This window comes from Diorhabda sublineata, chromosome 8, assembly GCF_026230105.1.
Source record: "Diorhabda sublineata isolate icDioSubl1.1 chromosome 8, icDioSubl1.1, whole genome shotgun sequence".
Taxonomy (NCBI): Eukaryota; Metazoa; Arthropoda; class Insecta; order Coleoptera; family Chrysomelidae; genus Diorhabda; species Diorhabda sublineata.
Window position 1 is genome coordinate 10,685,828 of NC_079481.1, and position 72,089 is coordinate 10,757,916.

At 34.5% G+C, this 72,089-nt stretch overlaps 2 protein-coding genes across 2 annotated transcripts; both read right to left on the reverse strand.

Annotated features, from left to right (window-relative positions):
• Positions 1-714: 714 nt before the first annotated feature.
• Positions 715-37,779, reverse strand: LOC130447894 (serine proteinase stubble). Its single transcript, XM_056784940.1, has 7 exons — positions 37,677-37,779; positions 15,114-15,737; positions 12,905-13,390; positions 8,315-8,650; positions 6,553-6,730; positions 2,710-2,978; positions 715-1,031 (listed from the first exon to the last, which is right to left on the reverse strand). Exons 1-7 carry the CDS (start codon positions 37,777-37,779, stop codon positions 715-717), a joined length of 2,313 nt encoding a protein of 770 aa, XP_056640918.1.
• A 12,807-nt stretch (positions 37,780-50,586) lies between these two features.
• Positions 50,587-69,700, reverse strand: LOC130447895 (serine proteinase stubble). The gene is made up of 6 exons (XM_056784942.1): positions 69,682-69,700; positions 64,046-64,231; positions 51,773-51,950; positions 51,501-51,714; positions 51,138-51,329; positions 50,587-50,766 (listed from the first exon to the last, which is right to left on the reverse strand). Exons 1-6 carry the CDS (start codon positions 69,698-69,700, stop codon positions 50,587-50,589), a joined length of 969 nt encoding a protein of 322 aa, XP_056640920.1.
• Positions 69,701-72,089: the final 2,389 nt, after the last annotated feature.

A 72,089-nucleotide genomic window follows, 5' to 3' on the forward strand; every position in this document is an offset into this window, starting at 1 on the left:
TTTAGCCTGTTTAAGGAGTCTCGAGATTCCGTTTTCCGATTCCTTATTCGCCGATCTTTCTTTGCTTGGATCAGCTAATCTCTAATCTGTCTCTTGTGGCCTTTAGCCTATTAAGGAGTCTCGAGATTCCGTTTTCGAATTCCTTATTCGCCGATCTTTCTTTGCTTGGATCAGCTAATCTCTTGACTGCCTTTTGTGGGCAGATATCGTCTTCAGGGATCGAACGTAAACTGGAGACGATAAGTTTGACGACACGTGCCACATTGTAATTGTGACTGCTATCTCAACTATACTTGATTATTTTTACAATTTTTCCTAGTAGAAAGTCGAAGAACTACAAATCCCATTGAAAAAAAAATGAAAATCTAGATTTCAAGGGTTGATATTTAGTGTACAGTGTCTGATAGTCAAAAGAAAATTTAAAATCACAAAAATCTCCAATAAAAAATTCCCATTTTATAGTGGGTACTAATTAGACCTTTTGGAGAAGTTTTACGTAATAATTATTTGGAAAAATGTCGTTGGGGAAAGATCGAAATATTTCATAGTTTATAAAATTCGTCATTGATAAAAAATTGAATGCTCAAAAATGAAATATAGTATAATCGGTAATGATTTACCCATGTTAGAAATGTTAATTACGTAAATCTTCTCTAAAACATCTAATTTGAAGTACCTCTTGTAAAATTTTGGAAATAGGTTAAAAAATTTCACTTAAAATTGCAATATTTGATTAATCCAATCCCTAAATTCGCTTATCCTGGTATAAACACCCGGTTGATTGGGCTCCGCGCAACCGATACCCCATGAAATAACACCGGCGAGTAGGAATCGATTGTCTTTCCTTTGTATGACCATCGGTCCCCCGGAATCCCCTTCGCAGGAATCGAAGCCGCCTCGTTTCCAACCTGCACAGATGAAAATGTGCGGGATGAGCTCGATGTAACCGGCGGCTCTATACATGGATTCGCATACCGTGTTGTTTATAACAGGTACAGATACTTCTTGGAGGATACTTGGCAGAGGACCATCTGTTGAAAAAGAAGAAGAAAAAATTATTTTTATGAAAATATTCATGCAAATACGAGATTTGTTAAAAAATACTTTGATACTAATTGAAAAATTACATAAAACATATTTTTTGAGTGAGCTTCTTTAGTACTTTTTCCGTGAAATTCTTCATGTTAAAGTTCAATGGTCTTCGTAGTCCAAGGTTTAGATATTATATATCCCAACAATTGACAAGTTATGTAAATATGAGATTTGGAAAATGAAACCAACGAAAATAATGATGAAACAACGAAGGCAAGGTAAATGAAGCCATACGACATAAGTGTAGGGAAAAAGAACGTAGGTTGAAGCTGAAGACGAAGTCACATAAACGAAATATGAAGATGTAGAAATAACGTAGACAGCAATAAACAAGATATGGACATAGATAGAACAGACGATGTAAGAGGAGTTAATACAGACATTTAGTTTCCCTAATAGAAACTTTCTGAAAGGCTTGAAAGCGATAGACTTGAAGAATGGCCATAAGAATGAAAATGTAAGAGAAGTAGACGACGAAGATGAAATTAACGTAAATATAAGATAAACAGTAACATTATAGAAGAATGTATAGACGTTCGGTTCTTGGTTACAAATTAAAACGAAAATGTCGAATTATTTTATTTGGCAGTAACCAAATGGAGTCGGCGACCGTTGAAAATGAAAGTTTGGAGGTACACGGGGGAATACAATCTAGCAATACTGAATAATGAAGCTGTCCACTACACCAATAGTGTGCTAGCAGTAAGCTTCTAGTGACCGGGGGTCATCTACGACGCCATCTACATGATATATGCGAGATTACCGTTTGGATGTGGAAAAAACTGCAGCCTTACGTCCAGTGATATTAAAATGTTAAATCCCAAGTATCTGATTGCCTTTTTTTCCAAGAACATTGCTCGTAACACTGGACCACATTGCCATTTTCTCCCAAAAGTTGTAGCAATTTTCCATAGGGATAGTATCAATTTTTTTGTAATATTTGTTTCCCTACTTCATCATTGCTAGTTGCTAGCTCAAATCCGTCTCCGATTCTATACCTGGAAAGCCGTGGTCTTTAAAATGTTGAGTAGTCTCAAATAGTACTACCAACCAGTTGCTGGTTGTACTAGAAATGTCATTGGAACGTCCTAGTATGAAGTCATCACCAAAAGGGATTTCTACATATTCAGTTACCAAGACTCGTTGGATAGTTCTTAGATAGGATACGGGAAATTTTTTATAGAAGGAAGGTTTGCTGGAGTTGGCCCTGATATAGGAGCTGCTCCTTTGCAGGGCTGGAGTTATGTTAGTTGCATCGGAGAGGAAAAGCGACGACCATTGGCCAGAAAAAAACGAAGAGAGAGCTCTAGATAAGTAAATACGATTCTTCTCGTTTTTTTTTTGTTTTTCTGTTTGTTTATTTTGTTTTTTGAAAATTTTGGCTGGTGAACCGATTCACCAGGTCTATATATCATCATTTTAAAGTTTAGAGGGAGAGATTTGACTTTTGAATAACACTGTATACTCTAGAATAGAAGAAATGAAAATAAGGGAAACGTTATATTTGAATTTGATTCTCTTAGCTTAATAAACATTCATCATTTTTCATGCGACCCTACATCTTCCGCAGGTTTTTCTAACCTACATTATCTGTCTAAGACTATCATTTTTTTTTACCTTCATACAACCTTCCCCATCCCGTAACGTACGCCGTTTTTCCAACGAAATTCTCATCAGTTTGTGGGACACAAACCGGAAGGATATTCGGTTGGAAGTTTATCGGTTCGTAAAATCTCAACAGGGCCAAATCGTATTCGAAGGTACGCGGATCGAATTGGGGATGAGAAGCGACTATCTGAACTCGGCGTTCTTGGTGTAAATACGGTTCCGATTCAGTGGAAAGATCGTGCTCGCCCAAACGCAGTAGAAGATCACTTGGAGCAACGCTGTAAAAAATTATAAATTATTAATTAGTATAGTCGAATTTGATATTGCTATATTTGCTTTGTTTTGGTTAATGCTTAGGTCTTGTGTTTACTGGGGATTTTTCTAAACTCTCCTCGTCTCTTGCTATCAACACCAGAACGCCCCATATCACTACTTCACTGCTCCACAAGATTGGGGGAAACCAGAATGATCAAACCTACTTCTCCAAAAAAGTTTCTACGGGAATTTGGACAAACATAGATTCTAAAAAGCCCCAGGATTTGACCTAACCACTGGGGAAATCCTGAAGTAACTTCCACACAAAGCGATAGTCAAATCAACCAACCATTCAGACTGAGATTCGTAACTAAGCTGTGGAAAGTATCAGATTTTATAATGACATTTAAGCTAGATAAACCCCTTAAGAGGTTAAAACATATAATGGATGGAAAGAACTTCATTCCATCTCATCAATTTGGTTTTCGAGAAATCCAGCGACCAAGTTCTTAAAATCACAGTGTGCTCTATTGGATAGATATTACATCACTAAGTAAATTGTGTGACTGACACACAGATGGCTCTGTCATTGTCAAATCCATATGACGTTTATAGTAAAGTACATATCATCTTGGGTATGACACTTGACTATAGACTTCGCTGGCGATTTCACGTTAAAAAGAAACGCTTGCTATAAAATAAAAAAAGATATTTGGGCTTGTAGAAAAAAACTCCGAATTGTCGACTCGCAATAAACTGCTTTTCTACAAACAGATATTGGAGATATAACCTAGGGGCTGCTGGGCCAGACAAATCAATATTCAAGTGACACAACGTTTTTAAAATAGAGTATTAAGGAGCATCGATAATGTACTTTGGTAATGCATTAATAATGAATGGGAATCCTGATGTAGAAACTATTTACCAGACCATAGACAAATGAGAACGTTGAGGTTATCCAACTTAGTGAGAAGGCTTGATGGGCTCAAACCGTTTGAGTTAGTGAGCTGGTTTAAATTAAGGTGCTAGCTGGAAGCTGTGCTTAAAATCACTGGGTAGTATATTAATCATTAGGACATTGTCATTTAATAATTTTCACGTTAGTTGACTTTATTTATCTTTATGATCAAATTTTTATAACTGAAAAATACCTTAATTGGGCGTTTAAAAAAATATCACTGCTCCTAGTGCCAGTTTGAATAGTCTTCTTGCCAGACTCAGCCTCTCTAGATTATTTATTTCCACCTTTCCTTCTGTTTTTCCAATTTCCGTTGTTGATTTTGTTATAGTAAATTCATTTTTTTTAAGCTGCAGATAGCACTGAATGAAGGGCCAAAACAATAAGTACCATTCAAAAACAAAAATCAAAGCTGATAACATTATTCGAAAACATTTTTTTTTAATTTTCCTGGAGGTTCCGTGGACTTATGTCCTGATCCTTCTATCCGAGTAAAATCCTGGGAACCTACTGATAATAGTGGTGAAAGGCTCTTCAAAATAAAAGCTAATGACACCATTCAAAAACGTTTTTTTTCTAATTTTCCATGGGAGAACCCCTGGAGATGACGTGGACTTATGTTTTTATAGATATTTTGATGTAAAACGATTTCCCCAAAGGATCGAATCACTTCTGTTTTGCTGCTTTTGGCTGTTGACAGGTTGATTTTCAACGTTTTGAATACGTTTTTTCAAAAATAATACGTCGTATACAACTGAGAACTTGTAATGTCTTTTTTTTCCAAATTAGATTTCACACTATAGTTAAGTGATCCAAAACAACCCTTACCACAGCGACGCATCATTATTAATTACTATGAACTCTAAACCTCATTAATTAAGTTTATCATCATTATAAATTGTCTGTATTTCATATTTCTGTCAGTTTTATAGATTATTGACTTCAACCCTAATAAGCTATCATCTTCAATTATTTATTATTAAATTATTATTAATGTGTTTATAATGAATCATAAATATCTTTATCTACTTTTATAAATCACTCAGTTTGCTAAATAAATTGTTTTTAAAAAGCAAGTTGGTGCATTGAGTTATTTAATTTTTTTAATATTAATAATTAAAAGCACACTGTACGATGCAACTCTAATTGAAAAATAATTTATATATATATATATATATATATATATATATATATATATAGAGCTACGTATTTTCGAAAAAAACAAATCATTGTCTAGTCTACAGCGACCACAATGATGCAGATAGGTCACGGAATTAGGTCACTGGGTCATCTGGTGCAATCAATAAATCTGTCGGGTTTTATCTAGGATGTCGAGTTGCTGTTCTATTCTACAATATTTTATATATCAATTTAGTTTAGGATGTTTATTGATATTTAAAACTACGACGTCGATAATAAAATAATAAAGAATGCAGATAAAATAGAAAAAAAAAAGTATTAACATATACCAGTGGTCATAAACTTGAATAATGACATTTGAATTAATTTTTTTACAGGGTGTTTCATGCTTCAAAATTTAGAAGATGATTGTTAGTATGAAATTAAGATGGGTCTTTTCTATAACAAGAATTTTAAGTTGTAATTTCACGAGGAAGGTCCCAGAAGTATCTGACCCAACAAAGAAAACACAAAATATATTTATTTTTCAACGTAATCTCTTTCCATACATTTTTCCCAGCGATGTTTAATATGTTCGATACCATTATTACAATTATAATCGTCAAGCTTCGCCATCAACTGCTGTATCATCTCTGCATTGTAGGAAAATCTTTGACTATCGAGCCATTTTTTTGAGTCAAAACAATCAGAGAGGGCTAAATAGGCGCATAGGGTGCATGAGGTAGTAATTCAAACTATAATTCATCAATTTTGGCCATTGCAATGACGGATGTGTGAGCTGGTGCATTGTCTTGATGAAACAACACTTTGTTCTTAGCTAAACACCGTAATTTTTGTTCGATTTCTTTGCTCAGACGTTGTAATGAGTTAGTCACTGAAAATTATCCCACGCGCATCCAAAAAACCGACGCCATGACCTTGCCTGCAGGTGGAACGGTCTTTGCCTTCTTTGGACCTGGTCCTCCCTCTTCAGTCCATTGTTTTGATTGTGTTTTTTGGTTTCGAGTGTAAAGTGATGGACCCACGTTTCATCCATGGTTAATTTTGCGAATCATCATAAAACACTTGATGGAAACATCTTCAAGACGTTGTTTTTGTTTCATTATGAGCAAACGCGGCGGTGTACGCCATTTTTTGAAATGCGTACTATATCCAGTACCACTTAATGGATTTTTTTCGAAATTTGTGTAGTCGTCACCTCATTTGGTCGACCACTAGGATGATGGTCTTCCCAGAACATACTACTGCCATCTCTAGGTAAGGCCAGGTACTTGTCTATATACTATGCAACATGGAATTTTAGAAAAAACTCTTTTTATCACCTTTTAAGGTTAAAAAAATTTACGAGAGGCCCATCTTAATTTCATACAAGCAATCACCATAAAATTCTAAAATTGTGTGCAAGGAATATAATAAAAAATGAAATATCGAAAGGGGTTTTCGAGATTTACGCTTAACAACACATTCTGCGATTTTTATTATTTTGATAGAATACTCACTTGTCTACACAATGCGCAGCAGTTATTGCCCAATTTTCGTTTAACAAAGCAGCACCGCATTTATGAAGATACGTAGATGTTCTCCATTGTCGCAAAGAAATCTGCCACGGCCATTTTCCAAAGGAAGATTTCTCTCCACCCACAATTCTAGCTTCTGGAAACATTCGCCTCCCACATACTAATACAAAAAAAAAAAGAAAAACCATGCGATAAAACCAAATGAAATTTTTTTTTGTATTAATGTGATAGAAAATTTAAAGCAAATATTTAACAGATGACTTAGAAGTTTTCTTTCTTTTATGATATTTATTTTCTCTTTCCCTAGAGCTCTTCATGCTCTTTCGAGCGCCATAGTATTGAAATTTCCATTTTCCTCGCACTCTTTCCGATTCTTTGCTACCTCATTAATTTGTTTTGTTGTTTTTTCCCTTCTCTTCTATCTTTTTGTGCTGCTTGTTGTATCCGAATTCTTCTCTTTTATGTCCATCACCAAAGTTTCACTTCCATATATTAACGTGGGTACAGTTGTCGAGTTGTTGTATACTTTTGTTTTTATGTCTTCTTCTATTTCTTTTATTGCGTCAATTGTCTTATCCAGATCAAAGCATATTTGATGTACATTTCGTACCATATTTGGTATAAATGAAAATACCTTCCAGATATTTAAAACTCGTCACTATCTTCTTCGTATTTTCATTATTATCATATTGTCTGTATCAGTTTGTTTACTTTTTTCTAGCAAATTATTAAATGTATCTGCTGCTATTTCTATATCGTCTGCTTATACTAATCCGTCCACTTTTATTAGTTCCTGCTTTCTTTAGCCAATTATTGGCTACACTTTATTTCCATCCTAAACTCCGTCGATCTTCGTTCTTTTCTATTTTCCTTTCTATTGAGCTCTTTAATTTGTTTATGTTAACAATATTTCTTTTCCTTATCTTTGTCTCTATGATTTTCGTATATGTTTTTAGGCCAACTGTCTCTTATCCTATCCATCTTTTTCTTGTTTGCCCTTAATACTTTATCATTATCACTTCCACTCGCTTTTCCTTTCATGATGATTCTAATCGCTTCACTTCATTCTCCAATTCTTCTTTTGTCACGTTTCTGTTTCTGTCGGCTTACATCTCCAGTGACTTTCATTCGATTTGTTTCGATTCCAAACTAAATTGAAAGGAATCGAATTAATTCGATAACTTTCGATTGACCTCGGTGGAAACCCGCATTTTGTTCAATTCAAATTTTCTATATCATCATCAAAATGTGGTACGTCGACCTATAAAAGTATTTTGGAATGGTATGCAGTTTGGTACCTCATCGATTTTTTTAACCTAAATCGATTAACGGCGTTCCTATTGAAAAAATGATGGTCTTCGAAACTTCGAAACAAATGAAATGATAATCGTGAAATGATATAATTTTTTAAATTCAATAAACAAAGTATGAGATGAGATAGTCAATGATGTAAAATATTTTAAAATGCGTGCCGAAATCACTGAATGCTGATTAAAAGCTCGCTTGCATCATCAATTCAAACGAAAGTTTGGAATTCTTCAAATTCTAATCAAGTTTTCCGTTTATATGTTACAGTAGATGAAATTTGTACATTCAAACGCTATTGTTGCAGAAAAATTAACCAACTGCGTCGAAAGTAACTGCCTAATCCACTATATTCACCTGATTTGGCTCCCTCTTATCACTTCCTAGTCCCAAACAATTAGAAAATGTATAAACTAACAGTAAAATTTGATATTCTCACCATCAGTGAAATCCGACATATTCACAGGTTTATCAAAAGATTCTGTTGTAAGTTGATTGATGATTGAAGAACCTTCAACTGCCGTTTCGCTGGTTGAAACAACCCCCGCACCCCCATCGATTATTGAAGTAGAAACAGTGGATGATACCTTGCTAGTTGTGCTCACTGTAGGCTTATCAAAAGGTGTAGGTAAAGTGATTGGAGACATCGTAGTTGAACTGCTAGGTTTTGGAGTACTTTCCGTTGATGTTTGGTTCAAAGGTGAAGATGTCGTATAATTCGATGAAACGCTTGGTAGTAATACCCAACCATCTGGTGTAGCTATCGGAACCCATCCTATAAAATAAACTTTGTTGAGCTAGATTATAAAAAATTGTACAGCTGGTACATTTTTAGGTTTCGCAAAAATTTGTATATAATGGTTATCAATTGTGTTAAGTAAAGAACGTTTTGTGAAGAAAGAACTGTAGGCGCAGAAGATTTCATAAAGGTCTGATGGAGTATCTGGGCCATTTAAGATTATCTGACTATATTGTCTTAATCGTATCACCCTTGAGGAACTAAAACTACAGATCAACGACCTCAACATGTTTAGCTATGATGTTTGCCTGAAGATGAACCTTAATGAACAAGAGAATTTAGGGGATTGGACGAATTTTTCAAGTAACAGACGTGATCCACAGATATTTCTCTGGTGACAATAGCGAGAAGGACTTTAGGAATAATGCTAAAAGTCCAAAAAGGTACCCAAAGAGATCAGGATATGTTATCCACGGATATTTCTCAGTTGACAATGTCGAGAAAGACTTTAAGGATAATGCCAAAACACAAAAAGGATGCCCAAAGACCAAAAGGATTCCCAAAGAGAACAGGATACGTTATCCACAGATATTTCTCAGGTGACTATATCAAGAAGTACTTTTAAGGATAATGCTAAAAGACCAGAAGGGTGCCTAAAGCCCAGAAGGATGCCCAAAAAGAACAGGATACGTTATCCGCGGATATTTCTCAGGTGCAAATGTCGATAAGTACTTTAAGGATAATGCCCAAAGACCAAAAAGGTGCCCAAAGACGAAAACAGTCCCCAAAGAGAACAGGATACTCAGTTCCCTAAAAGATAATGTTGTTTGTGGATAGTTGAGTTTTTTTTAATAATAATACTAGACAGAATCCAATTCAAAATTAATGATAGAGATTTGGTAAATACTAAAATCATCTCCTTGTTAATTGGACAGGAATCGAAGTAGTATTTTGAAAGAAATAATCTAACTATCCAAAGAAATGTAAACTATAACATTCGTTAACTTTCTATAACGAACTCCCACTAGACCTGGACTTAATGCAGGCCATAAAGTATGCTATTAGGTAAGTCCAAGGACTAAAACATCCTTCCTGTGAAGATGGATGGATTATCTTACACATAGACTTACACATTGAGAACATCAAGACAGAAATGCGAAAGTTTCTGTAGATAAGTTAGAAAAAGTACTAAGTAAGTTGAACGAAAAAAATTTGGTTTTTGATGCATTTTACCATAATAAGCGATTAAATAAATATCCAACTACGGAAAATAACAAAGCTGATATTCAAGAATGATAAATCTAAAGATGCAGTCGATAAATACGATCGTTAGTTGCTTGAAATTTTGAAGAAAAACTTTTGGTACACCAGGATTTGTTTTTCAGAATTAGGGAAACCAATCGCAAAAGACGAATCATTTTCCATCAGGATAATCCGAGCAGTCAAAACATCGAATTGATGGATCATCCGCCGTATAGTCCTTGTTTGGCACCCTATGATTTCTTCGGATCTCCGCATATCAAAAATAAATTGCAAGATCAACGTTTATCTATACGTGAAGAAGCGTTCAAATAAAATGTTTGGGAGGTAACTCAATCGAAATGGAAAATTGGTGCAATCCAACGATTTGTTTCTATTTATATCGCTGCAAACTTGAGTAGTAACCCTCGTAAAACATACATTATGAATAGCCCTTGTATTAACGTATCGCAATGGCGTCTACAGTATTTTCTGTGTAATTTTCAATTTTCTCTTACTATTAATAACCATCTGTTCGTTCCTTAATGAACTACGTACTCACATATAGTTAATTATTTATAATTAAACGTTTCAAGATAATTTATAATTAATTACTCATTATGAAAAGAGGTTATGGGACGTAGTTATACCGTTCGCTACCGGAAATTTTATATTCAATCATTTCATAACGTTTTCATCTAATTTTTATTCGATATTAAGTAATTACGATAAAATGAAAACAAATATTTGAATATTTCTTTTTTGTATCGTTTCCACTCGCTTTCATGATTTCCAGACTAGTTACATTTTATTGGTCCAAGATATAGGCTCCTGAAACGCCTAAGTTTCTCGTCTGAAATAGATCTGTTATGATTTTTTTGGAATCATCCCCGGGTAGAGTTGAAAACAATTTTTTTTCATCTTAGAAAAACGATTAAACTTGAAAAAAATCGAATCAAAGTAATCACCATCATATCTTTGTAAATGTTAGTAGCAGCAAAAAATTTTTTTGTGGAAAATTAAAAAAAATCTACATCTTTAACTTGACTCGCCTGTTTTATACTAAATTTTCTTACTAATAAACCTTATCCCGCGAAAATTAATTCCAGCGGGTAAACCTCTTTGGCGGGAATCCTGACATTCAATCCTTGACTACTAAAATATAGAGTGGACTGTAAAGAATCGGCCCTTTATCCTTATTCAAGCTATTCTTAAATTTAGCAATTCGAAACGCATCCAACAATTCATTATTGGATACATATTTCAACAATATGCTCTTTAAACCGAACATTAACAGATCTTTTAGTTCTCCCAATATATAAATGTGAAGATTCCCGTCAAGGAGGTTTTTCCCGCTCGACTTAATTTTAGCGGGAGCAGATTTATTGATGGGAAAATTTAGTATAAAACAGGTAAGTCAAATTAATGCGTTTCAGTTTACCTTCAGCCTCTGAAGACGATAACAATACTCACTTGTTTTATACTTAATTTTCTCACTAATAAACCTTTTCCGGCGAAAATTAATTCCAGTGGGAAAACCTCCTTGGCGGGAATTCTCACATTCAATCCTTGACTACTAAACTATAGAGTGGGCTGTAAGGAATCCGCCCTTTGTTCCTATTTAAGCTACTCTTAAATTTATCAATTCCAAATGCATCCAACAATACATTATTGGATACATTTTTTAACAATGTGCTCCTTAAACCGAACATTAACGGATTTTTTAGTCTGCCCAATATATAAATGAGAAGATTCCCGCCAAGGAGGTATTTTTGGCTGGGATTCATTTCAGCGGAAGAAGATTTGTTGGTGGGAAAATTCAGTATAAAACAGGTAAGTCAAATTAACGCGTTTTAGTTTACCTTCAGCTTCTGAAGACGATTAATTGGTGTTCCAACTTAAATTTGGTATGAATTTTTAACATGTTTTCAAAATTTCAAAACACAAGTTTTATCAATTGTTTTCCATTCCTAAATCTATTCGATTACAAAAAAATATTGAAAGATTTATTTCAGTCCCTTCAAAAATAACATATTGAAAAACAAGGAATTTACTCAGAATTTTATTTTACTATTATTCTGTGAAGATCCACATGCATATCCTCTACGTCTTTCTCTGCCTAGAAAAACTGTTTTCAACACATAGCGCTCGTAATTATGAACAGAAGTTCTAACTAATTCGAGGATTCTCCCAGAAGTCCTGACACACTAAAAAAAAAACACAAAAATTCTGAAAATAAACATTTTTTAACGTAATATCCTTTTAGCTCCATACACTTTTCTCAGCGATGTTCAATAAGTTCGGTACTCTTTTTATGATAAGAATCATCAAGCTCCTCAAAATAGCCATTAACCGCGGCATCATCTCTTCATAGGAAAATCTTAGACCACTAAGTCAAGTCTGGGAACAGAAAATAATCAGAGAGAGTTAGATCTGGCGCATAGGGTGCATGAGGTAGCAATTCAAACTGTGAACCATTAATTTTGGACATTGCAATGACGGATGCTCGAGCTGGTGCATTGACATGATTCACTATACCACGCGCATCCTAAACACCGACGTCATGATCTTGCCTGTAGATGAAACGGTCTTTGTCTTCTTTGGAGCCTGAGCAAACGCGACACCCATCTTGAGCACAGCTTTCTCATGTCAAATTCAAACTCCTACTATGACTGCTAGCTCGCGTACTTTCAGTCGATGATCATCCAGTGGATTTTCTTCAATATTTCTGGAGTCGTTACCTCATTTGGTCGACTACTGCGTTGCTGGTCTTCGCAGATTGTACAGTCTCGTCTAAACTTTGCTACCCAATATTTTACTGTTGATAGAGATCTAACCAAAAGTTTTGACGTTTTGAAAATGTTTTTATTTGGTAGCTGTTAATGTCCAAACCAGATCAAATATATACAGCTCTACAATGTTTTTATAAGAATTTCAAAGAATCTGACAACATGTTTCACAGTCCAATTTTTCCAGCCTTGAAAAGTGAAACAACCGGCAACACCTATTATTTTTAATAGTCAAATAATAAAATAAGTAACTAATACTCACCCTCAGTAGTTACATTGAAATCTGGTAACGTCGAAGGAGCAGTAACATTATTAATATCAGGAATAGTCCACGTCACTAGTCCAGGTTTATTTGTTGTTGCTGGACTTGATCCTTGAACATTATTTTGATCTTGCGTATCATCTATTTCGTTTGTTGCTACGTTCCCACTAACGATTCCCACATTTCCTGCTGTAATATCACCTGAAGTTACATGAGATAGCGTCGTTTGAGCTTTTGGTGTCGTAGAAGACGTCGTCGTCGTTGGTTTTTTCGTAAGTTTCGCTGTTGTTGATATTTTTTTCGTTGTACTTTTCACTGTCGTTGTTGTAACCCTTTTAGTGGGTTTGCTTGAAGAACTCGCATATTTCGTTGGCTTAGTGGCTGGTGTTGTTTTTGTCGTTGTTGGAGATTTTTTTGTAGTAGTCGATATACGTGTTGGAGTCTTGGTTGGTTTTTGAGTCACCTTCGTCGGTTTCGAAGTAGAATCTGGAAAAAATACGATAAACGAACTCTGTCTTAATGCAATAACTTCTTAAAATATTTAACAAATAACAAAATTGATGTAAAAGACAACTTGAGATGAATGGTCTATTTATCGGCTTCCAAAAATTGAAAAAAACTTTGTTAAACAAATAACAATATTTGGATGTGACTTCTGATGAATTCGTTGAATGAAATGCTTGTTTTTGCATGAAGAGTATTTCCAATGGAAGTAATAAATACATCAGAACGAGTACTACGTTCAACATATTAAACATATTCAATCAACTAATCAAATAATTTCGATTTTCTCGTTTATACTGGTTTTTCTATACAATCTTGGCATCAGCTTCGTCACATTTCGTTTAGATGTCTTCAATGATTTCAAAAAGTGTTCTTTTCACGACGTTTTTGATTTTGAAGAAGAGAAAAAAGTTACAGAGGGATAGATCCGGCGATTAGAGGGACTTTGATTACATTGTAATATTTTTGAAAGCTAACAACTGGATCACTTAAATTTTAATATGTATGGGCGTAATCTTTGAACCCTTTCAAATACTTTGCGATAAAATACTTGATTTGTGCTCTGTATAGGTGAAAAGAACTCTTTGTAGATCACCACGAGGCTATCAAAGAACCGTATAACCATTTTTTTAGCTTTCAACGTAATCGCGCCATTGATTTTGGTGATTCGCTTTGGGGTTGTACTGAGCCGAAATCTGACGATTTCGTGTAGTTTCTCTGCAATAATTCGAACCGTTAACTGACGTATTATCAGTATTTAAATGTGCTGCAAACATCTCAAATTGAAAACAAACCTTCAAATAAGATGGCACTGCTTGTTCTAAGGAAGTGATCCAGTTTTCTGCTTAAATACCCTGACCAACTAAAAGACGTTTACATCATATTCATCGACTACGAAGAGGCGTTTGATACCGTCAAGCATGACACTGGAACTAGAAAGCATGGATTAGGCTGAATCGGATAATCAACGCAGAAGACAAGTTTTAAGAGGGGAACGCCAGGAGTGTAGAGAATTTCTTCGTTAAAGCTCTTGAGGACTCTATGCGAACCATACGATAATAAAATAAATTGGATTGGGAAAACATCAACGAAAATCAAGTGCATGGCAATAAGTAGAAATTCAATTTTTAGTGTCCAACTGGATATAGATAACACGCCTATTGGTTAAATGTTATGTGTAGAAGCCTTCAAAATGTGAACCCTTCAAAGAATGTTGCGTATACCATGTACAGATCGTACCATGGACGAGGATGTACTAAGAAGACCGTGGACTGAGAGAGAGAGTTGTTCAACTTAATCAAATCGCCAAAGATTGGTTACTTGGGTCACGTTCTTAGAATAGAAAGATATAAAATACCCCAATTGATCATACAAGGAAAGATCGAAGAAAAGAGAGGTGTAGGCCGAAAACAAAAGGCTACGCAATAAATGACACCGCCGCTATAAATTAATGTCTGATCATCGCCAACGCCCTGTAGGTGCAAGAGAGTAGAAAAAGAAGAAGAAACGCTTGTTATACGACTAGAAGAATCAATTATTAAATGCCAAAAATTAATATTCCAGTTATAAAGAACACGAAGAAAGATCGAAGATGATATAGCACTAAGACCTTTCCAGAATTGTGAAGCTATATCTAAAAAATTTGGACCAGTCTTACACCATATAATCATTAATCAGTTAGGCTTGTACAGTATGGAGTATTTACCTGGGTTTGAAGGTCTAGCGGAAGTCGGTTTTTCAGTCTTTTCCGTTGAAACTACAGTAGAAGGTTTCGTAGGGGTGCTTGAAGATTTGATAGTAGTAGATGTAGGCGGAATTTTTGTCGATGGTGTTTTTGTTACCAAAACAGGAGCTTTAGTACTTGTATCAGTAGTACTTTCGGTAATAAATGGTGCTTTGGTGGTCTTACTGTCTTGTACTATTTGAAATTTATCGGAAGTAGTTGTAGGCGCGCTAGTTGTGATAGTAGCTGTTTTAGGTGTTGTTACTACAATAGTTGGTGTATTTATGGTAGTACTAGTTGAATCAACATCGATTTTTATCGTTGTAGTTTGTTGTGGAACGGATTCGATTGTTTTCGTAGTAGTACTCGTTATTCTAAAGGGTGGTTCCCTGTGCGGGATTATGTCCGTGTCTATAGTGTTGCTAACGACGTCGTGGACGGGTTCTATATGACAACAAGATCCGAAATAGAACCCGTCTATACATGTACCTAAATGAGTACCGTTCGCTTTTAAACAGTCTATGGCAAACATACAATATCCACTTTGGTTACTATTTCTTCTCGATATACATGGCAAATTTCTTATATTTCTACCGGTTGTCGAACCTGTAACAAAAAAATTATTATTTTTCATAGAAATAAATTTCGAGCAATGTTAAAAGTGAAAAATTAGTTCTAACGAATAGAACTTCAAGTCTATGGTTCAAATATTCGATGATAGAACCCTTTTTTAATATTAAAGAAACTATTAATAACTGTTTCAAATGGTTCGCATGGGAAACTTTCTCCTATGAACCCAAAGATTAAAATATTTGAGTCTTCAAGAAACTTTTTTCCTTCTTAAGCTAACACAATAATCAAAATTCATATATATATACAAATATACATATATACAAAACGTAAAATTAGTCGCGCATACCTAATCTCTAAGAGCAACGTAGGTCCGTTAAATGCGACTAAACATTCGACATCTGCTAATTTCGCTATTTCCAGGAACAGGAACTATTTCTATTCGAATCAGAACGTCTCGCCAGGGTATGAGGGAATGTCATGAACAGTGTGGAAAGTAGAGAAAAGTAGTATGTTGGTTTTTTCCTGAAACGTGCTCTATGAAATATCAAGTTAATTGCCATTATGTTAGAAAATTGAGGAAGTTATAAAAGAAAGGGTCAAACTCAATAAAAACTTAATGTACAAAGTCGATAAGATAAAAGCATGTTAATTATTCGAGAAATACAGGGTGTTCCCCATAACAAGCGTCACAGATAAGAGGCGTATAAGAGAACTAAAAAAAAACTACGACTTGCGGGAGATACCAACGATATGGAAAAAAAAACCCTGAAAAAATAAATTCAAATGAAGTAAACCTCATGGATCATATGGAATGGCCATGGCAGCTTCATCGTAGGCATCCCTAATCATGACATGAGTCTCTTTGTATATTTTACGGAGCTTTAGGAGATGTCCGTCGATTTTTCCCGCGTTTCTAATATCTCATTCCTCCAATCGCGCGCCTCTACTTTGCTGATGATCATTTGTCTGTAAACCGATTCAACGATTCTTTTCGGAAATCAACGGGGGAAGAATGAACAGCCTCCTTAAACGACGTCTAATCACGTGTAATGAGATCTGGTAAACAAGGAAGACAGTTACTTCTTTGTTCAATCCACTTATTTGGATATTGGAGGCTCTTACATTGATACTAATATGAGGTCGTGCATCATCATGTATATACCAATGGTATAATGTCATGGTAATGACAAATCTTTGGAAAAACTCTAAATTAGTTTCGTGAGTGGAATGCAAAAGCAAAACCCGCTTCGAAAGAGACAAAGAAAAACGGTGGCGGCAGTTTTTTGGGGTAGTTAAGGGATTGCAATGGGGGACAACATTGGGGGATCCATCAGGACAACGCATTCTCTCAGACGTCGATGATCGCCATGACTGCAATTCACGAGCTAGACTTAATGTTGGTTGACCTATCGTATTTACCAGATCTAGTCCCTAGCGACTTTTTCCTGTGTAAACAATGAATGACTGGTAAATGCAGAAAAATATATTTTTCTTTCCTTTTTATAAATTTCCTCAAAGTATGATATTTTCCTCATTTTTATATTCGTTTTTTATAAATTCTCGTCTTTTTCTCTTTGAAACGATACTAAAAATATAAATTTCAGTTTAATCTCTGTACTGGGATGAATAAATAAATTAAAAAAAATGAATGAAGCTTGTCTCGACGGTATGTTCGCCGTTCTTTAATTAGCCGTTTTATACCCTGAAGAATTCTATCGATCGTGGCCTTGCTTTATAATTCACCGACTATCAAAAGAAACTGTAAATTAAATCCTAAAAAAAACTTTTATTTCCAATAACTCTTTGATTCCCAGTTTACAAGAAGAATCATTTTTTTTGACGAATTTTTTTGTGTAAGTCTAGATTGGAATGAATAAAATTGATGGAAATGCGACTTTTTATCAAGAATCATATGAATTATAGTAATTAAAATGTCGCTATTGAATGTTTTACTCCTAATTTTTAGTCGGACGGGTCCAGATAAGGAGCATATTGTGGATATTCATTCTCTGAAAAGTCACATTTGTGTCTTGTAGCCTTTGATAGCACAGCAGTGAGCAAATTCACACATCTGCCGATCTTGCCGCTTCTTTTTGCGATAACTTTCTTGACGGATGAAGTCAGATTAATATGCCGTCACTTTAATCGAAGGATATCAACGCAGTCCCAAAATATTGCTGTCATCAGTTTTTTAGGGGCTTTCCGTGACCTCAGATATTTTTGGAATGGGTTCTCCTTTCCACTCCATGGAATCTCTTTTGGATCATAGTGAAAGACCATCAAACCATCACAATTGATCGTCCTCTTGGTGAAGTTTTAAAAATCGCTCACAACATTTTTTTCGATACTGCTTTTGCGCTAAAGCACTAATTTGTGGTCTGAGCTACATTTGGAATTCTTCCACTTCAATGTTTTCTGGATTAATCGCAGGACAGTAGAGTATAGACCGGTTGAGACCGTCGCCATCAAAGGTCAATCCTTATCACGTGTTGGTTGGCGGGAAAAATCCTTACTGCGTTATTTAGCAGGAATTTGAGTGGTTTACGTACAAGGGGGCTATATAAGAATCGTGGGGATTGTGGTTTATAAGGAAACGGGCGTTGTAAAGACAGCGGGCTATAAAATATTAGAAATGTCGTGGAACCAGGAATCTGGTTTGGATCATAGTGAAAAACCATCAAACCATCACAATTGATCGTCCTCTTGGTAAAGTTTTAAAAATCGCTCACAATATTTTTCTCGAATCTGCTTTTGTGCTAAAGTACTAATTGGCGGTCTGAGCTACATTTGGAACTGTTCTCTGGATTAGTTGCAGGACTCAAAGATCAGTCGTTATCGCTTGTTGGTTGGCGGGAAAAATCTTATCGCGTCACAGCAATGGGTTGGCAGGAAAACGACGGATTTACGTGGTGGGAGGTTATAGAAGAATTGTGGGGCTTCTGGTTTATAAGAAAACGGGCGGTGTAAAGAAGGCGGGCTACAGACGAATAGAAAGGACATTTTCCAATGATTAGGGTCCGACCAATTTTTAATTGATGGAAATGATGAGCCTCCATTGTGTTTTTGATTTGTGTTGGTGTTAATTTTTCTTTAGTTGAAAAGTAGTAAGTTAAAACTTTGTTGAAACTTGTCACTGATGCGTGCATAAAGATTTTTGCGAACTAATGAAGCGAAAACCTACCTAACTACTCAAATAACGTCGAGTTTCATTCTTCTTTTGTCATTTTCTAGTTGATACTAATTTTCACGATTCACGTCTTGCTGTACACAAATAGGAAAGAAAAAAAGCCGAAGAAGAAAGATTGAAAATAAAATCTAATGAAGAAATAGAGACCAAGAAACAAGAGAACATTGAAAGTCAAAAAGAAGACCGGAGAGGGGATGATATGACTTATTTGTGGAACTATGAACAGAATAGATTGTAGAAATACAGCGTAGACAGTTAGAAACAATTTTGATTCATAATAGCAAACTTCTTTCTTCTTACCACATCAGATTCATAGAATTTTCCACTCCTTTTGTTAGAATTTAGTTGATCACTTCTAAGGTAGTACAAGTATATTGAGAAGCTTTCAATTATGTCAAGTGTGGATCCCTAGACATTCTGGTGTCCAGAGGTATAAAAGTGAAAATGATTTAGCAAAAAGTGCTTTTACTAGAACCCTAGAACCCGATAGATCTCTTCAATACCCCAAACCTATACTTTCATAAAAAATTTCGTGGACAGAATATATTGTTAAAGTTTACTCAACGCTCAAAAATCTTCTTCAGGGGGCTGTCCAAGGTATTGGAAGACATCCACTTAACACTCTAAAAAGAAGAAACCTTCTCTCCTCGTGTTCTTCAGCTGCACTTTTCAAATGTGCCAAAAAGGACGTCCTGGGTAATAGAGCTCCGTGATCTCAACTTCAAATTACGAAATTTCCCGAAATATCTCGAGTATTTTGGTGTCAAATAACATTTATAAAATATTATCGATATATGCAAGGATGGATTCAGAAGTACATGGCCTGACCTAGAGATGTCGGTAGTTTCTTGAAAAATACCAGTATATGTTTCAAGTTTGAAAACGCCGCTTTGTTTAATATTTGTTTAGCAGCTATCAAATGTGAAAATTTTCTGTTAACTGCCGTGGGCTGGGGGGCTCCAAGAGAAATTAGTATCGTCTAAAAATTAAAGCATGATACACGTGCTCAGTAATCCTCATTTCAAAAAGTACCTGAGGGATTGGGTTTAGCAGAATTGAATATTTCACTTATTTCTTAAATACCTCGTCATTATAACCTTTGAACCTAAAGAAATGAATCTAGAGCTGCAATTCAATCGACTACGAGTTCTGGCTATTAAATAACGAGACTGTTTACGAAAAAGGGTTCAATATACTCCTCTCCCCTGGCTACACACCTCTCCATACGTTTTCTTCATTGATTGAAGCAGTACTGAAAGTCTTCTTTTGTGGGGGCATATGGGAGCTCTTTTATTTTTTGCTTTAACACTTCCATCGACACGATTTGAGTCCCTTTCAAAGCAGATATTTTCCTAATATTTCTAACCTTTCAAGGAAATGTGAGCAGACCCGTTGACGCAAGAACTTTTGGACAGGAGTTACATTTTTTGGAATTAACTTTGCACAGACTTTTGACTTGTGTAATTGCTCGTGAAAAATTTTTTATCGGCGTTTACAGCATCGGCAATCATCCGAATGCTCATTCGACGATCTGCACGCACAATTTGGTTGATTTTTTTCCGGAATTGAAACAGTCACAGGGTGACCTGGGCGCTGGTCATCTTGTGATCTTTCGGCTATCACTAAACTGCTTACACAACTCAAAAATAAGCGCATGAGGTAGAAAATTGTCTCCGTAGGTCTTTTGCAACAATTTATAGCACACAGTCAGATTTTTTTCAATTTGTTTTTCGTCACATGATTTTCGGCACGAGAAAAAACAAACCACTACTGCACAAATACTATAATGGTGACGGAAACGTGTTTTGAGACATGCATAGACAAAATATCCAGTTATCCAGCGCCCCACTCATCTAGGGCGCCCTCTGGGCGCCCAGTCTCTTTATTTAATAACCAGACCTCGTATACCGGATATATTGTCTGTATAAACAGTTTATCGTACATTCAATTTATCGTATTTTCTTGTAGAAATTGTTTATACATTTATTTTGCTCGTAGAGCGAGAGGTAAATACGCTGTTTTAATGTTCATTTCCCTATGGCAGTAGAATTATTTGAATTGAAAAAGATAATGACGTGATACGTATCGCATGACTAAATTAAAGTGTGTAAACCTGTAGGCATGTAATGGTTAAGCGAATAAAATGTAAAAGACCCACAAAGAATGCAAAGACTTGATATTTCAGCTTTATCTTCGCGTACACGTCTACCAAGTCTTTGTGCCAAAAGGATATACGCTCGAACAAACAAAAATTGAAACGGTTCTCGACTTTATATCGTAATCAAGATGAAGATAATGAAAATATAGGATGTCGAATAAATAATTTTGTCTATTTGTAATAAGCGAAAAGTGCAGTACAATTTTTTGTAGTACTATAATTCTTTTCAGTTTCAGTACGTACTTTAGACACATACTTTGAGCAGTATTGGCTCATATGAGGAAGGTCCCAGGTTCAAGTCGCGCTTATTTTAATTTTTTGGTTTTCATAAAACAAACTATCTTTCCCCAACAAGCTAGCATGCTTTAAATTTGAGAATGTATGAGGTTTCTCGTTAAAAATTTCCGACTGAGTGCTATAAATTGTTGCAATAGGCCTTTGGGAACAATTCTCTATCTCGTGCGCGTGTTTTTGAGTGGTGTAAACGCTTAAGTGATGGCCGAGAGATCACTGAAGGTGACCAGCGCCCAGGTCACCTTGTGACTGTTTCAACTCCGGAAAAAAATCGACCAAATTGTGCGTGCAGATCGTCGAATGAGCATTCGGATGATTGCCGAGGCAGTAAACGCAGATAAAAAAATTTTTCACGAGCAATTACACAAGACAAAAGTCTGTGCGAAGTTAGTGCCAAAAAACGGCAGAGCTCCTAAAGGCCTTCACCAAAGAAGACTTCCAGCACTGCTTGGATCAATGGAAAAAACCTATGGAAAGGTGTGTGGCGAGGTAAGGGGATTAATATGAAGGGGAGCATTCGAATGTAGAATAATTTTTATAATAAAACTTTTTTTGTAACCAGTCGCGTTATTTGATAGCCAGACATCGTAAAAATGATTAATATTTTAGTTTTAACTTGAGATTTGAGAAAAAAAAACAAATTAAAATCTACCTTCCCCCCCCTCGAAAGTAAGAGACTCAAGTGATGTTAACTCAAGCACTAATGCGAACGGCGTAGCTACCGCCATCTATCAAAAATGTTTCAAACTTTCTTATACATAGAAAAATTCCAAACTTTATGTAACAATAATTATCAATGACCTACAAACTTTTTTGTGAAAAAAAAACATTTTTATAGCAAACTATTATTTTGTAGTGATAATTATTTTTAGTCATCGTTGCCATTAAGGATAGTCCATGAATAATATTCCATGCGCATTCCAATTAGATATAACCAATTTGTGGACTTTTTTGATGTTTTCTGGAGTAACCACTCCAATTGGACAACCAGAACGATCACCATCATCGGTGTCTGTACGACCACGTTTAAATTCATCAAACCATAAACAAATGGTTCTTTTCGATGGTGCAGACTCCGAAAACACTTTTGTAGCCATCGCTGAGCTTGTACAGTATTTTTTTCATCCAAAAGCAATGATGAATTAACAAACGAAATTGTTTTAAAAATAATAAAAGTAGTTTCACTTAAATGGCTGTCATATTTTTCTGACTAATCGAAATGTCATAAATTTTGAAAGTCTTTTAAAAGTTGGTACTTCATAAACGTCATATGGATTTGACATTTGCAGCACCATCTATGTGTCAGTCACACGACTTATTGAATGGTGTTATATGTAAATTAAAACAAAACGTTTCGTCTAACATTTTGGCGTCCGGATGAACTTCTAAACATAAATTGATGAATCTAATGAGCAACTTCAGTCATTTAGACCAGATAATCATCGAAAATTTCAATCAGTGCTACAATTTTTTATATACTCGATAATAATTTAACTTGAGACGATGTTGTATTGGATGTTGGTTAAAAAAATAAATTTTTTTTCTTACAGTAAAAAATGAATTTGTATTATGCTGAAATTATTTATTCAAATTGAATAATACATTGTTTTGTATTGCTAGAAAGTGACCTTAATTTGCGGTCAACATTGAAATACATAACGGTATTTTTCGGTTCTACCTGTTAAACTAAAAAGCGAATTTATGAAATCTTTAATCACATTCCCATTTTTTTAACGTAAATTTTTGAGCTTTATATTAAAATAATCAATAAAAAATCATCAATATAACGATGTCCATGGAAAAAAAATACAAATAATTATCTCCTACAATCCACTAGATTTTGAACATTACACATAAGTACTATCAATATTTTCATAAGTGAAAATAATAACTGGAAATGATTAAAAGCTTGCAAACAACATAGTTGAGGACCTAACATCTATTAAATACATCATGACTGATGATGAAAATGAATATAAATATGACGTCGAAAATGCTCAAAAATCTAGAAAACGACTCTACAAAAATAAGTCAAAACCGAAAAAACTAGCCCAATCTGTACCGTACCAGATTTGGCTCCCTGTGACTTTTTATTTTTTTCGAAACACGCGAAAAAACCTTGTGGGTGTGTCTACTCTTATTTTTGACTTTTAGGCAGTTCACTGAATCCTTAACCACACTTAACATCTATCCAAGGAAAGACGCAAGAAGCTGTATACTGGTTGAGTGCGCTCCTAGTGATAAATGCATGCCGTACGGCTTCATCGTCGCTATAATTTCATAATTATTAGATAATGAGCAACAAGCTGAGGAAAGGAAGTGCATCTATTGCCCAACAAGAAACAACATTGGGGATGTACACCATATCAAAACCGAGAAGGAGTTTTCCAAGAGGAGGCTTGATTCTCCGGAATGCGTCGCTGGCAACGGAGCAAACGAAGATGCGAAGTAGGTTCCAATATATGAGACATGAGCTGGAAACCACGCTGAATCGAGGCATAACACTCGATACCTTGGTCGAGGCAACGCTTAGCTCTGAAGACAAATGGAATGCAACGACAACTTCCACCACAAAAGTGCTCCGGGATCTGTGATACGAAAATCAAAGTAGGACGTTCACAAGGTGTCAGACTATGTTCCCTACACTGCAGAGGTACGTAGGAGATTGGTTCGAGCCCAATAGACACGACGAAGGACAAGAAGGGCCAAACTTGTCATCCTGAAACCCCAACCAAACATCATTGATTGGGGGATGTAGGGAAGTGATAAAACAGAAAGAGCAAGTTAGGGGGGATTATAGGCCCACTGGGACATAAGTGGAGGACGTTTTAGTACGAGCTCCACACTACTTTCAGCACTGATTGGCAGAGTAGACTGGTAGAGCTTCCTCCTACATCCCAGGAAGAAAAAAAAAACTTAACATCTATTTGAATACAACTTCTAGTTCAATTTTTAGTAGTTATTTGTCACTATCCCGATGTCGTCAAAAAATTAGATCTAACTACGAAAATTCAAGTAAAATTTTTTGGAAAGCTTTCCGCGAAAGTTTATCGTAAAAAGGTTTCCTCAAAAATTGTTTTTTGTCTTCTTCTTCCTGCTGTGTATAGGCATCATTGCCTTTTTTTCTTCACGTCATTGCCTCTGCTCAGTCACCTGGGAGGTTGTCACTCAATCTTTCCTAGGTCTTCCAAGGCTTCTTTGTCCTGCTGGTGATTTGTCCCTTGATATTTTCACAATTCGTTCTTCCGTCATGCGGTCAATGTGCTCATTCCATTTTATCTTTCTATCCAGTACCCAGTCATTGATATTATCTATCTCGCATGTTCGTCTTCTGTTTTCACCCATTTCTCTATCCATTAGTGTTCTTCCCGCTATTCTTCGAACTATTTTCATTTCTGTAGTCTCAAATATCCGTTTCGTTTTAGAGGTCTCAGGTCGGGTCTCTGCTGCATACGATAATATAGACCGTCTGATTGCGGTCTTGTATATGCGGGCTTTTGCTTCAGTTCGAATGTATTTATTTCGCCAGATTGTGTCATTTAAGTATGCTGTTGCTCTTGAGGCTCTTGTAGCTTGGTTTCTTACTTCCGTCTCCACGTCCCCGTGTCCAGATATTTCGATTCCCAGATATTTAAATTTCATTTCCTGGTGTATTCTTTTGTTATCCACCACAAGCTTACATCTGATCGGTGTCTTGGAAGTAACCATTGATTTTGTCTTTGCCGCTGATATTATCATATTGAACTTTTTTGCTGTTTTGTTAAATTGGTACAGTAGCCTTTGCAGATCGTACTCGTTCTCCGCCAACAGTATCGCATCGTCTGTATAGCACAGGATTTTGACTTCTTTATAAATTTAAAACACAAAAAATAATTAAAATTGACATTTGTTTACCCGACAAGGACTTTTGAGGTTATGTTTTGAAATAGTATTTAATCTGAATAATTTTAAATTTGGGACACTTTCCACTGTATTAACTGAGATCTTATTATCCTGGTAATGACTTTTGTTTACAAATCACAACAAACAATAAATTGATTTTAAATGTTGTAGAATGAAAATAAAAACATGACAATCCTTTCTACATATTAATAAGGTCATATTTCCAACCGTTCCGTTACCTTGGCCTAGTGAAAATAAAATTTCATTTAAGCTTGACACGTCCATACATCCTCATGATGTTTGAATTTAAGACGACGTTGCCGAATCTACGTTCATTGAATAACAAGTATTTTATCTGTTTTATTCACTTATCGATAATCGAAAATTATCACGTTACATTCTATCTTTAATGAGTGAAATCGATTTGTGTCGATTTTTACTAAGATCCTACCGCGATTAAGATCGGAAACTTAGATTAATTATTTCGTAGTTGAGTCATTGGCAACGTCGCTTTAATTGAATAGCGGATCGAGTCTATGAAGAAACTAGGAAACTTGATTCTTGTTGCGTGGTCAGGATTTTATCTATTGAAGATATTTCAACGCAGATCATAAAAAATTTTTTCTATAGATACGAGGGCTGTTACAAAATATTTATTATTGGATATGGCTTTATTGTTTTTCAAAATATTCTCCATTAGGAATTAATACAATTTGTATATGTTTGAATCAATTTTCGATTGCGATTGACGCATTAATAGCTTCTTCAAGTGTAGAAAAATCCTCGCTTGATCTGCGAGTATAAGAAAAAATCAATGGGTGTCACACCCCTAAAAACTACCCTGTGTCGTTTTCACTGCTCACAGCTTGCTTTACTTTTGTTGTTATAAACATTGTAAGATATAAACCTACCAACTTCTTTTTGTAAATAATTTTCTTTATAAGATATTTTGTCATATTATCTTTGAGTAGAAATATTTACATATTATATTTCATACCTCTTTTGTAGTTTTGTATGTACTTATTTATTTTCTTTTGAGGTTAAGTCTTGGTCTAAAGGAGGCAATCATTATTCGAAATTTGCCAGACGTGGTATAACTGGTTCCAGAATTATGTTGCTTGTAAAGCCAAGTTGCTTCTCCTTAGAAGGTTAGAGCCACATCTAGTTAACTGTTCACGAATTAAGTTATTCGTGCAGTATTTTGTAAATTTTGCGGATATTGATTTTTGGTACGTTGAAAGGTTGTTTTGAAGAATGATTTGTTGGCTGGTGTTTTGAAATTGAGCTATTGTTGCACCTGACTAGATTGTTGTCATGACGTGACCCTATTTTGCTCAATAAGTCTGCTGCTAACTTCATTCATATTTTCCTTTTGACTGCCAACCGATGTGGAACTTTTCATTATGGATTTGATTATAAATTTTTAAATTTGGCTCCAAATTTTATATTTACGGAAGTCGTGATATTTCCGACGGAGAATTTGACAATTAGAGAAGTAGTTACCTTGTTCCTTTTGGTCAGCGACCGTGGTAGCATTAAGATAAATTTCTCCAGAGATTTTTGAAAAGCGGAATTTTACCGGCCTAGAAGAGCCTTCCGCCGATTTCAAAAATTCTGGAATATAAAATTGTTAATTGACTTCTAATAAGAAGTAGATATAAGTTCCCTTAGTTAAAAAGGAAGGGTCCTAGTTTTGGATATAGGTCCTTTATTGGGGCTTAAAACTTAGACGACCTTAATTTGGATTTAACGTCAAACTTTGACTCGTAGAACTACCTAGTCCGGGACGATTGACTGAATGAACTTCTTTGGTTCCTGACCGCATTCCACGGATGTGGTCCTGTTTGTATTCTCCTGACAAGTAGGGAGTCTCATGTGTTGTTAAAGGTCAGATCAACTCTTATTAGTTTTTTTTGTAAAATTTATTTCATTATTTCCTCTAAACCAAAACTCATGACTTTTGCGGGTATTTTTTTAACCTGTTTTTTTATAATTTCAAATATAAATTATTGTATTTTATTTTCAACAAGTAGTTTTATTTTTAAAAATACCTCAACCTATTTCTATACTTTTCTCAGTTTAGGTTAAAAAACTGAGTGGCGCCCCATTTAAACTTGAAAGCACACCAAATTTCTATACATATTAAACACAGCGAAATCTTGCAAAGAACCCTGACAACACACATTAACATGATGAGCTTAGTCGGAGCCCAAAATGTGACCTTTTAGGTTACAACCCTTTATCATAAAGGAGACACAGCATGTATAAAAGAATAAAATAAATAAAAAGGCTAAAAAACACTCCCCCTTAGGATTGAAATCAATACTTTAAACGCTTATATCTCGTTTAATTTTCAAACTGCGTGAGTTTAAAAAAAGAAAAATGTTCAGTAAAATAAAAGCTAAATTTTAGTTACAATAAATTTCTTTCGTTGATCCAATAGCTTTTGAGATATTTTGAAAAAATAACGTTTTTTTTAAATCGGAAAAAAATTTCACAAAAACAACATTTTTCAAAATATACGTGTTCCAAACCATTCAAATTTTTGGAACGTGTTGTTAGGGCTTGAACAAAGATAATTTTACATGGGTTACGATTAATTTCAATTTTGCTGCACATGATGTTAATTTTTTTCAAATTCGAGTTATTTAACTTATTTTCGTGATAACTCACTTAATTTTATAAAACCGTCATATTTTATAAAAGCCAATTAAAGGTCTGAGAAAGTACTTTAAAAATGTTCATCACATTTTTTATAAAAAATTAATCGTTTTTTCGTTATTTGAATTCAAAATAAATTTATGAAAAATAAAAAATTGGCTTTCTGTGACTCATAAGTTGCTGAATATTATTTAAAAAATTTAATATAAACTAACTAATTTCTTTGTTTTTTTATAAGCTTCAATTTTGAAAAGAATAATTTTTTCCAGAAAATTCGTAATTTTCGAGTTTTTCGTGAAAAAATGTTGAAAAACGTGTTTTTTTTTCAAATTTTCAATCGCGATAACTCATAAATTATTGAGTTGAATAAAAAATTTCATTCCACATTCTCTCCATAAAATTCAATTCTATATCGATTCCCAGTGTTATTTTGAAATTTTAAATACCCCACTACCCCCCCTCCCTGAGTAAGGGTGGCATTCACCACTGGAGTAGAGGCATACATTGGCACCAAATCAGGTTTGTTATTTGCATCATTTTTGAGCTTCGGTCAAAATTTCAAACTAATCCATGAAGGTCTTTAAAATTGCTGGGTGATTTTCTTGGTTCACTGTACTACGAGATCGAATTTTTCGTTTTATTTTGTTTACGTACAAAACGAGAATTAACCGTTACGTTCTTGTGGTATCAGTTACTTTATGACATTTTGCATTCTTACATAATTAAATTGTACGAATACGTACACACAGATAAGAAAAAAAAACAGTCATATAGAAGAAGAAATAGCCAATAGGCATGGTCGCGAAGAAGAGACCTGTTAAATCTATTTTATTTAACTCGTTAGTGGGTCACTGGAATTCCGTTATGTCGTGAAATCTGTTTTTGGACCAGCGGCGCACAAATCGAGATTCCTCAATTTGATCGGGCTTGAAAGTATAATCAATAATAGTCAAGTGAACATTTATTGTAAATTTCTTCAGAAAATTTGAAAATATATAGAAAATTTCGTGTAACAAAGAAATAAACTTACTTCTAATGACGAGCCTCAAGATTAAAGATTAATCGAAATTAGAAATATATATTTTAAATGTAATAATGAATTATGCTTATTGTAATATTTTTTTAAAACACGTTAAAGATGGGCGAAGTAACCCATCGAGACTGTTAACTTAACCTATACAATTAAAAACATGAAAAAATGCCAGTCGGCAACTTTTTATGCTATAATTAAATAAATCAATTCACCAACTTGCTTTTTAAAAAAAATTTATTTAGCAAACTGAGAATTTAATAATTTAAAGTTACAATTAGTTACACTAATCTGACGAATATCAAAAATAATAAATAATTGAAGACGCTAGTTTAATGGGGCTGAAGTTGAATCTAAAAAACTGACAGAAAGTCTAAACACAGACAAATTTATAGCAACGATAACTTAATGAGGTTAGAGTTAATAATAATAAATAAGTAATTGATGATGAAGAGGGCTGTTTTGGATTACTTTATCTAATTACAAAACTATGTAGCCAAAGTATTAAATTTTCATATAGTTTATGCGGACTTTATAATTCCCCGCAGAACCATAGATAAAAAACATTATGTGCAAGGTACCGATCGTAATATATAGTTGGACAGAGCAAGAACATTACAATGTTTTATATCATTTTGAAGCTCATATTATTTGCTTTAAGATTTTACAAACAAAAATACAATTCCGTGTTCAACAAACAAACAAATTAAACATCGAAAATAGTGAAAAGTTCAAAACGCCAGACAGACTAATCCGACAACACAATTAAATTCAATCCTCCATTTTCAGTTTATTCTGGAAAACCGAATGGAATTTAAATTCAGTTAGAAAGTCAGAGGGTTAAGCTGTTTTCTAATCGGGATGCAGGACGGTTTTCATTTACTCTCATAAATTGTTCAGCATAGAAAGAAATCAATAGTGTTGTACAAGATGTTACAAAAAACTATCCATATTTCGTTAAAAATAAATTAGTGGATACTGAATAGTGTATATATATATATATATATATATATATATATATATATATATATATATATATATATATATATATATATATATATATAGTGGCAAAAATCTCATACTTAATAAGCTCCTAGTTGTATGTTTTGGATAGACTGTAAATATGCTGCTATCTGTTAAAGAAAATCCGGAATGTGTAATAGCTGTAGCTGCTAGAGATCTTCATCTTCTATTTCATAGGCTCCCAGGTGAATTGCTCTGGAGACCCGAGGTGTCTTCTTATTTACCTTCTTTTCCAGTGCTTTTCCCATTGTTCTTTAGCTGATACTACAAAGGGTTCGGGTCCCATGTATGGCTGCTTGGCTTTGGTGATTATCTCTTTTTCTTGTTTGTTCTAGAGGATTTCACTATCTAGTGTGAATCCCAGATATTTGCTCACTCAATTACTTGCCCTTATGTACGTAGCGCAATCTGCACGTTACATTTTCTGTTAATGTTAATTGTGTTTGACAAGACTTCTATTGACATACGTAAATCATTTTTAGAGGGTCAAATCTTCTAAAGATGTTTTTTTAGTAATTAACCCTCCCATGGTCTCAACAAACAGCTTAACTCATCCACCAACCATCATACTGCTTGGACTTAATTTGGATTATCTACTAGATCTTTCTGTCCTTGATTATACTTGACGCTATATCAGATATAAATTTCGAGGCTTCCTAACTTCATTGTCTTACCTAGTCCATTTAACTTATTTAAGTATTCATGAATCATCTTGGAGCCTAGATTTCTAATGGTTGCTTGGTAGCCATCCGTGTGACATTTATGAATATTTTGATCGCATTCACTTCTACAGCCCAACTTTGAGATATGTTTTTCTCAAATCCTTCACTTTCTTGGTACTTCATCCTCATTTTAAGTAAGAAACAACCATAAGAGAGTAAACCCTATTACACTCGAGTAGTTCTGGTGGTACCTGCCGTGTGGAAATGCCTGTGGATAACCTAACCTAACCTAATCTAACCTAACCTGACCTAACCTAAGAAGTGTCGTTTCATCAAAACAATGTACCAGCTCACACATCCGTTATTGCAATGGCCAAAATTGATGAATTATAGTTTAAATTGCTACCCTATTCGGCTCATTTAGCCCCCTTGGATTATTTATTGTTCCCAGATTTGAAAAAATGCCTGTGGATATTGATCTTCAACTTCTGTTGACTGTAGTGTCCTCTGGTAGCTGATTCCACAAGCTTTCACTTCTTCAAAGAAATGCGTCCCCAAAAATTGAAGTTCTGGGCGTCTTTATAAAAAGTCGGTGGTCATGACATCCCCAATGACTCCTTTTCTGAATATTCTGAAAAGGCATTCCAGAAAGTGCCGTACATCGCATATTAACTGACATTTTGAGCACGAGAAAGCTGTGCGCAAGATGGGTGCAGCGGCATTTGACTAAGAATTGTTGTTTCATCAAGACAATGCACCAGCACACATATCCGTCATTGCAATGGCCAAAATTGATGAATTATTGTTTGAATTGCTACCCTATTCGGCAGATTTAGCTCCCTAGGATTATTCACTGTTCCCAGACTTGAAAAAAGTATATGGATGTTTTTTTGTTGGGCCAAGTACTTATGGAATCATTCTAGTGACTTATTAAAAATCCTATAGCAATTTCATTGATAAGACAAGAATTTAGCGTCTTCTATTTGAAAGAAACGTAATTATTTTCACCCGCAACTATTTAAAAAGGTATAAAAATTGATAAACAGATATTCAAAACTAGCTTTACATTTCTAAATTCATCATATACAAATAATGCTTCATTTATACAAGTTGTTGATAATTTATTTTTGTTCTACAGGTAGTGCGCGAACCAGTACTTCCTTCTGATCACTGGGGTGACTTTTTAACTATATATGTATTCCTAGTAGTTATAACTTTAGAAAAATGTAATTTCAAATTATTTGGTTCAGTATAAATTTGACTTTTATCAAAACAGCTGGTCGATTACAGATTGAGATAATTGATATATGAGAATTCGCATTGTCGTGGTGGAGGATGATTCATCTTCAGCGGTTGGTGTCCACGATTTTCCTAACACTTCTGAAAAAAAAAATGAGGGTATACCATTTAGAATTGACCGTTCTACGTTGCTCTAATTGAATACATCTTGAAAGACCCATACATAAAATAGATTTGTCCTAATGGCCTGCCTCAACACCTCAATCAAAAAGAGCTCCATCACATCAACCACACTACAAAAATTATTGAGGAGATTTTTTTCAAAACAATATAAATGAAAATTAGGAAAATAATTTATTATTAATCAAGTTTAACGTATATTGTTTGTGTCTGTTCTATTTTGGTGCGTTTCATTTCCTTTTTCGTCCTGTGCGTCTATGTCTGTCGGAAAGTCTATGGATTTCAGCCTCTAAATGTTTTGTTATGCTGCTGTCTTTGTTTTATGGTGCATTCGTATATGATGTGATATTCGTCTTCGGGTGTGTTGTTTTGTCTTACATATATTCGTGTTGTTTATAGCATTGTCTTCAATATCTTTTAGTGTTATTAGTTGTATGTTCAATTTATTCTTTAGTTGTAGTTGTATTATTTCTTGAAGTGATCTCTGGTCCATCTGTTTTCTAGTTTTCTCATATTTATCTAGTCCCATTTTCAATGTTATGGTCTCGATGAATTGTGCGTGTTTAGTCTCCTAGTTTTTCGTTTTTATGGATCTTTTTATTGTTTGTATTTAGTCCCTTATATTTCCGTCGACGTATATCTTTATATATGTGGTCTGGTTTTATTTTTTTTTAGATGAAGTCGATTGCTTTTCGATTTCGGGTACATACGCATAGACCTAAGATTCGTCGTATGTCACGTCTTTTGATGCATAGCGATCGATTTTTTTCATAATTTCTTTGCACCAAAGAGACGGTGCATCATCACCAAAAGTCGAAACGAGTTAATCGGCACATTGTTGTTGGTTTAATCCACGTCTAAAGCTATAGAACATCATTGCATGAAAATTTTAAACCAAGATGTTCCAAGTATCAATTCAAATAACCCTCGTATGTCCAGCTTTATAATGACAATGTCAGGTTTGACATATTCGTATCCGTATTGTCATATCTTGAAACTTAATTATCAACCCTCGTATTAATTCAATTTTAATTGACCAAAACCTTATTTATTTTGTAACATACTGCATTATCGTGATGGGGATTAAATTTTTTTTTAGTCTAATGCGCATGACCCTTTTCGACTGAAATTAACTATTCCTCAATCATTTTGATTGTTAATCGGTTGTTATCAAAACTTTCATCAGTTCATACGATCTACAACATTTTCCAATGACCCTCGTTGAACGTCTTAAGCCCAATTTGTTAAATTTTGAAATTTAATCCATAGTTTATGGGAAAGGCAAAAACTTTTGACCTATGGGATAGGTAGGACAGTATTTTGTACCCATTTTCTTCTTTAGCATAATTTCATTCATTACATTAACAAAATTAGACATAACTACGAGGACGCTTCCAGAAGTATCTGGTCCAGCAAACAAAATACGATGTTCAATACGTTCGATACCAATTTTATAATAAAAATCATCTATATACTCAAAATGTCCATTATTGTTGGTAAATCCTTGATCACCGAGCCAATTTTTTCAAGAAAATAATCCTACGGGCTAAATCTGGCGTATATGCGACCGTTTTTGCTTGATTTTTTTCTCTCAAACGTTTAGATAATACTCGCCGTTGATAATTGTCTTTTTTGAATATAGTCAATACAAATGCATCCGAAAAAACCGACGCCATGACCTTTCCTGCAGATGGCATGATCTTTGCTGTCTTTGAATCTGTTCCTCCCTCTTCAGTCATTTTCAGTCAGTCGACGATCATCCAGTGGAGTTTCTTTAATATTTCTGGAGTGGTTACCTCATTCGGTCGACCACTGCGTTGTTGGTCTTCGCAGATCGTTCAGTCTCGTCTAAACTTTGCTGAAACTTTCACTATTGATGGCTATCAAACAAATATTAAACAACGCGGCGTCTTCAAACTTGAAACATATTCTGGTATTGTTCAAGCAACTACCGACATCTCTAGGTCAGGCCAAGTACTTCTGGAACCATCCTCGTCGATATATATTATCTATAAACACAATATGGCTTGTTGGAAAAACGTACGATTCAATTCACCCCATATCTGTCGAGTGTAAAAAACGAAATTTACAAATTACATCACGAAAAAATATAACAATGATTCATCGTTACCCGCATGTAAATTGCGAGAGAAAAAATTTCACTGCTGACACGGATCTAGCTTGCTATAAACGCCCACGAATGTCGAGGTCCTTCTTTTGTCCTCTTTCTTCGACATTGACGACCGAACGTGACCGCGATTTTACAAAATAACGACCGAACGTTATTTATGGAAAACAACCTGTACCAAGCTCGTTTCGAAATAAGGTGGGTCGCCTCAAATAACATAAATTAATGGGGAAAAATAGTTTCATCAGATTATTTTTTTTGGCATATCAGATTATAAAAGATTGTTTAAAACTTTAGCAATTTTAGTCGAGTGAAAGCAATAAAAATAAGGAATAGTTTCGATTAATAGTTGGTTGAAAACCCTTAGAAATCGACTTAAACATATCAATAAAAACGTGGTTTATTCATTATACCTTACGAGAACTGATCCTTTTGTTTTGCAGGAGTATCTACCACGTTTAAATCAAGAACAAACTGTTGAAAAATCTTTGTAGGGCCTGTCTGTTAAAAATTCTAGTTAAGTATGTATATGGGAGGGAATTTGACGTATCCAATTGGATCTATCATTTATGAAAAGGCGCTTAATAAAAAATCTTCAAGACTTAACCAAGAAAAAAGACATTTTTTTCCACGATCATTGATATTTTTCAACATACTCGTTTTCTCTAGAGATGCTTCAACTTTTCTTACCCTTTCAAATCTCGAATCAATTTCTGTTGAAGGAAAACATCGATAATACCCTACAAAAATTTTGTTCTGAAAGCGCGAACTTTTTTTTTCATTAGGGGCAGCTTACGGTTATCGATTATCAGTCAGATAATTTGCTTAGTTAGCTCTATAGATGAATGGATTATAATAAATATCGCTTTGGACGCTGAGCTTTTCTTGAAAACGCGAATTAAATGCAAAATTTTGTTGTGAATGCTTTTATTTTGATAGGGGCATCTTGTGGCGCCGCTTCAATGTGACTAATTTCAGTCAGATAATTTGCTTAGTTAGCCCTATAAATGAATGGATTATAATAAATATCGCTTTGGACGCTGAGCTTTTCTTGAAAACGCGAATTAAATGCAAAATTTTGTTGTGAATGCTTTTATTTTGATAGGGGCATCTTGTGGCGCCGCTTCAATGTGACTAATTTCAGTCAGATAATTTGCTTAGTTAGCCCTATAAATGAATGGATTATAATAAATATCGCTTTGGACGCTGAGCTTTTCTTGAAAACGCGAATTAAATGCAAAATTTTGTTGTGAATGCTTTTATTTTGATAGGGGCATCTTGTGGCGCCGCTTCAATGTGACTAATTTCAGTCAGATAATTTGCTTAGTTAGCCCTATAAATCAACGTATTATAATAAATATTATGTCGGACCCTTTTTGTGAAAAGTTTTTGAGTTTTGTTGTGAATTTCTTTGTTTTGATAAGGGCGCCTTGTTGTCCGCTAAAAAGATGGACTATAACAACTCTATTTCCGAGAGTTATAATTTGGAAACTGCTTAGAAATACAACTTGAACATAACCTAGTTTCGATTGGGATAGTCGCAGAAAATAATTCACCGAATGTAAATACAAAATGGACAATATTCTTTATAAACAATCGATTTGAAGGACGGGTAACGATACGGAAACCGTTACATCGGTAAAATTGTCGCTGCCAGTCACGTCTACATTTTTGTCGATTGAAATTTGATCATACATTTATCCGATTTGTGAATGTTTCAACATTGTTTTGTAAATAATTGAGCGTTCACACGATTATAAGAATAGAATAGCGGAAATAATAAAAAAAAAACAAGAAAATAATACATAGTGGGAACCGAAAGATTCTCGCTATTTGAAAAAAACTAAGGAAATTATTATTATTTATGCCGTTATTTCAGTTAATTTGAAGTAGTACTGTGAGAATTATTTGTTTCAAACCAGGAAACTCATCGACAGAAACGAAACGAACGATTCTAATTACAAAAAATAAAAAAATTTACAATCTTCAAAGTTAAAACATCATTTTGTCGCGGATATTAGTTGAGGTAACTAGAAAAATAATTTCGCTGGTGGCGCTAAAGTCTAGGATACTCAACAAGTAGTTAAAAACATTGTTGAAAACAGTATGAAAACTTTGCGGCTTTGCACGTTTTTATTTAACTAACAGATCAACATAATTTACATATATAGATGTGAATTCGTCATGTCTAATAGCTACTCTTTCCTAGATCTTCCTGTTATCCTGTGAGATATACAGATTTGAGGTCTTGGGGTACACACTGCGAACCAAAGGATTCATCGCATCCCTTTTTTTGCTATGATACTGAAGAACCCAGTGTCTAAAGCTGATCTATCAAACCCACTTTCACAATATATTCTATATTCTAAAATATTCTATATTCTATAATCGTTTGAAACGTACATTTTGAAAAGTTTTGAGAAGATGCCACATCTTTGTCTCAGGCCTTTGTTGTCTGTGGCTTTTACTTCATAGAACATCTTGTCTGTACAGGACCTTCTATTACGAGGATGGTCCTAGCGGTACCTGGCCTGATCTAGATCGTACTTTGGGTGAGATTGCTCCTTCGTTATCAACACTAAAAAATTGCTTAGCAAAGTTTAGACGAGACTGTACGATCTGCGAAGACCAGCATCTCTGTGGTCGACAAATGAGGTAACGACTCCATAAGTGTTGGCGTCGAAGTGCGCGAACTAGCAGACATAATAGATATGTCAAAACGTGCAGTACATCGCATTTTAACTGAAAATTTGGACTTGAGAAAGCTGTACACAAGACGGGTGACGCTTTGGCTCATAATGGAACCCAAAACAGCGTCGTGAAGATGATTTCATCGAGTGTTTGGTATTTTTGTTCCATTTCATAACCTTTGATAAAACGTGGGTCCTTCCCGATCAAAACAATGAACTGAAAAGGGAGAACCGGGTCCAAAGAAGATGAAGAACCTTCCATCTGCAGGCAAGGTGATAACGTCGTTTTTTTTGCGATGCGCTTGGAATAATTTTCATTGACTATGTTGAAAAAGGAAAAACAGCCGCTAAAAAATTATAAATATCTACTGGCAGTTCTTCCGACAGCCGATTTTTTCAATTTTTTTTTCGCTTGCACAGATAAGACGTCTAGATTAATCATCAAGCATTTCAAATCAATCAACTTAAGTTATACTCAAACATGAATCGTGTCCCGTGCATTTTCGATGTTTTCATCAGTTTTTTATGCCATATCTCGAGTTCTAATTGAGGTAATTGAGGTAATTCGTTTATTTTGGTCTAATATAACTCAGTAAATCATTTGATGTTGATTTCGAGAAGAATTAACCGCGGACATCGAATATGATGGCTGATTTTTTGACTAAGCTTCGATACTTCTTGCATCCCTTCGATTTAAGAATTGATTAACTTCATGACGAAGTTGTAATATCTAATTTGAAACTTTGCATACACTACAAACGTTTCGGACGTATCTTTAATGTAAATTATCATCGGATTACTTTTTACATCGTTTGAATAATTTACATTTTTTACTTACCCACTGTATTCGTTATGAAAGCTGGTTGCATATTGTATACGGGTGTTGTAGTACATACTTCTAATAAAAACGAAATTAAAGTTACTAAAGCAATTGGCAACATCTGTAAAAAAAAGAAAAAAATATTTAATAAAAGTACAAAGTTCTATAAAGTTTATTCACAATGAATTTTCGCACAATGCGTTGCATGGAAGACTATGAGAAAGATATCTGTAAGTCGGGCGCCGCGATTGCTTGATACTGATCAAAAGCTCGCTCCTATTAAAAATTTAAACGTAATTCAAGAATTTTTCGGTAGATTTTCCTAATAAATAAAACATTATACACCAAAAACTACAATAAAGTTGAAAAATTTATGAAGAGCAACTTAACGTGTTGAATTTGAAAAGATTTTGCCCCCTAGTGGTGGACCTCGTTATGAAAGCTGGCTGCATATGGTATACGGGTGTTGTAGTACATACTTCTAATAAATATGAATTCAAGTTACTAAAGCAACGTCTGTACAATGATTTTTCGCGCAATACGTTGCATCAAAGACTATGAGAAAGATATCTGTAAGCCAGGCGTCGCGATTGCTTGATACTGATCAAAAGCTCGCTCCTATTAAAAATTTAAACGTAATTCAAGAATTTTTCAGTAGATTTTCGTAATAAATAAAAGATTATACATCAAAAACTAGAACAATACATTCAGGAACTGTTTTGAATTTCAAATGCACAGAATTTGATTATCGTATATAAAGAGCTACTTAACGTGTTGAATTTTAAGAAATGTTGCCCTCTAGTGGTAGACCTAAAATTCTGAAAATATTTTTTTCCCTAAGCTATAATATAATTAGTTTCTAATGTACCCGATTGTCGTTTTCAGTTGTCCACCTGGTTTATTTCACACGTATCGTGTTTATAAATATTTTTTTTTGAAATTTGAATAATTTGAAGATGATTAAACTAATGCATTTTACCAGAACAGATAACAGAGCATTTAACGCCACCTCTGATTATAACAGATAATTATTATATTCTCGACTTGGATCATTGTACTAGCCAAGGTCAAAGTTTTGTCATTATATTTTTTGTTTATTTATGTTTTGAATTGAGATCGTTGAGATGGTATGCCGTTATTATAAAGTCAGGAAATTAACAATTGTATTTATTGTATCTTATAGAGCGTAACCTCTACTAATTCTAATTTTGTCTTAAACCGCTTTTCAGAGACGCTCAGCTCAAAGTTTAACGACTTCTTCCTTTATTTTTAAACGTAAAATATTTTTTCATATACCTCATTTTGGAATTAGCGCACGAAATTTCTCCATAGACATCACACAAATATGAAGATTTTAGCTCCTCCTTGCAACTTGCTTTCAGTATTAAATTTAGTTTTGAAGATGATATCAGTTTTCTCAAGCCCTGATGGTGTGTAGAAACGCAGCAAGGAATTGGGACTGTAAACTTATTGTGGATGTACAGGGGAATTGTGAGATCAATAATCATCTATAAGCAATTGTTTGGGGTACCAGAAATAGTCTGAATACCACGAGGAACAAGCTCTCGAAGGTACAAAGACTAGCTTTCTTATGTGCAACCCAACAGCTGCACTAGAAGTGATTCTAAATCTCAACGAACATCACTTTGGAATCTTCAGAGATGGAATCACCAAAGAAAAACCGTCCCTAAATAATTACTAAACCTAGGACATGCCTCAGGATGATGCATCGAAAAAATTTAGCTTGGAGAAAAATATTCTTAGCTATAGAAGTAAGTGGGATCAAAACACCATGCAGAAAATGGGTATACCTCTTCATGCTCGGAAAGTGCAAATGGAAGAATCGTTCCGTAGTTTTTAGGCTGAAAATTCCGTTACCGTTAATTGTCTTGTTGCAAGAAATTCAATGAATGCTTTGCTCTCAAGGCGTGTCGTTTCTCGAAACGGGAATATCGCTTAGCCTTCTCGGTCTCCCGACCTTACTCTCTACGATTTCTTTTTATGGGGTTATCTAAACACGAAAGTGTTTGGAACTGATCCACATAGGATAATCCCGACCTTTAAACAACAAATTCGTGACGAATACCTCTTGATAGGTTGCAGAACTAGGGATCGACTTCAAAAGTCCTAAACTTAATAGACGGCAATGAAAAAAAATCAAACAACTTCTCCAATACAATATGGCTGAAAGAATAAGCTATAGAAACTTAAAAAAAGTATATTATCCTTTAAAATAAGTCTCAAATCAAAATTTATTCACGATAATCTTTGATTTGTCTGGGCGACTTCATGTACATTGAGTGCGTGGGATTATCCATTCAAATAATCTCGAGGATTCTTTTTGCATACTCATTAATTCGATTTCGGAAAACAATTTATTTGAAATAGAGGACATTGAACTGATGGAATTTTATTATTTATAAACTGTAGTTGTCTGTATATTGATTCAAATCTCTATGACGAAGATCCCACGTAGTTTATTCTAGTTCTAAGGCAAAAGATTTCAAATCGCGGAGGTTTGTAACCATTTCATCTTGTACTAGTTCTGGTAATATTGCTTCACTAGAGGATTCCAAATACGCTGACACTGTTGTAGTTTTTTTTAATTGTACGATTCATCCGAAGATCAAGCTTTTTTAGTATCCTTTCAATTTTATCATCGACTTGGAAGATGTTGTTATCTTTTCCTTGTAGAATCAAGTTCAGCTCGTTAAGGACACTACAAATGTAAGCCATCCAAAGTGATCAACATGTTTGTTAACGCCGTGTACGGACTTTTTCAAAAAGAACATTCTGATCTCATCTATCAGCTCGAAAGCACGTGAACCAATTTAACCACGAGGCAATCAACGCATTTCAACGTGCAATAATAACTCCTTGTGAATGCTTCCCATTTCAATTATACCGTTTATACAGGAATTTAAAGGCCTAGCTTCAATAAAATTCACCTCCAGCATTATGTCATTTTTCTGGCATATTTTTAGCCGCTAATGCCTCCCTATGAATGCAGCAATGATGCCAGATAAGAGCTGGATTCATCTTCTTCACGTGCCCCCGAAGCCCTATTTTTACCCCGGTCACAGCCAGAGCACCTTTGGACATAAAGTTGTTCAACACTTCAAATATGGGGCTTACTATTTTTTGCAACTAGCAGTTTTTATCATTATTTTTTTGCTTTGTTCTAATAGCGAGGTTTTAACTTTGAAAAAGGCTGTCGATTTCTTGATGTTTTGTTTCTAGATGATGTCGAAGTTTGGCCGGTTTCATCGACTTATTCGTAGCGTATGACGCACTGAGGTTTGTCTTCCTCGTTTAAATTGGTACTCGAAGCAGAAAGCGAAAAGTTTTTGTTGCAAAACGATGTTTAACCTTTGAAGTCGAAGGTTTTTTATTTGATTCGTCCAAAGGGGAGCCAAAAGAAGCTCCGAATTTCCAGTAAAGACATTTTGCAATTAAGTAAGTAAACAAGTAACAATGTTTCGTCATTAGAAGATGAGGTTTGAAAAAAGAGATCATCCGCATGACTTCTTGGAGATACTGGAGCAGATATACTAGAGCTCCAACGACAAGGAGGATGAAAATCGTCGATAGTAGCTGAAGAAAACGAAGAACAATCACTCAATGTTACAAAACAAATATTTCAAGATGAATATAATGATACCAAGTTCTTGTACATTTAGATAAGTCACAAATCAAGAAGAAGGATTAAAAAATCAATCACTACGGAATATTAATATTGAAAATTGTAAAAATTATACTTTTATTTTGATATTAATGTTAAAACTAATGTTAAATTATTCCTTATAAACATGTTAACTCAATGTTAACCGATAGTGTTAATTAATTATTAAATATTTCGCTCTTAAATTACGCTTTACCTGTTTCTATACCTAAATAAAACATGAACGTAGAAAAAATATTGTATGCAACTCGTGCGAAAAGGTTGGGATCCAAATGGCACGTGAAACCGCGCTCTGAAAATTTCTGTAGACGTCTGTCCGCGCAAGTCTTTTATCTACGGCCTACCGTCTCATTATATGTCCCAGGTATTGCAACTTGATTGTCTCTATGTTTGTCCAATATATCTGCAGCTTTTTCCTGTAGGCGTACATTTCGAACACATCAATTTTCTTCTCAGTGGCCGCATCCATGGTCCAACTTTCGTTCTAAGTTGGGGTTGGGGTTTGCCTGAAATGTCCTCATATTGTTCGAAGTTTTCCGCGCTTGCTCAATTCTTGATCCGATTTCGAGTTTTGGATCGCGTTGCTGGTTGACGAGTGCGCCCAGACATCTTAGAAATGAAACTTGCTGAATGACCTCTTCCTGGAGTCTTTGGGTGGCGTTTCTTTGTATTTTTGAGAATACTAATAGTTTGATCTTGGACGTAATTATATAAAGTCCTAATTTCTCGCTTTATTCTACAAAAAGATCCACGTTCACAGGTTATTTGGTTATCTATTTAATCAGAAATTCATTTTAAATTATTCTGAAAACATTCAGTAATTTTATGATGAATCACAAGTTTTCTCTTCCATTTCATTACTAATTGAATGTTTGAAGAAATTAATTTTCCATGAAAACTTTCACTTATATTTATATGACTAATAAATGTATGCGGGTGTATCATTCTGAAGATATATATCAATAAGATAAAAAATCATTTCATATCATATGAGAGTCGAATTTCATTGAATACGAGAAGGCATTCGATATTGTACAACACCAGAAACTGACGCAGCTCCTCAAGAGACTCGATTTTAGGATAGGGAGACATTCGATGCAATAAAAAATTATATTGGATTCAAATAACACAGCAAATGTTAATATTTGTGCTTAAAGACTGGATATCGGACAAAAAAATAAAACTCCGCATCCAACAGTCCCGACAGGCATTTACGAAACTTCAACAAGTGTTTTTCCTGTTCCAACTTTTATCCTTATTATTGAGATTAATAAATTAGAGCCTTTCGAAACGTGGATATGTCAAATTAGAATCCTTAAAGTGTCTTGGATAGCTAGGCATTTCATATCATATGAGAGTTGAATTTCATTGACTACGAAAAGGCATTTGATATCCTTACGATTAAGATTAATAAATTAGGGGCTTTCGAAACGTGGATATGTTAAATTAGAAACCTTTAAACATCAATTTCTGTAACTGTTAATTGAGGACAAGCTCGATGACCAGACATGGATGTTTTGACTGCGGAATATTCTATACATATAAACATCCATCAATGTATTGGATTAGAAGAAGAAGATGAAAGCAGTTTATGTAATTATTGATATCAGGTTATGTTGTCGAAGAAGATCTGATTTAAGGTATTAAATCTTGTAGTCCCTATATGTCCAAAACAAGAAATAGAGAAGATGTAGAAGCTGGTAAAGAGAAGGTTAATATCCAGAAGCCATATTGATAGATGATGAATAAGATAGAAGCAGGAATGATAAATATGAAGAAGAAATCCGTACTAGGAATATTGACTAACTCGTGGCGTGAAACTGAACATTTCATCGTGTACAATTTTGCTTTTTAGCTATTCTAAATATGGTTCTTCTGGTTTACCTACGACTATTCAATGCCTCGTGCATCTTGGATTTTTAGAAACTGAAAAACTAGGTTGTGTTCTTCAGCATCCTCTAGTCAATTTGACATACCAGCTAAAGACTGTTACACGCATATTTTCTCTCGTCAAATCCATATTTCCATAGTCAATCGTTTGCACCACGACTCAACTGCAGTCAGAGCTTAAGGAACTAAAGGATTGAGCTGTTTGAATTGCAATATTGCCAGCTCTAATTCATTAGAGACATCTCGAAATATGGTTAAATATAAAAGATAAATAACAAAGAAAAATAGGTGATTTGGTATGGATATATCTTCAGTTTAGAAACAGATAACGTACAAGAAAAATAATGGAAGCATGCAGAAGTATCAAGCAAAGAAGAGGTGAAAGGCTTGAGGTAAATAATGAAAACTTTGGGTACAGAGGAATTAGAATCGACAACTCAAAAAGTAGAGCCGGAAAAGAAGTTTTTTCTTTCTTCTTCCCCTTCAGTATTAATTCAATATGAACGTACTAAAAAAAAAGAAGTAATAAAAAAATTGCAATGAAAAAATTGTTTTTGTTTATTTTGATGGTCGAATTATGAAGAAAATACGCTCTAAATAGTCCTGCTTATATTTCTGTCAAGTTTGTCTAACCCTGTATAAATCACCCGTATATACAGAGTGTATTACTTAAGAAAATATATAAATAACAATAAAAAACATAAAAATGACTGTGGAGATTGTTAAATATTTCAGAATAAGTAACAGTTGAATCTAATGATCGATTACTAATAGAATAATCAAGAACTTACCTTAATTAGACTAGATGGAAGCTTGAAGATGAAAAAAATAAATAATTCAAATTAAAAAAAACTACGACACTACTTTTCTCACAATACAAACATAATTAAAAAACAGTTTAATGATAAATTCAACTAAAACAGTACTGCGATATTGAATTTTCCCCGTTACGAAAATAGGGTCATATTATTATTTGTTTTTTTTTTGGTATTTAATTTTCGCGCGCTAGTAGTACCCGCATACCATCTCCATAACCTCAGTGGTCAGTACCGAAGTACGAGTTATACTAGCAGAAGAAGAGTTGTGCCATCCTCGCAGGATGGTCGTGGGTTCGTTAACCTCCTCGTACCCATGGCTGCAGGTTAATCGAGAGGGGAGTACCGTTACCACTTACTCCGGTAATCGAATTGTCCAACTGGGTAATTATTTTAATCTAGGCGTTGAATTTGAAAAATTAATTGAGAACGAAGATTGCTGGAGTTGTTTTGTTTTTTAACTAAAACTAGTTGAGATATTGACCAATAGATGGGACGATTGTTCCAACTAGGATTTTAAAATCTTAAAGATAAAAAACAAGAAAAGAAACAAATGCTACAGGGATGGTAATTTACGCAGGTGTCAAAATAATCCAGCCACCAACGGTTTCCCAATTACAAGGTGTATCAAAAGAGTTTTAGTTTTATTGCATGAACGCAACTAGTCTTAGGGGCGCGGAAGGTTTGTCAATCGGTAGCCTGATTCTTGAGAGAAAAGAAATCGGGTCAACACTGGATAAACCAAAATCCGGGTGTCCAAGGTCTTCTAGAACGGTCGAATACGTCGACAGTGCTCGCGACGAGCCTGATTTTTCTATTCAGAATCATGCTTTTCGTTTAAACGTGCATAGATTATTATTAATTCGCATTTCATGAAAAGATTGGGAACTGCACCTTTAGAAAATTCAGACTTTCGTCACGTAAATGATGCGCCCTGTTCGAAAAAATCAGATATACACAATGGATTAACAAAAAACTGGGTGTCCAAGATTTTCTAGAACCGACGATTACATCTACAGTGCTCGCGACGAGCCTGACTTTTCTATTCAGAATCATGCTTTTCGTTTAAACGTGCATAGATTATTATTAATTCGCATTTCATGAAAAGATTGGGAACTGCACCTTTAGAAAATTCAGACTTTCGTCACGTAAATGATGCGCCCTGTTCGAAAAAACCAGATCAACACTGGATAAACAAAAATCCGGTTGTCCAAGATCTTCTAGAACGGTCGAATACGTCGACAGTGCTCGCGACGAGCCTGATTTTTCTATTCAGAATCATGCTTTTCGTTTAAACGTGCATAGATTATTATTAATTCGCATTTCACGAAAAGATTTGGAATTGCACCGTTAGAAAATTCAGACTTTCGTCACGTAAATGATGCGCCCTGTTCGAAAAAACCAGATCAACACTGGATAAACAAAAATCCGGGTGTCCAAGATCTTCTAGAACGGTCGAATACGTCGATAGTGCACGCGACGAGCCTGATTTTTCTATTCAGAATCATGCTTTTAGTTTAAACGCGCATTATTATTAATTCGCATTTCACGAAAAGATTTGGGACTGCACCTTTAGAAAATTCAGTTGATGTGAAAATTTAAATCTTAGAACGCTATTCGTCGGCTTGACTTCATAAACAAGTTGATTCAACGCCTTCCAACGTTTAGCAACATCAATTATAGACCTTTACTTTTTCGAAGATGAAAAGGGACGCCCAGTAAATCATACTGTTGGTTGCAGATCTTTTTTCTTCGTGTCTGAACTGGTTATAAACACAGAACACGTCCAAATAGATGTTTGTGAAATTTTTTTCTGGTAAATTGATTTCCAGAAGAGGTGACATAAGTTGACCTTTACGTAGTCCTGATTTTGGACCTATGGACTTGTTCTTATGGATTTAAGTCGAATGTTAAGTTTATACAAAATGACTTCCCTGGCGAACTTTCTTCTGAAGCACCTTGTATTTATAGATTAGGCATTATTTTGTTTTGCTCTTGATGTTCCTATATATTCTTGGTTTAGTATACAGGCATTTCTGTGATCTCCATAAATGGAAATAGTCATTAATGACACGATTGGTAAGCGCCAGAACTAAATTTGTGCTGCCGAAATTTACATTTACAATTTTTGAGTGCACCTGACGGAAGGTTAAATCCAATTTCTTCAAAATTATCTTAAAAACACTCTTCAATCAGATATCGTTAAAAGATTTCATATTCTCCCAGTTTTTCGTGTAATAAATCATTTTTTATATCTATAACTCACCATATCGTGTATATCAAAGACAATGTAATTATTTTACAACGGATTAGCTCGGATAATAAAATAGGCTACACGCGAAACCGGTATTATTATATTTCTCGCTTCATCTGGTCAACCCATCGATATTCGCTTATAAATACTTGATGAACTGATGTTACTAATTCCTGCCGACTTATTGTCAACTTTGTTTAACTCCTATACGGTAGGGTATATCATATATTCATTTCTGATCACCCTTCTGATTACAAATAATACCCCAAGGTACTCTAGATCATATTTTTTGAGGTATTTCGGTTTTGAAACAGGTATAAAATAACCAAAAAAATTTTTTCATCATTATTTAATGCGATACAAAAGATTTCCCAATAACAATATAAATACATGTTTTATCTGATACAGATTTACTGATACTGATAATACCAAAAATATCACAAGTTTAAAACACCTACAGAATCCAATATATATAATTGTCACTACATAATAAATAGTATTTAAAAAAAACATAAATAATATGACAAAAATAATTGAAGTGATTAAAATAAATTGTGTAAAATTTTGTAATTTCTTTTATACGATTTCGTTGATAAATTATCATTATTTCACATCTCTATTAATTAAAATTTTCGTTTAAAAACATATTTTCAAAAACCGTTGAACGCCTAAATCGCTAGTTCTTCTTATAATTTCTTTAAAATCTCGACAAACAAACAAATATGTGACGCAATCCATTAATGATACAGTTTGGCAAATACAGGAGTGAATTTCGAGAAATTATGTACCCACGCAGTGCTGTTCACTATCTGTATTTACTTGAGGTACCGTACTAATCCCTACTACCATCATCTAGTAACTCGCATTGACAGGCGTCGCTATTTCATATTCATTCCTGTATTTGCCAAGTTGGAAGTTCAATTTCTTTATCTAGTAAATCAATTTTCTAATTTGGAAAGAACTTCCCATCGATATTTTCCTGGGAAAATTAGAATTCAGAAAGATTTCCTCGGTCAGGATTATGAATAAAATAATTCGACGTTTCGGCTCCCACTTGGGAGCCATTATCAAGAAAAGAGTGGGGGAAGGGTGGTTATTCCTTCATTGGTAAAAACTAATCCGATTCCGTGGTCTCAATCAAATGGAAAGCATCCAGAACACTGTTGACAGTAACACACTCACTGCTGGTCTTAAGCTAAGCTGAATCAATATTTCTATCAACGTCGCTTTGAATTTTGAATCCTATGAATTTAAAAAATTTGACAAGCATTAATTCGATTCAAAACCACCGAAAATCTTAATTAATTTATTTTCCAGACGATGAATATGTAATAAGTATTCGAAAGCTCGAAAAATATATTAAAGTTAGTACACTTTGGTGTTTCATTTCCACATAAGAAAACACTTTTCCGTAATTACTACCAACTAAACGTATTTGATTCAAAATTATTATAAAAAATGTTGGCGGGACTTCTCCTAGAGTGTTAACGTTCCTAGCCCTCGGAAAATTGAGCCCGGGGTTTACTGAGATACAAAAAGACATGAATCAAAGTAGAAGCAGATCAAACATACACCGTGGCCAAAGAGGAAGATACAAATGTGAACGAAATCATTCACGAAGAAATGGTCAAATATTTATGTGAAGAAGACAAGACATGGATATGGATATGGAAGACGATGAAGAAAGCATGGGGTCAGAAATGATAACAAAAGAATGGAAGGGAGAATCTAATAGTTTCGAGAAAAGAAAAGAGAATAATCAAAGAATATTCTTGAACTGATTTCGACATTTAACAAGGATTGAACAAGATATATTAACAAAGTGAATACGGAAAACAAAAACTATAGGAAGAAGAAGAAGGGGCAAGAATAACATAGAACGAACAAATAGCGGATATAGGATAATAAAGGCAACGGACAATAAATCAAATGATGATATTGGCACAAGACAGGAAAAGATAGAGGAAATGAGTAAATGCATATTAAATACATTTCCTGCGCACTAAAAAATTCAAAAAAGTTTTCTTTATATTTGTAATGTTGTCTGTCAAAACTCAAGATTATGTAAATAATGAAAGTTTTCCGTTCTATGAAAAGATTTGTGAGTTGTTCATTGATATTAAGAAGCCATTTTTGTTCTACCCTCTTCACCTTTCATTATATGAACACGGTTGACCTTCTACGGATCCCATGGACCGAGCCCTCTACAGATCCCATGAACCGGGCTTTCTACAGATCCCATGAACCGGGCTCTCTACGGATCTCATGGACCGAGCTCTCTACGGATCCCATGAACCGGGCTCTCTACGGATCCCATGAATCGGGCTCTCTACGGATCTCATGGATCGAGCTCTCTACGGATCCCATGAACTGAGCTAAGAAAATCGAAAAGCATGACTAATTTGAGATGAACTTAATATTTTTTATACTAACTCTTCGAGCATCAAAATTAATCAATTGGAACAAAATCCATTTACATATAAAAAGAAAAGATTTATAAGATAGGTGCCGCGATTATTTGATGTCGATTAAAAGCTCGTTGGTATTAGAAATTCAAATGAATATTTGAGCATCTTCAAATGTAAACCAAGGAAATTCTTTCTTAATCGTAAACGATGGAATAAAAAGGTAATAAATCAAAGAAAACTTTCGAAATATTCGCTGGACTTACAGTGTGGAACTAACTGAAAGAAAGTGAAATTGATCAATATGGACGTTAGGACAATGCAAAAATCATGTGCTAAAGACTAAAGTAGAAATAAGTGACAAATAAAGTGAGTAAGTGCACTCTTTATAGTACTACTCCACAAATCAATTAAGCAACTAGTGACTGTCAAAAATTTCAAAATTTGGCTTCCTCAACGCGTCAATATCCAATCCAATTGACTATAGTTTCAGCTGTTTATTTTTCTTTATTTATTGTTAGTTTTTTCTGTCATTATACGAGGTCTGGCTATTAAATAACGCTCTAATGTGTGACGAAAAACAGAAGCAACGTATCAATCTCAAATTTCTCGTTAAATTGAAAAAAACTCCGACTGAGTGCTATAAATTGTTGCAAGAGGTCTATGGGGCGCTTTAAAGAGGGCAGAAAGAGTACTGAAGATGACCAGCACCCAGGTCGCCCTGTGACTATTTCAACTCCGGAAACAGTTACCAAAATCAACACATCTGACCCCAGACCAAAAGATCTTGATCAACGTCTCTACTCAGATTTCCTTGAAAGGTTAGAAAGGTTAGAAAAAGATCTGCTTTGAAAGGGACCGAATTTGAGTCAATGGAAGCGGTAAAGCAAAAAACGGCAGAGCTCCCAAAGGAGACTGATAGAACTGTTCAAAGATGTAGAGAGGAAATGTAAAGAAATCGACCTATTTATGAAGAAATACACATCAGTAGATTATAGGAGAAAAGAAAATTTAATAATAGATGGTAACACTTATGAAGATGTCAATAAATATAAAACCCAGCACTGCCGTACAAGAAATAATGCAAAGTGGTAATAGAGCTTATTTTTTGAACCTCAAGCTTCTAAAAAACAAACTAGTAACAAGGTAGAAATCTACAGGTCTCTAATAACACCAAAACGAAAAGACCAATGATGATTGAGAATATATGAAGGAGTTGGATTGAACAAAATTGAAGAATAGAAAACTCAATGAAATACTAGGCAATGAAAACATCTAATTTATTAGAAAGCAGAGGTCACGTTTAACGAAAGTGGATGGATGACGAAATATACAGCAGTAGAAAAAGAAACACACCTCGTATCAGATGGACTGATCAAGTTCATGAGGACTTACAAACAAAGACTTTTGGAGGTTAGGGGATATTTGTGAAGAACAGTTTTGATGCGAATTTGATTTTTAATTTTCATTCATTACAATTTTTTGCAAAATTGCTGTATAAAATCTACAAGGATTTCTAGCTTGCACTGGTGATTTATGGGAATTGTAAATTGGCGGCTAAATAGATAATTGTCAACTTTGCAAATATGATTAGATTAGGTTAGGTTTGTTCAAAAAAATTCTCAATAATATTTTTTTGATATTTGATAATAGACATAAAGACTACTTCCATCTACCAAGAGTTGATTCACCTTCCCGCTAGTTTATTTAAGCTTGATTAACTTCATACGTACTAGTGAACCTAGTCGTAAAATCATAACATAATCGAATTCAAAATAAAATATTTAGTTAAAAATTACTCGAACTTGAATGAAAAATTCACTTCAAACTTATACGTAAAAATTAAAATTTAATATAGAATCCAGGCGACTAGTTGATTAATTCATCCTGCCATCACTTTATCCATCCAAGGCACGAATTTTTGAATATTTGTATAGACACCAGGTAGATGTTCCCTTCCACATCCTATACCCCACGATACTAAACCGATTAAAGTTCTTCTTCCTTCGATTGTTAACGTTAAAGGTCCTCCGGAATCACCTTGACAGGAATCCCTTCCGCCCTACAACACACAAAAAAAAATCACTACTTTGATTAAAATTTTTGAATCTATCCATTCAGTGATTACTGCTAGCCTGATAAATCATGACATAAATTCATTATTTTGCAAATTGTCGATTTAGATCACAACTTGTGGATCCAGAGAAAGAGATTCTTTGGATAAGGAGGAATATTTATTTAAGTAGGACCTGATATAGGAATAGCTCCTCTGCTGGGTTAGACTTATGGTGTTTGTTAATTTTTCTTGAGGAAAAAACGTGAAAAATTAGGATTTTTGGCTAAAAGGAATCGGAAAGCTTCGACCATTTGGCTCGACTTTTCTTTTTTTTTGGAACACGTCGTGCTAAATTATACGACTGATTATCAACTTACTTCTTTATAACCAGCGCAAAGAAACACATCATGAATTATTTCGCGCCTTCCAGCCGCTCTAAACCATCTTTGACATCTATCGTTTGGTATTACTTCTACTTCGACTTCTTGTAAAGTCGAAGGGACAGTCGCTTGACCATGTCTCGTTCTTCCCCAGCCTGCTACTGTAGCTTTCTTTCCAACCAGTTTCATCTTAAACAACAATAAATCTTTTTGATTACAAAAATAATTAATTCGAATCATCAAATTTCCAATTGATTGCTACTATGATTAAAAAAAGATCTGGACAAGAAACAACTACGGAGGAAGTTAAGAAGATCTTTTTCTGAATAAAATGGTACGTTAAAAAGTATTTTTACTTACCGTGGGAGAGGGTAGACAAACTGGTAAGATGTGCTGTTTGAATCTAACGTTTCTGTCGAGCTTAACTAGAGCTACGTCATTTTTAAAATCTGACGGCGAGTACGAAGGATGCACTTCTTTACGTTCCACCGTATATTCTTCGAACGGTAGCTTCTCCTCTTGATCTCGTACGTCCCATTCACCCAATCGGATACGAATATTACCATTAGTTGTTCTGGAAATAATAAAACGATAATTAATCGATTAATAATTCGATTAAGAATTTAACTTACGTGGCGACGCAATGAGCAGCAGTTACTATCCACCTCTCGTTAAGTAGAGCGCCACCACAAGCCAATTTTTTCGTTAAAAATCCCGTTTTTATCAGAGCAACTTGCCATGGATGGGATCCGAATCCCGTCGAATGTCCACCCACTATTCTGTTGCTTCTGGTATGCTGTTCTCCACAACCTAAAAATTATTACAGTTATTAATCATAAAATCAGAAAAAGTTGTATCAGAATTATTGTGCAAGAGCCAAGTGCAATTAAGTGGTTGCAAGGCGCATTTAGTGATGGAAATCCTCAACCATCAAATCACGGAGAAAAGTTTCAGAGCAAAAACTCGATTTAATAGTACAAAAAATTGATTTCCAGCTACAGAACAACAATTTTTTAATACCTACTATATTTCGAACAATATTTTTTGATCTCTCCTGGCTATTTGCTCCGATTTGAAATACATTTAATTGGAAAACGTGACAATTTTTGACTTCTTAATCGAGTTCTACTTTTTCAACCGATGTTGACATTAAAAGACTTCATCAGTATAAAATATATACTTGCGTGCATAGAAATCGGCCCAATGTGAGGTTTTAACGTTTTTTTCTTTTTCTAAATCATTCAACAGATCAAAAAAAGAAACACGCTGCTTGAAAGACAATTTAATCCCAATGGTATTCAAGTGTGTTAGATTAGACAACAAAAAGTTATTGCTTTAAACGAAAATGGACTTGGTCAGCGAGCTCATACTAGAAATAACCCGCGTAGTGGTTCTAAGAGTGTATCAGCGTTGAAAGGAGACTGGATCCTTTCATAGACTACCTTGAACAGTCAGAAGGTCATTCATAACCGCTTTATTGTGTCAACATTAAGAAATCGTCATCTTATTGCCGTTAAAGTGCAGTGGCAGCTCCATGAGGTGTGAATAGTGACTATTAGTCAGTGGACAGTAAGACGGCGACTACAGAAAAATAACTTGACCCTTAAAAAACCCGGGAGTAGTCCACAACTTCGCAAGCACGCCTGAGTTTTGCACAGAATCATTTGAATTCGACGTTAGACCAATCGGGATCTATTCTGTTCTCAAACGAGACCAGAATATGACACCATGAAGAAAGAAAAAAGGAAATGTACCAAAGACCAAGAGAGCGATTTTTGCAAATGAGTGCTTATGGAGATGGTTCTTGCATGATCTGGGGGCAATTTCTATAGTAGAACCGACCATGATGATAAGATATATCTGGGAGATTTTAGCAATTCATTACGAATTAACCTTTTTCGGTTTATGGAATGGTCAGCATACAGTTCTGATCTAAATCCGATAGAATATTCATTTGATGAGCTAAAAAGAAGAATTCGAGCTAGACATTTCACAATAACTTGATTAGATCTACGCATAATCGTTTGAGTATTATTATAGCAAGAGGAGGTCATACCCATGATAAAGAAATTAAATTTCAAATTGTTAATAACCCTATTTATGTTGACAATATCATAAATTTATACTCACATTGAAACATATTAAATTGTCTTTCAAACATTATCTCATTTGATCCGATGATTGATTTAAAAAAATTCAGTTAAAGTCAGAAAGTTTACAGTGGGTTGAATTGTTAAACTGTTAACCTCGCAATTTTCTACAATAACGTCGAAATATTTAATTTCGAAATATCTGAACAGAATGGAGAAATCGATCGACAAATCATGAAAGAAATACCGTGAATCTACTCTATCTAATAATTATTGTTTTTTTGAGAACAAATCTAATCCCTTATCCATATCGGTATACAGGGTATTGGACAATATTTTCCTTTCAAAAAGATGTTATTCGATGAAATCTACAAGAATGGTCCTAGAGGTATTTAATCTAACCTAGAGATGGTGATAGTTGCTTGGAAAATACCACTGTATTAGAAAGTACACAATCTATACAGTATATGTTTCAAGATAGCATAGTTTAAACGAGACCATACGACCTGCGATGACCAGCAACCCAGTGGTCGACCAAATGAGGTGACGACTCCAGAAATGTTGAAGAAAATCCGTCGATTGGAAGTTCTCGAGCTAAGCATTTCAAAAAGTGCTATACATCGCGTATTAACATGATAAAGCTTTGCGCAAAATGGGTACCGCGTTTGCTCACAATGTTTAACAAAAATAATCATGGATGAAACGAAGGTCCATCACTTCACACCCAAGAAAAAAAACAACAATCAAAACAATGGACTGAAGAGGGAGGACCAGGTCCAACTAATGCAGACCGTTCTATCTGCAGGCAAGGTCATGGCGTTGGTATTTTGGGTTGCGCGTGGGATAATTTTCATTAACTATCTTGATAAAAAGAAACTATCAACAGCAAGTATTATACTAACTTATTGCAACATTTGGGTGAAGGAATCAAGCAAAAACGACCGCATTTGGTTAAGAAGAAAGTGACAATGCACCAGCTCACACCAGACCAAAATTAAAGTTTGAATGGCTACTTCACACAACCTATTCACCAGAATTAGCCCCCTCGGATCATTTTCTGTTCTCAAATAGCTAGGTGGTTAAAGATTTTCCAACAATGAAGAGGCTAATGGCTAAACGTATTGAACATCGCTGGAAAAAGTGTATTAAGCTCAAAGTAGATTACGTTGACAAATAAATGGATTTTTTTTCCAATATTTTTGTGTTTTCTTTGTTGGGCCAGGTACTTTTAGGACCATCCTCTATATAGAAATAATTTTAATTATAATTTTTCTCATATATAGTTTATTAACAAACATACAATTATTTTAGTCACATTAAAATCACACGTAATTACAACAGATAAGAAAGAATGTAAGTTTTCATAGAAATAGAAGAAAATTGTAAATTAATATTAGCGATATACAAGTGAACAGATATACAAGATAATTTAAAACCTTTCGTACATCTGCGAGTCATAATTTTTTCCAAAAATAAGTTTATAGTTAATTTTTTTTTGCTTTCTAAATAATTGGAGGAGATTATCAACTTACTCGCTCTATTTTTGGAATCCCGTGATGAATTAAGTGATTATCACTATATATAAATATCAATAAAGATACCAGAGTTGTGAATTGTTTCAGGTTCATTAATATACAAGGTGATCAAAATAAAAATATATAAATATAATCGAATACTACATTTATTTTAGAGAAATCTACTTAGTATTGCCTCATTCTTATTGATTCAAATTAGGTAATTAAGTTTTAGGTCTTTTAGGACTTGAACTTTCTAAATTTTTTCCTCATTTCCGGATTTCCACCCTCCATCATATAAAGAGATGAGAGATAAAAGTGCTTAAAAATCTTTAATTCGATTGACCTGAAGTAGGAGTTTATTTTTTTGTTTGGTGTAACCAATTTTGAGTCGTCCTTGCCTAATGGCAGGATACTAAGTCCAGTTGAAACATTTTATCATCTCCAGTGATGTTGACCTACAAAATCAACTAGTTTAAAGGGGTAGTTATCATAATCTACATATTTCCCCTCTACTCGACCCACATAATGTCTGGATATTCCTCTTATCGAAATCTCACACTAAACCAGAATTTTATCAGCAAATTTTCCTTTTTTTACATTTTTCGAAAACTCTTCTAATTTATCCGTATAAAAACCAATATTTTCGAACTGGCAAGTGTGAAGAATTTTCATCGTTCATAACAAGAACTGAAAGGATCTATTTAAATCATCCTTTCTTGATGCGATACTTGGGATCAGCTGATCTGGTAATCCTACTCCTTTTCAAATCTAGAATGTGTAGTTCCCAGAGGTCTTCGTCTTCTATTTTATACGCTCCCAGGTGTAATGCTCTGGAGAGGTGTGCAACAAAATCTGCACCCCCCATTATTTGCTAACTCTAGAGTCTTTGCCTGTCTCAGCTCCTATAGGTTGTCCCCTTAATTAGTTTTGCTCCCAACTACCTCATTTTCCCATTGTTCTGTAGCTGGTACCATAAACAGTTTCAGGTCCCATGGGGGGTTTGTCTGCCCCCGCTTTAGCTAGCTTATCAGCTATATCCTTTCCCTTGGTGTGTCCTGGAATCCTTTGAAGGATAATTTCATTTTTCTTGCCTATCGTTTAATTTTCCTAGGCGAATCCAAACGAGTTTGGAGCTTAAAGCTCTCATGGCTGCTTGGCAGAATCCTCTGCCCAAACCACTGCCCCATATGTGATGATTGCCATGTACATTCACCGTAGAATGTTTGGGTTACAACCCCAAGTCTTCCACGTCTTCGTAACTGGTTATATCAAATTCTTGTATTCCATTTTTGACAATAATAAAACGAAAAAGGAATCATTTGTAATAACTGTTGGTTGCTGAAGGTGATGTCGCCGTTTTCTTTGGAAACACCAAGTGTTATATATCTGAAGAAAACCACAACGGTCAAGGGGCTGTACTACACCGAATGATTGGGTACATTCGATGTCGAATTAAAAAAAAAACGTATCGTATTCTCTAGATTTAGTTCCTTGTTTCTTAACTTTAAAAAGTCATTCGTTGGGTAGATATTTGAATCTTATATAGCCTCCACGTAGATATTACAAAATTGCGATAAAACGAGTCGGAAAGTATTTAAAAAAACACTCATACACCGCTAATATTAATATAATAAATGTTAGTAATGTTTACCCCTAATATTATGTGGTTCGTCTTCGTACGGTCCATCGTTATCATAGACATCGTAATCGTCTTGATCGTCTTCGTGGAAAACGGGTCTTAAAGAAGAAGGTCTAACTCCTGGTCGATCGACGTTAAACCCGGGTCTATCCATAGGCCTGTAAGGCCCATCGACGCTGTTCAAATCAGGATTTTCCGCCGGTTCCGGCGGATAATGGCTTACGAGATGGTACGTGTCTAAGTTTATTACGGTAATTGGGTTATTGTTAATGTTAGTTAACCAATTTCATAGATTGAAACAAAGAGTTGGAATTAATCGCTATAAGTGACCTCGATCTTTTGAGATAAAGAATTTTTTAGAGCTAGAAATCAGAAACTAAAGAAGTACGGATGTACAAAGGTCTCTTCTAAAACTCCCATTATAAAATTTACAAAATCTTCCTAGTCTAGGTAATTGACATAGTCAATTGGAAAGACTATAAACTCTCAGTCAAAAATCATACCAGATATGACATACCCATGCCTCCAAAACCATAGTGGAAATGGAGAAAAATGTATACACACCAAGAAATACTCCAAATCAATAGGAACTCGTCCTAGCACCTTCTAAGTAGAAAAAACATTGAGATCACGAGCCAATTCGATCATTTTCATGTTTTGTAATCTGACATAAATTGGAAAGACTATAAACTTCGCTCTCAGTCAAAAATCATACCAGATATTGTATACCCATGCCTCCAAAAGGGCAGTGGAAATGGAGACAAGTGTATACGGATCAAGAAATACTCCAAATCAATAGGAACTCGTCCTAACACCTTCCAAGTAGAAAGAATTTTGGGATCACGAGCAAATTTGATCAAATTCATATTTTGTAATCTGACATAAACAATTGGAAAGACTATAAACTCCACTCTCAGTCAAAAATCATACCAGATATTGTATACCCATGCCTACAAAACGGCAATGGAAATGGAGACAAGTGTATTCGGACCTAGAAATATTCTAAATCAATAGGAACTCGTCCTAACACCTTCCATGTAGAAAAAACAGTCAGATTACGAGCCAAATCGATCAAATTCATGTTTTGTAATCTGACATAAACAATTGGAAAGACTATAAACTTCGCTCTCAGTCGAAAATCATACCAGATATTGTATACTCATGCCTCCAAAACGGCAATGGAAATGGAGACAAGTGTATACGGATCAAGAAATACTCCAAATCAATAGGAACTCGTCCTAACACCTCCCAAGTAGGAAAAACATTGAGATCACGAGCCAATTCGATCATTTTCATGTTTTGTAATCTGACATAAATTGGAAAGACTATAAACTTCGCTCTCAGTCAAAAATCATACCAGATATTGTATACCCATGCCACCAAAAGAGCAATGGAAATGGAGACAAGTGTATACGGATCAAGAAATACTCCAAATCAATAGGAACTCGTCCTAACACCTTCCATAAAGAAAGAACTTTGGGATCACGAGCAAATTTGATCAAATTCATGTTTTGTAATCTGACATAAATAATTGGAAAGACTATAAACTCTCAGTCAAAAATCATACCAGTTATGACATACCCATGCCTCCAAAACGGCAATGGAAATGGAGACAAGTGTATACGGATCAAAAAATACTCTAAATCAATTGGTACTCGTCCTAACACCTTCCAAGTAGAAAGAACTTTGGGATCACGAGCAAATTTGATCAAATTCATGTTTTGTAATTTGACATAAACAATTGGAAAGACTATAAACTTCGCTCTCAGTCAAAAATCATACCAGATATTGTATACCCATGCCTCCAAAAGGGCAATGGAAATGGAGACAAGTTTATACGGACCTAGAAATACTCCAAATCAATAGGAACTCGTCCTAACACCTTCCAAGTAGAAAGAACTTTGGGATCACGAGCAAATTTGATCAAATTCATGTTTTGTAATCTGACATAAACAATTGGAAAAACTATAAACTCCGCTCTCAGTCAAAAATCATACCAGATATTGTATACCCATGCCACCAAAAGGGCAATGGAAATGGAGACAAGTGTATACGGACCTAGAAATACTCCAAATCAATAGGAACTCGTCCTAACACCTTCCAAGTAGAAAGAACTTTGGGATCACGAGCAAATTTGATCAAATTCATGTTTTGTAATCTGACATAAACAATTGGAAAAACTATAAACTCCGCTCTCAGTCAAAAATCATACCAGATATTGTATACCCATGCCTCCAAAACGGCAGTGGAAATGGAGACAAGTGTATACGGATCAAGAAATACTCCAAATCAATAGGAACTCGTCCTAACACCTCCCAAGTAGGAAAAACATTGAGATCACGAGCCAATTCGATCATTTTCATGTTTTGTAATCTGACATAAATTGGAAAGACTATAAACTTCGCTCTCAGTCAAAAATCATACCAGATATTGTATACCCATGCCTCCAAAAGGGCAATGGAAATGGAGACAAGTTTATACGGACCTAGAAATACTCCAAATCAATAGGAACTCGTCCTAACACCTTCCAAGTAGAAAGAACTTTGGGATCACGAGCAAATTTGATCAAATTCATGTTTTGTAATCTGACATAAATAATTGGAAAGACTATAAACTCTCAGTCAAAAATCATACCAGTTATGACATACCCATGCCTCCAAAACGGCAATGGAAATGGAGACAAGTGTATACGGATCAAAAAATACTCTAAATCAATTGGTACTCGTCCTAACACCTTCCAAGTAGAAAGAACTTTGGGATCACGAGCAAATTTGATCAAATTCATGTTTTGTAATTTGACATAAACAATTGGAAAGACTATAAACTTCGCTCTCAGTCAAAAATCATACCAGATATTGTATACCCATGCCTCCAAAAGGGCAATGGAAATGGAGACAAGTTTATACGGACCTAGAAATACTCCAAATCAATAGGAACTCGTCCTAACACCTTCCAAGTAGAAAGAACTTTGGGATCACGAGCAAATTTGATCAAATTCATGTTTTGTAATCTGACATAAACAATTGGAAAGACTATAAACTCCACTCTCAGTCAAAAATCATACCAGATATTGTATACCCATGCCTCCAAAACGGCAATGGAAATGGAGACAAGTGTATACGGACCTAGAAATACTCTAAATCAATAGGAACTCGTCCTAACACCTTCCATGTAGAAAAAACAGTCAGATTACGAGCCAAATCGATCAAATTCATGTTTTGTAATCTGACATAAACAATTGGAAAGACTATAAACTTCGCTCTCAGTCGAAAATCATACCAGATATTGTATACTCATGCCTCCAAAACGGCAATGGAAATGGAGACAAGTGTATACGGATCAAGAAATACTCCAAATCAATAGGAACTCGTCCTAGCACCTTCCAAGTAGAAAAAACATTGAGATCACGAGCCAATTCGATCATTTTCATGTTTTGTAATCTGACATAAATTGGAAAGACTATAAACTTCGCTCTCAGTCAAAAATCATACCAGATATTGTATACCCATGCCTCCAAAACGGCAATGGAAATGGAGACAAGTGTATACGGATCAAGAAATACTCCAAATCAATAGGAACTCGTCCTAACACCTTCCATGAAGAAAGAACTTTGGGATCACGAGCAAATTTGATCAAATTCATGTTTTGTAATCTGACATAAATAATTGGAAAGACTATAAACTCTCAGTCAAAAATCATACCAGTTATGACATACCCATGCCTCCAAAACGGCAATGGAAATGGAGACAAGTGTATACGGATCAAGAAATACTCCAAATCAATAGGAACTCGTCCTAACACCTTCCAAGAAGAAAGAACTTTGGGATCACGAGCAAATTTGATCAAATTCATGTTTTGTAATCTGACATAAATAATTGGAAAGACTATAAACTCTCAGTCAAAAATCATACCAGATATGACATACCCATGCCTCCAAAACGGCAATGGAAATGGAGACAAGTGTATACGGATCAAGAAATACTCCAAATCAATAGGAACTCGTCCTAGCACCTTCCAAGTAGAAAAAACATTGAGATCATGAGCCAATTCGATCATTTTCATGTTTTGTAATCTGACATAAATTGGAAAGACTATAAACTTCGCTCTCAGTCAAAAATCATACCAGATATTGTATACCCATGCCTCCAAAACGGCAGTGGAAATGGAGACAAGTGTATACGGATCAAGAAATACTCCAAATCAATAGGAACTCGTCCTAACACCTTCCATGAAGAAAGAACTTTGGGATCACGAGCAAATTTGATCAAATTCATGTTTTGTAATCTGACATAAATAATTGGAAAGACTATAAACTCTCAGTTAAAAATCATACCAGTTATGACATACCCATGCCTCCAAAACGGCAATGGAAATGGAGACAAGTGTATACGGATCAAAAAATACTCTAAATCAATTGGTACTCGTCCTAACACCTTCCAAGTAGAAAGAACTTTGGGATCACGAGCAAATTTGATCAAATTCATGTTTTGTAATTTGACATAAACAATTGGAAAAACTATAAACTCCGCTCTCAGTCAAAAATCATACCAGATATTGTATACCCATGCCTCCAAAACGGCAGTGGAAATGGAGACAAGTGTATACGGATCAAGAAATACTCCAAATCAATAGGAACTCGTCCTAACACCTTCCAAGTAGGAAAAACATTGAGATCACGAGCCAATTCGATCATTTTCATGTTTTGTAATCTGACATAAATTGGAAAGACTATAAACTTCGCTCTCAGTCAAAAATCATACCAGATATTGTATACCCATGCCTCCAAAACGGCAATGGAAATGGAGACAAGTGTATACGGATCAAGAAATACTCCAAATCAATAGGAACTCGTCCTAACACCTTCCAAGAAGAAAGAACTTTGGGATCACGAGCAAATTTGATCAAATTCATGTTTTGTAATCTGACATAAATAATTGGAAAGACTATAAACTCTCAGTCAAAAATCATACCAGATATGACATACCCATGCCTCCAAAACGGCAATGGAAATGGAGACAAGTGTATACGGATCAAGAAATACTCCAAATCAATAGGAACTCGTCCTAGCACCTTCCAAGTAGAAAAAACATTGAGATCATGAGCCAATTCGATCATTTTCATGTTTTGTAATCTGACATAAATTGGAAAGACTATAAACTTCGCTCTCAGTCAAAAATCATACCAGATATTGTATACCCATGCCTCCAAAACGGCAATGGAAATGGAGACAAGTGTATACGGACCTAGAAATACTGTAAATCAATAGGAACTCGTCCTAGCACCTTCCAAGTAGACAAAACTTTGGTATCACGAGCAAATTCGATCAAGTTCATGTTTTGTAATCTGTATTTAGACATTTTTATGACATTAATACACTAAATTTATCATCTCTGATTAGCAATTAATTCCATACTCTCAGTAATTTTCCCGATACATTAATTATAAGATTATATTCACTCCAAAGATGATATTAATTGAGATTCGATACCTTTACATATACAAATTACAAATTTATACAAATCAAAAATCAAAATTAGATTGGGTCTTAGTTACTAACCTCAATATAACATTTATTGAACGAGGATTCTAAAGGTTTATAAAGTTCTTCCAATTCTATATATTTATATGTGTTAAAAAATGTTAGATTTTTGTCAAATTTATTTTGATTATTTTCCTGCGAGATAGACAACCAAAACAACAAGTTTTACTATTCACAATTGATTGTATATTCGCGATTCGAATGAATTGAAGATAACTGTAGAAAAGTCGATTTTGAAACTATAAGGACACGTAAATTCAAAGATGAAGAAGTATAAATCGAAAAAACTATATGAATTAAGCAATTGAGAAGCGTTTCAAAACACGACGATAAGCGAAACAGGCTGTTATCTGACACTTGGTTCGCAGTTGGAAGTGAAGATAGCGCTGGGGAATGTTTAATTACATGAATTAAATAGCGACGTTGTTTGACGTTGTTTTCAATTCGTGTCTCAAGCCCGAACGAGGGTTGTTGAACGTCTAAGATGCAAAACCAAAATCCAAAACATTAAAGTAGCAGATTCACATCCACAGAATGCGAGATGGATAAGGATCAGGGAGGAACCAGAAAAAACGAAAAACCAACGAAAATGTGGTTAGTAGAGAAACGAACGTAAAAAAATAGGAATTACTTCTATGCTATCGTACCAAAAAGTCTGCGGATCCGTATTATCCCATGTTGTTGCTTTTATGGTGAAAAAGACCATAGAAACTTCAACTGCTAAATCTAGCATTTTCTAAACTAATTATATGAATTACGACAACAACTTTTTTAAATTCTACGTTATGAAGATGAAGCAATCAAGTTAGCCGTCCAAGTATCCATGTCCTTGTGAACTTAGACATGTTAAAATCGATTTGCAAGGATTTGTTGTGTCCTGTAGGCTATTCATCTTGTACCTAACCTCTAATATTCCATACCTTAATTCACAATTATTCAAATTACATTTTTTATCAATGAAAGTTTCGTCTAAGATCCGGTATTATTTTCAGGGTAAAAAATGGTTGAAAGACATACTAAAGCGTTCACTACATGATTATAAAAACATTTTTGTAAGCCTAAACCTTTTCTCGACTGGAAATCGATCTTGCAAAAGTTTTAAACTCATTCCAAGCAGGAAAAACTTTTTCTCCTGTAGTGGAGTAGATATATTTGTTTAGGATATTGAACAGTATTTTATTCAACCCCTCAAATCTGGGTAGATAATTTGCAGCAAGAATTGGGTGGGTCTGAAGATCATTGGAGATGAGGCGTTCAAAATATAGAATTAGAATTGGGAAAAGAACGTACAACCAAATCGACTAGCTCCGATACAAAGTTTAATATATTTCTGCTGGTCAAAAAATTAATGAAGAACCACCACAACACACTATTACATTCCTCATTGATTTTCCAATAGGTTATACCAACAAAATAGTCACGATATTGCTCTCCATGTCATTTGTATATACCTCAACATGAAGCAACTAATTTGGAATTTTGGAGGATTAAGATTTTGTATGAAACTTGTTATACAAACAGATTGAATAGTAAATGATGTAAATGTATTATAAAAACATTTTTATAAGCCTAAACCTTTTTTTCCACTAGAAATCGATCTGGAAAAGTTCTTTACTCTTTCCAAGCAAGAAAAACTTTTTCCCTTGTAATGGAGTAGATATTTTTTTTAGGATATACAACAGGATTTTATTCAAATCCTTTCAGATGAAATTGAATGGTAACAACCCTTCAAATCTGGGTAGATATTTTGCAACAAGAGTTGGATGGGTCAGACGATCATTGGAGATGAGACGTTCAAAATATAAAATTGGCAAAAGAACGTACAACCAAATCGACTAGCTCCAATGCAAATTTAATATATTTCTGCTGGTCAAAAAATTACTAAAGTAACTAATTTGGATTTTTGGAGGATAAAAATTTTGCGTGAAATTTGTCATACAAACAGGTTGAATAGTAAATGATGTAGATAAACACGATGAAATTTCACCTCTAAAATTGTCTTTAACCCAAAAATTTCAACTTTCCATTAGAATCCTCTATATTTGTTAAAATTACAAACAAAAGATTATTTCGAAGAAAATATAAATACAAATTAGAAAATCATTTAAATTGTTACTCACTGGCGTTGTTAAGAACTGGTATTTCCGGTCTAATTGTCGGCGTATGTGAAACTTCCCTGTCTATGCAACAGGCCCATATCATTCCTCCTGAGCATAGATCTAAGGGTCTTCCACCACCTAAGACACAGCTGATGCTTAAACCGCATTCATACTTCACTCCACGGTAACGGCATGATTGGGGTATCACTGTAACAAGAAAAAAACGATATTTAAATGAAAAAAATTTACAAAATAGGATTAAAAGAAGTGTAAATACTGGGTGTTTCTAAATAAATAACTAGGTTCAAAGCATCAACGGTAAATTTGAAATTTCTGACAAATTTGATTCTACTAGTAATGAGTTGGCGAGCTTGTGATCACGTGTAATTAATTGAATCGCAAGATCAGCACTACAACAGAGGCTGGTCTATTTTTCTTTCTCATATAGTTAATTTATCGTCCTCTGCATCTGTTGGTGTTATTATTGTTTTGTATATATGTCGCTTTGACTTTCTGGAGATTTTTTTAATCTTATAATCACGTTTAACAACTATTTACTTCTTCTAGTCATCCTTGGCTGCAGATTTTATCCTTTGTCAGCGTCGTCATTGTCTTTTCTTTGTTCAGTGGTATCGACAAACTTCTCATTGCTCTTTTCATTTGTGGTGTTGCCATCTGGTCTTAAGTTTAAATATATCATTAATTTTGGGTCATTTCTTACTATCTAAATTGTTTTCTTGCCATATTCTCAAATTTTACATTGTATATTCCTTAGTTTTTATTCGTAGTTTTTTTCTGAATGTTTTTGGAATTTTGTTATATTCTTATATTGTCATTAATTTCTTCAATTGTTGTTTCATCCACTTTTCAAGTGAGTACAGTCCAATTAGAGCCAAAACCCACGAAAATTAGTTATGTTTTCTGGATTAATTTTCTGGATTAAGGTAGTTTTTATCGATAAAGTGAAAGTTAACATTAAAATTTGGGTCACTAAGTCATATATTTTTGTTTAATTTTGTAGTAAATTCTATACTTGCAAGAAGGCTGGACTGCTATGTAGAAGCAAGCTTGTGAGAATTGTGTTAACAAAATTCATGCACGAATCTGATTCCTGCTGACTTGAGAAAAGAAGAATTGAATCTGACGTTGAGACCAGTCCTGCAGGAGAAGACAGTTAAGACACCTTGACGAGCACGGAATTCCTCTTGTAAGAAATGCTCGAAAGTGATGATGAAATCGACTAGATTGCAATTGATTTAGTATATTCGATTTTTAATATTTTTTCTATTTCTGATAAATGTTTAAATAAAGTTCTCACAAAAATATCGTTTTTAAGGATTATCCCTGTCCCACACTTAAGTTTAGAGTACTTACAACAATCAAAATTTTAAAAGAGGATTTCAGGCATTCTAGAGTTTTTTGTAGGTTAGGAATAATCATATTTGAGCTTCTTCAAAGGTAATTTTCTGCTCGGCATTTTTTTTTCTGAAATTTACCTCTAAATTTCAAGTCTTTTTTGAGTTATCCGTAAAAAATGCACTGTTAAAAAAATCCAGTAACACGAAATTCGCTTTTTGTAAGAGTAATTATGAGATTAGGAAAAAATTACAGGAAACCTTTTTTGTAGGAAAATTCTTAAACTACATTTTTGATCCCTTCACTTTTTTCGAAATTCGGCATAGATTTCGAGTTATTTGCAAAATTCGGAATTTTGAAAATTTAAACAAAAATATATCGCTTAGCGGCCAAAATTTTGATGTTAACTTTCACTGTATCAGCGACATAACTAATTTCCGTGGATCAGGAGCTGTGATCACTGGACTATTAACCTTTTTTCCATTACCTTTGCATACACTTTCTCAACAGTGCATCTTTTTGCTTTCTCTTGTGTCTAATTTCTTGTATATTGGAATAGTTGAAGAAGTAAATTCAGAATTGTACTTCAAAAAACTTCAACTCGAAAGGATTGGTGTGGTCGGCGATATTTTCTAGTGGTCGCTCTTGAGAATACATTTGTCCTAGAAATTCTGCAACCACCTAAATATATGAAGAAGACTGTGTTGGAACTAGATTAATGGAGCGTTATTTCTTAGGCATTCTATCATCAAGTGAACTTTTATAAACCACGTCCTTAGGTAACTTAAAAATTTGATGTTCAAACTTTCTATATTTGAAATTTTGCGAATAATTCGCTTATCAAATGTTCTATACACTCAGACTATGCTGACAATGTCGAATCGAGAGAAAGTTACAAATTACCGGAAACGGAAACGAAAATATTAGAATGAATAATTGAGGTTATATTGTATTCAGATGATTTTATTTCTATTTTATACCAAGAAAAGTGAATCAGCGATTATTTAATTTGTACATTTCATTCAAAAAAACTTTCATCCGTGTTTATTGAATTAATCTATTATATAATATTCATTCTTCATATTAAACATTGCACCGTAATCTCCAATTCTTTGGAGTATTTTGTCAGTAATTTGTTGAAATAAACTATAAATAATCGTTACAATAGTACAAACATTTCTGCCGAATTATATTTAATCAGAAAACATCCGATTAGCGTTGCTAATAAAACAGTTTTCTTGCACTCAGCGATGGATTTAGATCAGTATCGCCTCGACTCGTCCACGACTTGGACCGTGAAACCGGTCCTATTTGGTTATAATAGAAGTCTGAAATTTAGCTAAAACGGAATTCATTTAATGTTTATTTTTATCATATTATTTGGTTGTTCATCATTTCTGATAAATATTCAAGCTTGTTTATCAGCGATAGTTAGTTTATAATAAAAGTCATAGTGAATGGAACGAATATATATATATATATATATATATATATATATATATATATATATATATATACTAGTCAATTATTAGTGAATAAGTCAGTTAAGTCTAGTGTAAGTTTTGAAGTTTTGAATGATAACCATTACAGTATGAATCAGATTAATAATTTAATACCTATTAAATCTTATCCTTCATTATTAAGTATTATATTGGACAGAGATGAGGCTTTTAAGTAACGAGACTACAGCTGTTAAACAACAAGTACGCATGCGCCAAAATTTAGCGACTGGTTTCTGCTTCATCTGAAGCGTGTAGACAAATCAATGTAGCCGTTGCCTTCGTTTGCTTAGGAGCTGTAATGTTAGGTTGGATACAAAAAATTTATGTCAATTTTCAGATGAAATAGTGTAAAGCTTTCCAATAGAAATTGTAAGTTTTCAATTGTTCTCCTAGATCGTTTATCAAGTACCACGATTTTGCTAGTATATTGTTTAAACAACTTTTTAATTTAAAATAGTAAAAAAGTCGTTGCATTCTCGGCGCGAGAGACTATGGGACATTTTTTACCGTTAGCAATCAATATAAAACGAAAGAATAAATGAAAAATATCAATAATTTCATTTATTGAATAGTTTTGTTTTCATTATTTTTAAGCAAGTTTCATAATAATTGGTTTTTAAAACGAAAAATATGATTCATGAATAGAAATTTTGTATGCACTTAATTTTGCAAAAATTCCTATTGAATATACTCGATTTCAAAAAATTCCGTGGTTGTTGAAAGATTTTGATTAAAATCTCCACAAAGTATGACATTATCTTGATTTAAAAAAATTTTGTGTTGATCTATAGCAAGTTTGACTTAAATATTGTATGAAAAAAAATCATATTTCGGTTAATTTAAATAATTCTCTCCAAATAATGACTAAAATTTCTTTCGTTTCTACACATCTATGGCTATACAGGAATCACGAGGTCCCAGAAGTACCTGGCCAGGCCTAGAGATGGCGGTAATTGCTTTAAAAGTACACAAACTATAGTCTGAAGACGTCACGTTGTTTAGTAGTTGTTTGGCAGCCATTAAAAGTCATCTTAGTGATACAACACTTTTATTTGAAAGGCGTTAGCTCAACCAATATAAAAGCTGAGGTGGATTCTAATCTGGGTAAGACTGGTCCTTCGTTATCCACAGTGAAATATTTGGTATCAAAATTTTGACAAGACGGTATGACCTGCGAAGACCAGCAACCAAGTGGTCGACCAAATGAGGTGGAATGGATGATCGTCGACTGAAAGTACGCGAGCTAGCAGATACAGTAGGCTTTTAAAAAAGTGTGGTACATCACATATTAACTCAAAATTTGGTCATAAGAAAGCTGTGTGTTAAATGGATGCCTCGTTTGCTCACAATGGAACCAAAACAGCTCCGTGAAGATATTTCCATCGAGTGTTTGGTAATGTTTCACAGAAATAAAGCTGTTTCATAATCATGGATGAAACGTGGGTCAATCATTATTAGCAAAAATACAGAAAAAAGGTAACAGGAGAAATTTGAAATAAGGTACAGAAACTACAATGAGAAAAGATGTAAAGAATACAGAAGAAATCTGAAGTGTTTTAATAAAGAAGTGAATAGATAGTTCAAGTTTCCGAGAGTTGTACTACAGAATATTTGAGAGTAAAAACTTAAGCTGGTTGTTGAAGGATCAGGAATTGGTAAACTGATCGTTTTAAAGAGAATCCTTTCAAAAAGAATGAAGGAAATAACAGAAACGATCTTTCAGATCTAAGAGAATCGTCCTCCATCAAACATGCACGCGTATATGTTCAAGGTTATAATATCAAAATTGTGAATAATCAATTTCTTCTCTTTTTACTTTATTTTTCTATTCCTTCGTCCTTTTCTCAGTTCTCAGTAACCGCTGTGGTTACGTTCTTGGTTTTGTATTGAAATCGGAATTATTTCGGAGGTGATGAGTAAATATTTATATTTGATATAAATTTGATATATTCCCATCGCTATCCTAAAAAACGGTCGCGATCACTTTGAAACCGCCTTTGCTTTTATCGTATCAGGTTCACCTTTTGCAATCCATTGCCTTGACTGGTTTGTTTCATTCTCAGTTATGATTAAAGGCAAAAAAATCGACTCATTTTGCTTAAACTGCGCTACCATAGCCGCTTTAGGTCCAAAATGAGCAAATGAAGCATCCAACACGCAAATAGTTTACCCATGCATAATTCTTCGATCAGTATAAAGCAAATGCATTCTTTTGATAAACTCATTGCCTCTTCTATCTCTATAACCTCTATAACCTAGTACTATTCGTTGCACTTTTTCGATGATATCGCTGGTTATCACAGTTTTTGACGGCCGTCTTCATTTATGCTGATACGGCCCTTTTTGAACTCAACTGCAAACAATTTACGGTCGTAGATGATAGGTCTACAATACTCGTACACAAAGTCAATTCTTTAATGCATTAAATTTTGAATTGCTACCCTATTCGGCAGATTTAGCCCCCTCGGATTATTTTCTGTTCTCAGACTTGAAAATATGGTCAGTGGTCAAAGGTTTCTTGCAATGAAGAGGTGATGCAGCAGTTAATGATTATTTTAAGGAGCTTAACGATTATCGAAGTTGAACATCGTTGGGAAAAGTATATGAAGCTAAAATTTGCAACAATTCTGTTTTTTCTTTACTGAGAAAGTTACTTATAGAACCATTCTCGTCAATGCAAAAAACCCAAGCTCGTTAAATGGTTTCTGCGAGGAGATATCTCTTTAATAGTATTTAATAAAATTTGTTTAATGAATATTAACGGATATTTTTGAATAAAAAATGAAATTTTATACGTACTTCTCCCCAACATACTCATAAGTGTCCCGTGGTCGCTAGTCGATACCCCACCCCTTTTTCCAAGATTATCCAAAAGGAGTAATTCCTGAGTCTGCCTTTCATTCGGCACCGTTCCTACACTCAACACTAAAATCAACAACACTAAACCAAAAATTCGTAAAATAACACCATAACTTATCACCGTCGACATTAGAACAACACTTAATGAAAACTTTTCTTTTTTTCTCAATATTTTTCTCTCTAATTAGTAGCAGTTTGACCTGAATGTTAAAGGAGAGTAGATTTCGATTTCACGCGCACTCCATTCATAGTTGAATTTTTTTACGTCGACACCGCAGCTCATGGGAACTTTCCTGAGTGTAGGAAGTCTTACGGTCAACTGAAGACACATTAAAACGTTCTTCTTTGTTTACATGAAGACGAAGAAGCAATTACGACAAGTGAAAGCTATTTAATTTCGCTGAATATTCCAGTCGTAGCCGATACGGGAAATATCTCTTTAAAATTGTTATCTAACTACCAATTAAAATTCATTTTACTTAATATTTAGAAAACTTTCGGAATTTTTCTGAGAAATATCTTGAAAATCTTTTTATAATACAGGTTTATACATTTTTTGACATAAACCATTTTACTCAGTCTTCTAAATTAACTGATACATCACTTTATTCAAATTTTCTATGTTAATTCTCCTGGTACTTGTTTCTGCGTTTCCAAAGAATGATACTTCCATTGCATTTAATAATTTATAAACAGTTCAGTCTTTTAGAACACCTTCAATTTTTCCAAAAAAACATGAAATTATCGTAATAAAAAAAAGAAGAAATTGAAAACATTGAGGAAGATCCCAGCTCTGAAAACAATCGAAGAAATTCCCATTATACCAACTGTTTCCAAAATTCCTTTGCATTGAATGAAGATGAGTTACTGGTATGATCATTGGAGACAGCGAATTACCATTTGAAGAACATCGAAAAAACTCCCGGTAGCTTTTGTTGTGTCTTCAAGGAACCAATGAAAACAAATCTTCCATTAGCCTATTCATTATTCGAAAATCTTTGACCACCAAGTCATTTTTTCAAGTCTGGGAACAGAAAAAAAGCCGAGGGGACTAAATCTGCAGAATAGGTTAGCAATTCAAAGTTTAATGCATTAATTTTGGCCATCGCAGTAAGACAAAATCTACAGTTCAGGGTAGACAAAAGATCAATAGGTCGAAGTTACTTTGCATTAAATGAAGATGAATTACTGGTATGATCATTGGAGACGTGAATTATCATTTTAAGGACATCGAAAAAGCTCCCGATAGCTTTTGTTGTGTGTACAAGGAACTAATTAAAACACCTCGCCCGTAAGACAAAATCTACAGTTCAGGGTAGACAATATATCAAAAGTTCAAATGCATTTAGGCACTAGCTTATCTGATATAATCTAGAAGCTGCTTAAGATCTCGTTAATTTTACAGATAACTCTAGAATTCGTTAACAAAATTAAAGATAAGCTACAGAAAACATTCTAGGTACCACATTATTTGATGGAGGATTAATTATAGTACGAGGAGGGATTCAAACTGTCTTTCGTTCATTATCTAACATAGGCCAAGATGATGGTCGACATGATTTACGAAGTTTTTGATCATCTGCGGAATTACACACGACTATTCATTTTACTTTTAAATTGTCTGGTCGGTTAAAGTGGACTCGTTTTGAATAAAATATTCGATTAAAATAAAAAATCAACCAATTTAGACTGAAACGAGACCTGTTTTCCATATCTACGAGATGAAGGCGGTATTTAATTGCTTCGCTCTTTTTATTTAATTCTTTTCCTCAATAGGGGTGACTTTTCATTGAAAAAGTTGTCAATAATCTCAAAAACATTGTAGTCACGACTATTCAGCATCAAATATTCGTTTTTGCAAGATAGTACGCCTACACAAGTGAAAGAAGAGCTAGACTTTGTGTACGAGTATTGTAGACCTATCATCTACGACCGTAAATGTTTTGCAGTTGAAGTCAAAAGGGGGCGTATCAGCATAAATGAAGACGGCCGTCATAAACTGTGACAACTAGCGATATCATCGAAAAAGTGTAACAAATAGTACTGGGCGATCGTCGAATTGAGATTATGAGGCTAGGACTTTATCAAAAGAATGCATTTGTTTCATTCTGATCGAAGAATTATGCATGGGTAAACTATTTGCGTGTTGGATGCTTCATTTGCTCATTTTGGACCTAAAGCGGCCTTGGTAGCGCAGTTTAAGCAAAATGAGTCGATTTTTTTGCCTTTAATCATAACTGAGAATGAAACAAACCAGTCAAGGCAATGGATTGCAAAAGGTGAACCTGATACGATAAAAGCAAAGGCGGTTTCAAAGTGATCGCGACCGTTTTTTAGGATAGCGATGG

Excerpts from the sequence above, each read along its gene's own strand:
- LOC130447894 (XM_056784940.1), bottom strand. The coding sequence starts at position 37,779 with ATGTTGCCAATTGCTTTAGTAACTTTAATTTCGTTTTTATTAGAAGTA. Across the intron at positions 13,391-15,113 it reads CGCTAGACCTTCAAACCCAG|ATTCTACTTCGAAACCGACG; the intron begins GTAAATACTCCA and ends TATTTTTTCCAG. Across the intron at positions 2,979-6,552 it reads GCTGCGCATTGTGTAGACAA|CGTTGCTCCAAGTGATCTTC; the intron begins GTGAGTATTCTA and ends AATTTTTTACAG.
- LOC130447895 (XM_056784942.1), bottom strand. Across the intron at positions 51,951-64,045 it reads ACCAGTTCTTAACAACGCCA|GTTGTGGAGAACAGCATACC; the intron begins GTGAGTAACAAT and ends AATAATTTTTAG. Across the intron at positions 51,715-51,772 it reads GCTGCTCATTGCGTCGCCAC|AACAACTAATGGTAATATTC; the intron begins GTAAGTTAAATT and ends TATTATTTCCAG.